Source organism: Lolium rigidum, chromosome 3, assembly GCF_022539505.1.
Source record: "Lolium rigidum isolate FL_2022 chromosome 3, APGP_CSIRO_Lrig_0.1, whole genome shotgun sequence".
In the NCBI taxonomy this organism is placed as follows: Eukaryota; Viridiplantae; Streptophyta; class Magnoliopsida; order Poales; family Poaceae; genus Lolium; species Lolium rigidum.
Window position 1 is genome coordinate 353,467,413 of NC_061510.1, and position 72,089 is coordinate 353,539,501.

Genomic DNA, 72,089 nt, shown 5'->3' on the forward strand with positions numbered 1-72,089 from the left:
GGCTATTCCTATGGTTTCCCAAGTAGCATAGTGAGACTTTGATACCCTACTATACCATGCCACCCAACCTTCGGGGGATTGGGCCGAGCTCGCAGCAGTCGGCCCAGGAAGTCGATCTAGGTTTTGGCTCACAAAGGGGATTCCGTTAGCTTCGCATGAGATCAACGAGGCGGGGCTCTCGAAGAACGAGGGCCGAGGCACATCGAATTTGCGAGAGAAGGGTGTGGCGTAAGAATGTCTGAAACCTAGATTAATGGCGGAACAAGGTATTAATTCAAGTGTTTGCATTAATCCCGTGTCAAAACCAAACGGCAAGAGGAGGTTGAGGATTACCTTCAGTCCGGCGACCGTGGTGTCAGTGTTAGCTGATTCCGCCATGGGATGTGTTGAAGGGGTTGGAAGCCGCGCGGTCGAGATCCGTGAAGGGGTGTTGGATTGGAACCGCTCGAGCGGCGATTTGGGGATCTCGACTCCGTCTTTGCGGATAGAGGTCGCGAGTTACCGTTTGGAGGATGGCTAGCTCAACGTTGCCCGGGGTGCTTATGAGAGAGACCGAAAAGGAGGTCGTCCGATTTCGACTATCGGCGTAACAGCTTGGTCGGGAACGCTTCTTCAGTATTAAAAGAGGGTTTTTTAATAAAGAGCCGATTTGCTCAAGGAGAGCCGATTGTTTGCATACCACTGATGCCATGTTACTAATCTTCGCTGCCTTTCGTTATCGGCGTCATAACTCCTTACTGAAGAGACAAGAGGCACTGCAACGGTGATGCCACGACATGACCCGACGAGAGAAGAACATGATGATTTTGGAAATAATATTTCCAAAACCAGGGGGGCATGTGTTATCACCGGAATTTGACCAAGTCAGAGGTGGGCCGCGATCAAGATGGGCTTGGGAGATTACATATGGAGGAACTATGAAGCGGCCTCGCACGGAGAATTTGGGCTAGTTAGCCCGTGTATCTTAATATAATAGATTGTATATCGGTTTAGAAGTTAGATTTTATCTCGTGCACGGTTTAGTGCACGCCCACATTAGAAAGTCCGCTGGACTATAAATATGTACCTAGGGTTTATGGAATAAGAACAACTCACGTTCAACCCCAAAAACAAACCAATCTCGGCGCATCGCCAACTCCTTCGTCTCGAGGGTTTCTATCAGGTAAGCGACATGCTGCCTAGATCGCATCTTGCGATCTAGGCAGCACAAGCCCCACGTTGTTCATGCGTTGCTCGTATCGAAGCGCTTTTGATGGCGAGCAACGTAGTTATCATTAGATGTGTTAGGGTTAGCATTGTTCTTCGTTTAAGCATGCTTACGTAGTGCAACCCTTGCATATCTAGCCGTCCTCACGCCTATCTCAGGTGTGGGGGCGGCACCCCGCTTGATTATTATTTAGTAGATCTGATCCGTTACGATTGCTCCTTGTTCTACAAGGATTAGTTTAATATCCGCAATAGTTTGGCCTTACAAAGGGGGAGGATCCCGTGGCACGTAGGGTGGCGTTCGCAAGTCCTAAACGGGATGTTCCTAGGATCAACTTCATGTTGGTTTTTTGGCCTTGTTTAGGATCGGCTTACGAGCACCGTGCGTGGCCATCCGGCCCAACCTCGGAGTAGGATGATCCGATTATGTGGTGAAAACCCTAAATCGTCGTAGATCTCATTAGCTTCATCTTGATCAAGCAGGACCACCAAGTATTCGTACACCCCGTACGGATCATGGGTGGATCGGCTCTTTGAGCCGATTCACAGGATAACCCGAGAGCCGATCGAGGCTCGTATTTAACGTTTACATGTATGCCCTGCAGGAAACTAAGCGAGGCAATCTCATCACCTTCCCGACCAGGTATAGGTCAGGTGGCACGCCCTGCACTTCGCAACGCCGCGTGTGACCAGAAGAGCATTGCGGGCCGTCGCTCGGAGGGGTCTCAGCCAGCCGCAGCTCTAGGCTCCCCCCGGCTCTACAGTGTTGACAAGGCCGCTGCCCGCCGGTGGGTTTTGGCAGTCAACAAAATCCTAGTAACGAAATATTCTCGGAATTGGACGAAATCAACGCCCAGGTTCCTATTTTGCCCGGAAGCATCCAGAACACACGAGAACCGCCAGAGAGGGGGCACAGGCCCACCAAACCCTAGGCCGGCGCGGCCAAGGGGGGGCCGCGCCCCCTATAGTGTCGGCGCCCCTTCGACCTTCTGACGCCGCATCTTCGCCTATATAAAGCCCCTGGACCTAAAACCTCGAGACGGAAAACCACGGTACGAGAAACCTTCCGCAGCCGCCGCCATCGCGAAGCCAAGATCCGGGGGACAGGAGTCTCCGTTCCGGCACGCCGCCGGGACGGGGAAGTGCCCCGGAAGGCTCCTCCATCGACACCACCGCCATCTCCATCAACGCTGCTTGTCTCCCATGAGGAGGGAGTAGTTCTCCATCGAGGCTCGGGGCTGTACCGGTAGCTATGTGGTTCATCTCTCTCCTATGTACTTCAATACAATAATCTCATGAGCTGCCTTACATGATTGAGATTCATATGATGATGCTTGTAATCTAGATGTCATTATGCTAGTCAAGTGGGTTTTACTTATGTGATCTCCGGAGACTCCTTGTCCCACGTGTGTAAAGGTGACGAGTGTGTGCACCGTGTGGGTCTCTTAGGCTATATTTCACAGAATACTTATTCACTATTATGAATGGCATAGTGAAGTGCTTATTTATATCTCTTTATGATTGCAATGTGTTTTGTATCACAATTTATCCATGTGCTACTCTAGTGATGTTATTAAAGTAGTTTATTCCTCCCGCACGGTGTAATGGTGACGAGTGTGTGCATCCGTGTTAGTACTTGGCGTAGGCTATGATTGTGATCTCTTGTAGATTATGAAGTTAACTATTGCTATGATGGTATTGATGTGATCTATTCCTCCTACATAGTGTGAAGGTGACGAGTGTGCATGCTATGTTAGTACTTGGTTTAGTTGTGTTGATCTGTCATGCACTCTAAGGTTATTTAAATATGAACATTGAATATTGTGGAGCTTGTTAACTCCGACATTGAGGGTTCGTGTAATCCTATGCAATGGTGTTCATCATCCAACAAAAGAGTGTAGAGTATGCATTTATTTATTCTGTTATGTGATCAATGTTGAGAGTGTCCACTAGTGAAAGTACGATCCCTAGGCCTTGTTCCTAAATATCGCTATCGCTGCTTGTTTATCGTTTCATTGCGTTACTACTGCTCATACTTATTCATACCACCTGTATTTCACTATCTCTTCGCCGAACTAGTGCACCTATTAGGTGTGTTGGGGACACAAGAGACTTCTTGCTTTGTGGTTGCAGGGTTGCATGAGAGGGATATCTTTGACCTCTTCCTCCCTGAGTTCGATAAACCTTGGGTGATCCACTTAAGGGAAACTTGCTGCTGTTCTACAAACCTCTGCTCTTGGAGGCCCAACACTGTCTACAAGAATAGAAGCACCCGTAGACATCAGTCCTCGATACATCTACGCGACCTCACACCACTATACTCTTACATGGTGGCGTCGGCCACCAACCTCCTCCTTGAGGAGCTTTTCTTTTTTGGTTCTTTTTATTTTCTTTGATCTTCTTTTGGTTTCTTTTCTCTTTTTGCTTTTGGTTTTCCTTTTCTCCATGTTCTTTGTGGGAGATTCACCCAAGCTTGGCTTTTCATGTTTTGATTCTTGCAAGCTTGGTTGAGTAGTACCTTAATAGTTTCGACATCTAAACCTAAGCCAATACCTACCTCTTGAGCCAATTCAGTCTAAAAGCACAAGTCTACACCAAAATCTGAGTGTTTTTGAGCTTTGGAGGCCGGTACTACCGGTCCTCAGGCCGGTACTACCGCTTCGGTGCAGTATCCTGACGACTGTCAGGAGTTTTCCCTGGAGCGGTACAACCGCCCGAGGTACCGGGCAAGTACCGGTAAGCGGTACTACCGCTCATATGAGCGGTACTACCGCTTGCGCTTTTGACTTAAGGTACCGGGTGGGTCGGGTTCTTCCCAACACATCACTTTTCCCCACCCACCATGAGTCAAAGGCGTCCGCAAGCTCCAAGACCTCTAGGAGACCGGCCCCGATCTCCTCCTTCAGCCATCCCAGGCCAAATCTCCTCCGTGGAGAAGCTTCCCCACCCTCTTCTCCACCATGTCCTCCGGTATGGGATCTAATTTCTCTCTCTAGGGTGTGTTGAATTCCCTAGATGCATAGGTTAGGGTTTGTTGGAGTTTGTGGTGGAGAAACCTTCTTGGAAGCCTCTTCATGTACAGGGATACTAGCTAGCAACATTGTGTGAGACTATGAACTTCATTTCCATGTATCTCGACCTAGGTCTAGTTGTGCTGAGCTTGAGCGGTACTACCGCTCGTGAACGAGCAGTACTACCGGTTCAAGCGGTACTACCGGTCCAAGTCACGGTACTACCCCTATGTCTGGTTTCACCTATGTTGCTTGTTAGTGTCCTTTTTGATCTTTAACTCCAAGGCTTGTGCACTTATCCCCTATTCCCTCTACAACCTATGCTGTTCACAGGTCCATCCAAGCCCCGTAGTGGCGCCAAGGTCAAGCCTCCTTCTCGTCGTCACCTAGAGGAAGAAGAGCAAGAAGAGATTGTCCCGACAAGGACCACCAAGCGCCAAAGGGAAGCAGCAGCGGCAGCTAGCAAAAGGACCACCTCAGGTCCTCAAAAGTCTATGACTTCTCTCAAGAAAGCCCAATTCTTGCAAGTACGAGGAGCCAATCCGTACTTGTTGCCAAGGAACTCTCGTCAGTGCCCCAACTCCTTCTTCTACCACGCCGATCAAGAGAGGATTTACAACGATGTCTATGGGTCAAAGGAGCTCAATTGTTGCCCGCAATACTCCATCAACATGGAAAAGCTCCAATCCAAGCCCGAATACTTTGGGGAAGCACTCGAGATATGCGAAGAGCAAGGTCTTATTCCTTCGATGACCTTCTCCCACAACTACTCCAAGGAGATGATATGTCAATTCTATGCCACTGTGGTGTTTCTTGAGGATGAAGGTGGCTTCCACTCGCTAAAGTGGATGACCAAGGAGTTCGTGATGGAGGCCACGTGGCAGGAGTTTGCTAGGGGCATTGGCTATGATCTCCCCGGCTACAGTATCAACTTCTTCCGGATTCACCTCAAGCCAAGCCAATGGCCAAGGAGAAGATGGCCAACCTCTACATCCCCGGAAGAATGTTGTGTGGAAGTGCCTATCATCTTCTACCCGTCTACGACATCATGAACCGCATCTACCGCAGCACCATCAACCCCAAGCACACCAACCAAGATGAGGTGCATGGTTTTCTTGTGAACCTCCTTGTGCGCACTGATCATATGAGGGGTCACGGCAAGCAATTGGATGTCATGGACTACATATGTCATGAGATGCGTGACTGTGCCTTCATCCGCAAGCTTCCTCAATATGCGCCCTACGTCATGAGGCTAATTTGCCTCAAATGGGATCAAGCTGGCCGTGGAGATCTCCTAGAGCAATGCCGCCCTCTCACTATCCATACGGAGAAGAGCCCCCTTGTCAACAATCATGATCTTCCAAGGTTTGGCAAGAATGCCCCCAAGGACCCGGAGGAGGAGGAAGCCGATAGTGATGACTCCGACTTCGTGGCCAACTCCGTCAAGACCAGATGCCTCTTTGCCAAGCTCACCGCTCGCCTCAAGAAGTCCTTTTGCTTCAAGGAGGACCTCCAAGACAAGATGTAGCAAGCCCACCATGACAACAACAAGATCCTCCAACGCCAAAAGGCAATGATGAGGCACATGGGCCTTACCGTCTCCGAGGGCTCCAAGGACAACATCACACCCCCCGGTGAATGGAAGTCCAAGTACACTTGGTCGAGCTCTGAGGACTCCATCCCCGAGCGCATTGTTCGCCCCTCTCCACCACCTCATGGCAAGGGCCATGTCGAAGATGAAGACGAAGATGAAGAGGACGACAAGGACGAGGAGATGGAGGATGGTGATGATAAGGAGGACGACGAGGAAGGCGGGGAGGATGATGATGATGACGAGGAGGATGATGATGATGAAGAGTGATCCCCTTGGGACGTTAGTATGCTTCTTCTCCCTTTTTGGTGTTTCGATGCCAAAGGGGGAAGTTGATCTATTAGGACGGGAATTTGCATGGGATTCCAAGGGCTTGGTGCTTAATTTTGGTTTTTCGGCCTTGGCATCATATCTTATCCCTAGTTATTCGGAACTTATTCGTATGCTTTCTACTCTATTTTTGGATCTCCCGATCCCCCCGGTTTGTGTTAAGACTTATTCGTGGTAGCCTATATTGGTCTTCGTTATTTATCTCTTGTTGGCTACACCAATTCTATGGAGGCACTTATTGTGAGTTTGGGTTTTCTCAAGGCAAAGGTATGACAAATCCACCCAAAGCTCTTTGCATGTTCATGTGTTGCCTCCATAGTGTGCATATGCTATATGAACTTGTCAAATATCCTTGTTGCATATGTGCATGTTTTGTAGAATCTAGGGGGAGTTGTTCCTCTAGGATGTGTGCATTTGTATACAAATGCATATTCCAAATATGCACACATCTAGGGGGAGCTCCGTCTACTTTTTGCAAATCGAGAACCTTATCATAATATCTTATGCTATGTTGCAAATTCTTGTGTTGTCATCAAACACCAAAAAGGGGGAGATTCAAAGAGCAATATCCATATCCCGTGTTTTGTGTGTTTGATGACAACACTTGAATGAATTTAACCGTGCGCAAAGATTCTTTGATAGATTTGCAAGTTCACGGTGCCCTCACTGAACATATCATGATCCGAGGACTGAAGCGTAGCTTATAGGTTTTCTGGTTTTGTGTGTGTGTGTCGCGAGGTAACAAGGTTGGAGAGGAAAAGAGGAAAAATGCAGTTTCTGCCTGACCGGTACTACCGGTACCAGGAGCGGTAGTACCGCTACCCTACTGGTACCGCTCTGGAGATTTGCACTGAGAAAGGCCCACAGAGAGCCTTGCGGTACCTCTGCGGTACCTTGAGCGGTAGTACCGCTTGAGAGCGGTAGTACCACCTCGGTACCGCATAGGTACCGTAACACAAGTTACGACACCACCACTGTGGTACCGCTTTGGTACCGCTCGTGATCCAGTAACTCTCAGAGGTCATTGCGGTACCGCAAGCGGTACTACCGCTGTGTATCCACGTGGCTAAACCTGTGGGGGATTTCGAATCCAGAGCGGTACTACCGCTTGCCAAAGCGGTAGTACCGCTTAGGCGGAAACTGCACATAACGGTTGGATTGAAGGGACCCTATAAAAAAGCCCCTTCTTCCCCAGCTCGTTTTTAGCTCTTCTCTCTCTCTCTCCTCCATTGTTGCTGAGCTCAAACCTTGTGGTTGTCCCCACCTAGCCAATCAATCTTGCCCAAATTTGGAGGAGTGGTGGAGGACGCCCCGATCTATCAATCTACCAAGAGAGAATTCACCAATACCATCTAGTCCTTAGTGGATCTTGTTGTTAGGGTTCCTATGGTGGGATCTTGGAAGAAGTGCTCCTATGGAGGCTAGCTTGGTGTTGTGCTAGCCCCATAGGGTGTTGGAAGCCTCTTAGTGTTGTGGAGCTCGCCCCAACCTTGTGAAGGAACCACCGCCTCGACCGGTGCCTTAGTGGAGAAGGCGGAGCCCCTTTGTAGAGCTTTCTCGAGGAAGAAGGTGAGGCCTTCCTTCGTGGTGTGGCCGCCTAGCCTCTTGTGTGAGGCTAGCACCTCCTCAACGCAGACGTACTCCCTTTTGTGGGAGGAACTGCGGGAAACAAACCTCGCCTCATCTCCGCGCCCTCCGGTTGTCCCGCTCCTTACTTTTACTATCATGCTTGGTTCCTTTGCTTGTTGCACTAGACTAGGATCATACTAGGATCACCTCGAACAACAAAGCTATCACCTTTACTTCCGTTGCACTAAAAATTGAAAAAGACATAAAATTTGCGTAGCGTCCATTCACCCCCCCCCCTTCTTGTTCGCTACGATCCATTCACATACCCACCCCTACTTCATTCTGACCAGGCGCTTTCTGTTCATGATCTATATGGTTGGCTCCATCGTCAAGTTTGATCAAAAATGCGATGGTACTTATGAAATGGGGCGCCAGTGATATCGTGGCCATCCAGCGCCGCTCTAAGATTCGCGCGCAGGGCCCACGCGCTGGAAGCTTTGACAGTAGGTTTCGACAATACTGGTGAGCTATCCGTATACGCGCGCCCTATATCGGTTCGTATATACGGTGGTGGCCCATGTCGTGGGGTCAATTATGAGACGCAGGGCCAGAGCGACCAGTTCGAATTCGAAATCTTCCTCCACCTCCTCGCTCCCTAACACCCTCAGGCGAGAGGCAACTCGATCTCCAGATCCAGACGGCGCCGACGATGCAGCACCATGGTATAGCTCAAGGGTTCACTCAGCTACTTCTCAGTTCAGTTCCATAGTTCCGCTTGTACATTTTTACTGAGAATTTTGAATCTGCACTACGGCTGATGCCATCTCCCGATTCCACCTTCAGCATGGGTTTTCCAGGTGTAGATTCGGGATGGATCGAGCGAGAAGATGAAATGGGGGCAGAAATTCCCGTCTACACAGCAAGACGGAGCGCTGATTCAAATAGCTATGGCAGCAGCGGCGGCGGAGGCGAGGACCGGACGGAAGTTCCAGGATATCGACGGAAGATGCTGCTCCCAGCCGCACAGATTCGCCGCCACCCCCGGGGTCATGTGGCAACAGGTGAGTCAATTTTTGTTTTTAACATCTGTTTGAATAAACCCTGCACTTAGGTCTTTATTTCTTTAGTCTCGTCAGTTTTGAAAGTTAAGGGGGCAGGATTTAGTCTTGGTCGTCTCCCCCGTTCGTTTTGTATATACCTAGAGCTAGTCATGTGGTCGCACGATGCCTCTGTTGACGTGTATAAAGTAGATTTCCTAGCCCTTTCCATCAGTTCGGACTTTTGGTTCAAGTGGCTAGTGCATGAAGCTTAACATGGTATCAGAGCTCCAGGTCTCGAGTTCAAATCCTGGCTTTGACAATTTATTCTAGAAATTATCTCCTCTCCCCGCAGCCTCCTGCCGTGTGGTCCCGGCCTTCTGCTGCCTCTTTGCCTCTCCTGCCGTGTGGTTCCGGCATTCCGCTGCCTCTTTGCCTCTCTACACGTGTTGACTTATCTTCTCGTCTTCCCGTCACACGTGAGAGGGGGTGTTGACCTGTATAAAGTAGATTGCTTAGTCCTTTCCATCAGTTCGGACTTTTGGTTCAAGTGGCTAGTGCATGAAGCTTAACAACCTCGTGGGATGGCACAATATCCATGTATCGTGGGAGGATCCCATGTTTCACTTCTACACAGAATAAATCGGAGCAATTGTACCCGCACCATAAAACTCTCTAGTCTCTCTGTCTGAATTTTTTCCATGCTATGTTTGATCCCGAGGGAGTAGAGCGAGACCGAGGGGAACAAATGATGACAATTCCCGCTCAGGTGTGGTTGTTACACGGCGAGTATGAATTGAGGGATCAGGGTCAGGATCGGGCGTTGGATAAGATGTCGTAATGCTTGGGTTTTCCACAGTTTATCAACCATGTAGTTCTGCATATAAGGTTGCTTTGAATCACATTTTATTAGACGGTGGAGACTATATAACAGGGCCCTTTACACAGCAGATTAGAACAGAGATTAATACATGCCATTGTCTAATTGAAATTGCAGGGGATGTGATATTGATCTAGAAGAGTTGGAGGGAGACATTCCATATGTTCTATACACCGAAACGAACGCATCACCGCATACGGGGGAGAATAGGTATGTTGATAATTCAGAGGTTGAAGGATCAGTACTCCGGAGCATACAAAATGCAGTATACTAATGCTTAGGAGGTCATGATGACTGATTTTTTAAAGTGCACCTATTTTTGCAGTTCATCAGAAGGGGAAGATCTAAATACACAAGAGGATTATGTTTCAGAGATGCCACGGGACACACAGACATCGAAGAAGAGGTTTGTGCTAGCGGCAGTTTTCTTATGTGTTATGGCGCGTGCCGGGAATATATATGCATTGCAGTTAGCTTGCTTTTGGTTGTGTGTGTTTGAAGGGGGGTGTACATAGACTATGGAAGATGGTGTTTTAGAGCTAAACAATTGGCACATGAATGATCAATGCATGCCATTCGTTATCGATACAGATGAGGAATCGCTCGGGGGTCCATCAGACAGCTCAGCTGAGAAGCCTTCAGTCGCGCATACATGGGAGAAGTGGTGCCTACCATTTTTATTATAGGGGTGTTTCTTTTTGTTTCGGGATAAACCTGACACATTTCCATATGTTTTCTGAGTCGTATACCTTGCTACTAGCATAATTATTGCAGATGTTATTATTTTGGACCTGAAGCTTAACATCTGGGGATATTGAACAAGTATGGGTCTTGGTATAATTATGGATAGACTAAAAGTGAAAATATGTAAGAATTCGTTTGAATCGTGTACACCTTTATTGGATGGGAAATGCACACATTTAACTTCAGATATGTTTTTCAATCGGATGTTTTTCGTACTTATAGGGTTATTCATTGAGCTTGGGAAGTTTATCAGCAATAACCTCGTTGTGTATGTTTCGTGGACAGGCCCCGGGTCGGAATGATTCCTGACTTTCGAACACCAACGAATGGCAGGGAAAGTGCTCTGGAATTAAAACTAAGAAAATTTGGAGATTGGAAATCAGACACGGTTGTACCTCCTGTGCTATGGATGGAGTTTGATTCTCTACCAGAGGCATTTGACTTCTACAACCTATATTCATGGGAGGTAGGATTGGGCATCAGATATGGGACGTCGCGGAAGAATAAAGCGAAGAGCTTGACAATGCAGGAAATCCTATGCGACTGCGCGGTATGTCCTCCCCGTCACATTGTATATATTAGTATATTTTTACAGCACTGTCATTTCCGGAATATTTGCACTTTCACCTCAACAACATTTCATTTGTATGAATTCATTGAATAACGTATTCTCATGGTCATACATAACAGGGGTCACCGAGGGACGACAAGACAAAGTCAGTGGCATGTGGATGTCAAGCCATGATCAGACTGAAGCGAACAGATGACCATGGGTGGTACATTGATGTGTTCCGGGAGACTCACAACCACAGTATGTCGGTCTCTTGCGGTGAGAAGATGCACTGGCCTTCCCATAGAGGAACCTTAGGGATAACAATGTTGGGCTCAACAAGGTGTATACTGTCATAGGGAGTTTCTTTGGATCTATGGAGAATATACCGTTCAACAAGCGATCACTTAGGTCTCTGTGTGCCAGCATCAATAAGGACCACTCAAAGTATGATGCCCGTAAAACTGTTCTATTGTTCTTTGTTCTTAGAACTGAAGAAGATAGACCCAAACTTCGGCGACAGCTGCCACGTTGACAAGGATGGAATAATAAGAGCTCTCATGTGGACCAGTGGGAAGAGCCGTATGCAGTACAAACATTTTGGAGATGCGATCACCTTTGGCACCACTTACCAGACAAATCAGTATGATATGCCCTTCGGCCTGTTTGTGGGTGTAAATAACCACTTCAAAAGCATCATTTTCGGATGTGTACTCATGACTAATGAGACAACCGAAGCTTTTGAGTGGGTATTCTCAGAATTCGTGTCCCTAATGGGCGGCAAAGCTCCAGTGATAATACTAAATACTAACTGGTAATACTTACTGACAAAGTTCCCATTTTTCCATACAAATGTGTTGAGTTACCATGTTGTCTTACATCTTTCTCGACATCCTACACACAGAGTCCATTAGCATGAATTCTTTTGGTCACACTAATTCCCTTGTACCTAATATATGATTTCGGTCAATATTGTATTATGTTGACAGATCAATGCCGGTCCATGGAGATTGCAATTGGGGCGCTTCTTCGACTGACAAAGCACAGGTGGTGCATGTGTCATGTTCTGCGCAAGGCAAGGAAAACCTTGGGCCAATTTATGCTAAGAATGTCAGCTTCCGTGACGAGTTACACAAGATCTGCCATCATATGCTTACTAATGATGAATTTGAGTCTGCGTGGGGAGAGCTGATTGAAAAATATGCTCTTCCAGATCACCCATTCCTAACCCAGATTTACGATGTCCGACAGAAATGGGCGAAGCCATACTTCTCTGGGGTATTCTGTGCTAGGATGACTAGCACACAGCGTTCGGAGAGTACGAATCATATGCTGAAGTTGTATGTGCCGCATGGATGCAGCATGAATATGTTTGTAAGAGGTTACAATAAGTTGCAGTTCCAGAGAGACGAGGAGGAAAACTTTGAGGAGAAGCGCAACAGACTGGTACTCTTGATGCACCTCACCATCTCATTATTTATTCGTCAGATGCTAGATATATAGCATCTTTCCATTTTCATGATTACAACTTTCTTTTTCATATGATTTGCAGTACCGGGTTTTGTTAAACAGTGGCGGATCGATCGAGAAGCATGCAAGAAAGATATACACGCCATTTCTTGTACGATCTGTTTGTGGTACAGATCTTTCAATCTGCTTCGTATACTGCGCAAGAGATCATTCGGGGATCAAGCTATATTGTCGTTCACTTCGACGCAGAGAAGAGGGAGAGGTGGTCACACGGGGCATTTGAGGTCAGAATTGATATGGCAAGAGACTTTTTTCGGTGCGAATGTGGAATGTATGAGCATATGGGTATGATATGTTGCCATGTTATAAGGGTAAGTTATCTATCTTTTAGGTATAGTGGATATACCAACCAACCAGGGATTGGTGAAACAGCCATGAATGAAGAATATGTGTTAACATTTTTACACTCTTGTTATGTGGTTGCAAGTCCTATCCTTTTTGGGAAGAACCGAAATACAAGGTTGTCACATAATGCTGAGATGGACCAGGAATGCATGCAGGGACTTGCCCGAGCATCTTCGAATGTACCAGAAGGATAGTCAGGTGTTGCATTCGACAAGTTTCCGCTACACAGCGTTGTAAAGAACTGCAATCGAGATGGTACAGTTAGGCGACTCGAATCCAGAGTCATTCGAGGTTGCTATGAGCATTATGTTAGATGCAATGCCCAGATCTCATAGGCAAGTAGGATAAGAGATGGTCTGGGGCTGGAACAGAGGATTCGTACATCAGGTATGGGCGAAATCATCGATGCCACATCTGCTCAACCCAGACATGATTGCTCCATTCAAGAAGGCGGATTTAGGCCGACCCACTTCAGCAAGAGCCAAGCATGGATATGAGGTGAGTGTGCCAAGGACTCACTTTTGCTCCGTGTGTCGCGGGAGGGAACATAATGCTGGGAGATGCCCTTCTGTTGAGAGGAGCTCAAAGAAGCCTAGGCGAGAGGCACGGTGCTCTAATTGTGGAGTATATGGTCATAAGAAAAACGTGTGTATATCAAAGGGGTATACGGTGACGAACCAGTGAGATTACTCACTGGTTATCATTTCAGGCTAACACATCTCATGTTAAGTAATTTTTTTGACGCGATCCAATCATAACATTGATATTATTCATTGGTTGGTTAGACCTACATTTGTAATAGGCAGTACAGATGGCGGGTGTTATGTCACTCATGAAATGGGTCTAGTTCCTTTTTGTGCATGTAACACTTCACAAATTTGACAATGTACCTTCGGGGTGTTACCTTTCTTATCTGAATGAAGTAAGGCATGCCGATTTGATACCGAGGGAATGACCAGGGTGTAGTAGGATATTTGGAACACTATAACATGCATAATGTGTGAACAGGAGATGGCTTGGATTGAAAAGCATCTATGAAACAATACGATTTGTTAAGCTCCGCATCTTTCTTTTTTGTACAACATGCTATTTTTTGTTAGCATATAGTCCCTCAGCCCCAACGATGTTAAGGACCCCATGGAATAAATATCAGAATATATGAAATGCCGGTGATTTATGCCATTTGGTTTTCGTTCGGTTGCATTTTAACAACTAGCCGTTAGATGGTCCTGATGGTGCATATTAGTGGATTGGGGACTATATTATCGAAACTCGATGATCTTTGAAGCAAGTACTCTACAGCTCTTCACTGTGTACCCTTTGGTATTATGGCAAGGACCTCATGTGGTTTTCCATTGGGATCAGTAATCAGATCACGTATCCTTTTTCTATGGTCATTGTCTATCGTGTTTGAGATGTAACTAGCCATGTTGTGTTTTATGCTTCATCTGTTCGGGTGCATGTAGGCAATATTATCGCTTAATAACGACCCCTAACGAACGTAATCCTGGATATGCGACTCTATGGGACGCCACAGTGTATGTCTCGATTTTTTTGACAGAGACCACATGCTGAAATTTCAAGTGTCGATGATAAATTCGGGGTAGGGGTATCCCTTAAAGGTATTGTTTTATGTATTTTTGAAGCGGTCGCATTCCAACTCTTATATCGCGACATATTTACCACTTTGTGTCATCCTATATTAAGGGACTCTATGGCACGTTAAAACGTACGTCTCGGGTACTTCGAATAAGGACCACATAAAAACAAGTTCAACGTACTATTTTTAGTATTGTTTGGAAAAGTGTTCAAAGATTTCTGGCTGCTCAGTGATTCCCAGGTGTTCTTGAGAGAGAGAGAGAGAGGGACGTCTAAAAATAGTAAACAACTTTGTGACCGCACACATCCTTATAATAATAGATATCACTTTGACTATAAATATGACTGCTGGTTACCACCTGCTATTCATCTAGTCATTACTTCATCATTTCTTTTGGCCGTGTTTTGCTCGATGTGTTTTGCGTAAGTTTTTTGTCTTCGTCAATTTATAGATTTCAATGTATTATCTATATTATCTAGATATTCTTTATTTTTATTTTTGTGTGTGTAGTATTGTTTGAAAACATGCTACATTCAAGTTATGGCTACATCAACTCCATGCCCCATATCTTTTCAACCTTCAAACTTGTGCCAACGATCACCATATCTTCCACAGACTTTTCTGTGAAGATGATGCCGGGAGGTTTTGAAGATTATTCAGTATGTCATTTTTGTTTTATAATTGTTGAAAACATTTCATTTTCATAAATGGTTTTTCTGTATGTAATCCTGCTACTTGTTATAATTTTTTCTAAAAAAAATGTAGAGAATTTTCCTTGATGTTACAAAGCAAGGCTTCAAAATATATGCCCATCAAAAATTATAAAAGCTATATCTAGGTCAGCTAGCTTCTTGGAGGCGGATGATGACAACTTCACACATCACATCCAAAGAAACCGATTGTGGTTCATTTTTTTTGCTATACATGGATCATATTATAGGTCATTATTATCAGCATTTCGAGTTAGTGTTGGAGACACCATCACATTTTCTTGGGATGAAGACAAAGACATATACAATGTCTCTATCCTTTCCGAATCAGATGGAGAGAAATATTGGACTGGATTTCTTGGTAATTTAAATTGAATTTTCATTTGTTTTAAGCGATTTCTATTTTCGTGCCCTCGGGTCCTTAGTTGTGCTCAGTTTTCCCCAGCTCCTTAGTTTTTCCTCAGTTTTACCCAAGCCTTTGTCTGAAACCATCACACGTGATGTAACGGCCGGTTGCCCGACGGTTGACCGTTATCTTCCGACTAGTGGGGCCACGTAGAGCCCGCAAAGACACGTCAGACCATCCATCTTTGTTTGACCGTAAGCATCGGTGTATCCTCGACCAAAACGCGCACGAGTGTGGCTTCGGTATATCGGATGACAAGTGGGCCATGGCGCTCGATACAATGGGCAATACACGGGTAGGAATAGATTTTTAAACGGAGCTCTACAGCGATGGCACGGAGGAGGTGGCCCGCGGGGTGCCGAGATGAGATCGACATCCACAAAGAACTGCATGAGGCGAGACCAGACGCATTAGATAGATATGAACTAGACGCGTTTAACCATGCAAAGAAGAGAAGAAATGGTCGACGACATCGACGACTACCTCAAAACTTTGACCGACCGTGTCCGACACGAACGCGAGCAATGTAGAGAAAACTAGTGTCTCTCCTTTCTGGCGTGTATAGATGGGTGCTAGAAGAGTGTGGTGGCGAAGGGAAAGATCTCGCGGTGGTCTGTGGCGTCCAGCATAGCGGGGTGGCGTGGCCGTGCCCACAGCGGCGTGCATGCATGTTTGGCATTGGCATCAGCATGTACATTCGGCATTTGCCTCGGCGGTATCTCTGGTGTGTCAGTGATCGAATGAGGGGACGGGATTGACGGTGCATCCCGACGGTGACCTAGCAGTGGCGGCGAGCATAGTCGTTCTGACCATGCCGATATCAGCATCGGCATCGTTTGGAGGCTGTGGTGCTCGAATCAAGGTGGGATTTGTTTCTTGTACGCCAAAAGTGATTTGAAACAAGTTTCGTGTTGAAGGTTAGGTAACGAAAGTTTGTAACTAGGGACCCTTGTAACTAAGCCCAAAATTATACTAGCGCCATGGTGAGGTTCTTTTTGATAGAGCTATATGGTTGGGCAAACTTTTTTAACACGTTTAGATAGGGTTCCTTGTTGTTACACGTATGGCATCATGTATGGCAAATTTGGGGTCATTTGGAGATGTTCGAAAAAATCACTTTGCTTAAACGCATGCCGTTTCGTCTCACTGAAACCAGCTTTTCTAACAAGGTGATTTTTTCTACATTCTCTAAATGACCTCAAATTTCATACAGCTGATCTTCTATACATAGATAGATAGATTGTTTTGTTTTTACATTTTTCGAACTTTTTATTTCCCTTTATAATCCCCAATTGATTTTCAGATTTGGTAACAAGTTATGGCATAATGTATGGCATCATTTTCGCCCTAAATTTGAAATTTTGTGAAACTTTCCCTTTTAGATATTCCTTTTTGTTATAGATATGGCATCATGTATGCCAAATTTGGTTAGGTCTCACTGAAACCAGCTTTTGTAACAAGTTAGGTTTTTTCGACCTTCTGAAAAGGGATTTTTTTGCGTGAAAAGTAATGGATACAACAAATCGGTGATGGTTTATCATTTTTTTCGTGAAAATTAATGGCTACAACAAATCGGTGATGGTTTATCATTTTTTGCGTGAAAATTAATGGCTACAACAAATCGGTGATGGTTTATCATTTTTTGCGTGAAAATTAATGGCTACAACAAATCGGTGATGGTTTATCATTTTTTGCGTGAAAATTAATGGCTACAACAAATCGGTGATGGTTTATTATTTTTTTCGTGAAAATTAATGGCTACAACAAATCGGTGATGGTTTATCATTTTTTGCGTGAAAAGTAATGCCTAAAAGAGTTTATAATTTTTAGCGCGTGAAAATGAATACGTGAAAACCGCCCTTTAGCATACTTAGAGAGTGGAAGGTAACTGCCGATAGAGAGAGAGAGGGGTTATCCTGCCCGTTAGATCATACGATCAACGGTCAGCGGGCACGATCCGCGTGACATGGGCTAGACCAATCAGAGCAATGTAGCACGTCTGCGAGAATTTATGGAGGGAGAGCGCAAAACTGAGTAGTATCAAGAAACCAAGGGCACCTGTATAATAAACAGACTAAGGGATTCAAATATGAGATTTAAAAAATGAAAAATGCGTGTTTTGTACAATGAAACCCATCTTGGCCTACCTCAAACTATTTGCAATACAAATATACATGAGTGTGAGAATTATGGCCTCATTTCGACAAAGTATGTTTTGGGGAAAGCTGTTTTGGGAAGGGCTTATTGTGGAAAACCATGCACCTTCATAGCTACTAGGTGATTTGAGAAGGCCTTTGAGAAGTGGCAATTTGTGGTAAAACTTGATTTATCTATGACTTATCTATGTTTTGAGAACTCGGCAATTTGTGATAAAGACTCCATGAGTATGTGCCACTATTTTTCGGAATTTTTTGCACATTAAATGACTCATTTAACTAGTTAATCTCATTTGTTGACTGTCTGTTGACCAGCCACTTGAGGGTAAAACTGAGCATATTGCACTAGCCAGTATTAGCACTCAAGGGGAAAACTGAGCACACAAAAAATGCTAGTATATGACTCGAGGTTATATCTGAGTATATCTAAATTTCCAGGGTTAGACTCGAGGACGCGTGTTGCGGTGCAGAAATGGAAGACGTGCAATTGTTGACGCGTAGACGCGGGTCACGGTGCAGAAGTCGAAGACGTGCAATTGTGGACGCGTGTCGCATTGCGTAAGTCCAAGACGTGCAGACGTGCAGCGGTGGACGCGTAGGACGCGGGTCGCATTAACCACCCCTCGCCTTTATAGACGCCTCCTCCCACTATCACTGTCACTCTCACTCGCCCACGCAACGACGCCTCTCTCACGTCCCATCATCTTCTCCAAAGCTCCCAAGCAAAATACCCTCTCCCTCTCCTCTGTCGGCGAGATGGACAAGGAGAATGCCAATCCCATCGTCGATGGCGCCGTCGGCTCCAAGCGCGACGCCTCCCTCTTCGACGCCGTCCCCTCAACGGACGTCGCCGCCGCCGCCGGTGCATCGGAGGCTGCTGCCGCCGGTGGCAGTCAGATCCCGCCGGGATTTGACCCCTATGAGCCGGTGCCGTACGTCCGGCCCCCGAACCCCTACGACACCTTCCTGGAGGACCCATGGAACGAGGTAACTACGGTTTGCTTCCTTTTTTGTTTCCCCATTCCTTTTTTGAACCCTATTTTTGCTGGTGTAGATGGATCTGTAGATGGATGAGTATTGGGCTAATATTTGCGCCGATTTTATTCCATTTTGTTTTGATCACTTCTTGATTTCCTTTAAGATTTGGGGTTCGGCCGTTCGGTTAATTTATGCAAGTAATAATTGGATCTCAATCGGTTAATTTATGCAAGTAATCCTGGGATCTCAATCAGTTATTTTATGCACTAATCAAAAGATATCAACCGTTTAATTTTGCAAATAATCTGGATTGTGTTCAAGTTCAGATCTGGAATCTGTTTCTTTGCCTATGATGAATCGTTGGGCACAAATTTTTACAGGTAGGGTTCAGCGAACCATTGCTATGTACAAATCTGTTGTGCATGAGCTTTGGTTCGCTTACACCTTTCCTGTAGATATATAATCATGCCCACTCTAACTGAGGCTGACTCTGTTTTTCCTAACTTTGTTATCATGCACGTTCGTCATCGTTGCAACTCATTCACTCATAGTTTCTGGTTGATATGGATCAGATGTCTGGCAGCGACGTCGGCAGCGACGACGAGGAGGAGGACGTCAAGACTCGCCAGGTGCTGCGGAGGATGCAGGTCGGCCAGTACATCTCCTACTTCGCCAAGGGTGTGTACAGGTGCCCCTTCTGCACCAGGAGAGTCGGCGCCACGGACTTCAACTGCCTCGTCACGCATGCCGAGAACATCAGCAACACCTTCCCCAAGGTCGGCACGACGGTGAACGTCTACTCCTTCCGCGCCAAGCACAGGGCGCTCGGCATGCACCTCCGCAGCATGCAGCGGGTGGAGATCTCCGCCGGGCGCATGCCTCCGCTCAAGCCCAAGGCTCCCAAGGGGAGCTGCAGCAACAAGTGGAGGGAGAGCCAGATGGGGTAGGCGGAGTCCTGGACGTGTGCTGCTGCTGCCTCCCATTTTGTTGTTGGGATCCCTTTGTTGTTAGCTAGGGATCCCTTGTTGTTATGTTGTTAATATGATGGTGCTGTCAAGAACCTCGAACCTGTTACTATGTTGGCTGCTGTGTATGCAGCTTATTATCTAGGGAGGGATCCCTATTATCTATCCCTATTCTACTATATTTTGTTGGTCTTTGTTTTCTCTATTTACTATGACTGTGAATTTATCGTACATTACCCTGGAGATTTGCTTCTAGATTTAACTACATACATATGGACCAGATGGAGTACTAGATTTGCTGCCATATTGGGCAAACAACGAGGGCCAAAAGACACAAATAATTGAAGAAATACAGAAATGCAAGCTTCTCTAGATTTGATACTATTTTGGTGAAAAGGACAGAGACAAAGAGGGGGAAAAGGTGCTCTTAATAATGCCAATTTGGGGCCGAGAGAGACAGAACCCAGCTCCTGCTCACGTGCAACCAAACGCGGTCTCGTCCTGTCCCACGCGGTCCCTTTCTACCAGCCCCACGCGACGTGGCCCCACACGACGCGGCCCCACACGTGACAGAACGGTCAACTAAACGGGAATCCTGCCGTCTGAGCTGCTTCTGCGGGTTTCAAACAAGGGCTTGGGGAAACTGAGGAAAAACTAAGGAGCTGGGGAAAACTGAGTACAACTAAGGAGCCAGGGGCAGGAAAATAGAAATCTCTTGTTTTAATTCCAAATGTTGTTGCTTTTTGTATTACTAATCAAAGGAAAAATGTTTAACAGAGTGCAATGATCTACCCGGTGATTGATAGGAATCTTTCTATAATTCTTACTTCATGGATGCAATAGATGTTTCCGAAGAAGAAATGAACAGAATTATCACACGAATGAAGGGGTTCATGAACCATCCATGTTATTATGATCATACTCCTAATTTCATAATACACATGCAAGATAATGATGAATTCTCTATCTAGTTAGTATATCTTACAACTGATCATATCAAAATTTTATGCATATCTTAATCTCTTCTTCTTGGCGAGGGTTTCATGTCATTTGTTTGAGTAATGTTTTTTTATGTTTCTGATTTTGTAGGAAGTTCCACTAGAAGCTGTCAAAACAAATATTGTTCTACCAAGAAAGGGTGAGGTTGTGTATGCATGCAAAGACTGCACTATCGAGGGGAATTACAAAATAAAAGGTGGCGACACTATCATTTTCCGCGAATACTGGTCTGATTTCCGCGTGGACAATAGATTAAGAGTGGGAGAATTATTAAAATATCGAGACGAATGAAACTTTCACTCGCCACTACCCTAGCAATGAATAATGCGAGTGAAAGTTTCATTGGTCTCGATATTTTAATAACTCTCCCACTAGTAATCTATTGTCCACGCGGAAATCAGACCAGTATTCACGGAAAATGATAGTGTCACCACCTTTTATTTTGTAATTCCCCTGGATAGTGTAGTCTTTGCATGCATCCACAGCCTCACCCTTTCTTGGTAGAACAATATTTGATTTTCACAGCTTCTAGTGGAACTTCCTACAAAATCAGAAACATAAAAAACATTACTCAAACAAATGACACGAAATCCTCGCCAAGAAGAAGAGATTAAGATATGCATAAAACAGTGATAGGATCAGTTGTAAGATATACTAACCCAGCTGGAGAATTCATCATTATCTAGCCTGTGTATTATAAAATTAGGAGTATGATCATAATAACATGGATGGTTCATGAACTCCTTCATGCGTGTGATAATTCTGTTCATTTCTTCTTCAGAAACATCCATTGCATCCGTAAAGTAAGATTTGTAGAAAGATTCCTCGCAATCACCAGGTAGATCATTGCACTCTGTTAAACATTTTTCCTTTGATTAGTAATAAAAAAAAGCAATAGCATTTGGAATTAAAACAAATGAAAACTCAATTTAAATTACCAGGAAATCCAATCCAATATTTCTCTCCATCTGATTCGGAAAGGACAGAGACATTGTATATATCTTTTGTCTTCATCTCAAGAAAATGTGATGGTGTCTCCAACACTGACTCGAAATGCTGATAATAATGACCTATAAGATGATCCATGTATAGCAAAAAATGAACCACAATCGTTCCTTTGCATGTGATGTGTGGTAAAGTCCTCGTCATCCACCTCCAAGAAGCTAGCTGGTCTAGATATAGCTTTTATAATTTTTGATGGGCATATACTTTGAAGCCTTGCTTTGTAACAGCAAGGAAAATTCTGTACATTTTTTTAGAAAAAATTATGACCAGGATTACATACAGAAAAAACCATTTATGGAAATGAAATGTTTTCAACATTTATAAAACAAAAATGACGTACAGAATAATCTTCAAAACCTCCCGGCATCATCTTCACAGAAAAGTCTGTGGAAGATCTGGACGATCGTTGGCACAAGTTCGAAGGTTGAAAACATAAGGGGCATGGAGTTGATGTAGCCATAACTTGAATGTAGCAAGTTTTCAAACAAGACTACACACACAACAAATGAAAACAAAGAATATCTAGATCATATAGATAATACATTGAAATCTATAAATTGACAAAGACAAAAAAAACTTACGCCAAACACACCGAGCAAAACATGACCAAAAGAAATGATGAAGTAATGACTAGATGACTAACAGGTGGTAACCAATACTCATATTTATAGTCGAAGTGCTATCTATTATTAGAAGGATGTGTGCGGTCAAAAAGTTGTTTACTATTTTAGACGTCCCTCTCTCTCTCGCAAGAACACCTGGGAATCACTGAGCGGCCAGAAAAGTTTGAAGACTTTTCCAAACCATACTAAAAATAGTACGTTGAACTTGTTTTTATGTGGTCCTTATTCGAAGTACCCAAGACGTGTGTTTTGACGTGCCATAGAGTCCCTTAATGTAGGATGGCGCGAAGTGGTCAATATGTCGCGATATAAGAGTTGGCATGCGACCGCATCAAACTAGGCATAAAACAATACCTTTAGGGGATACCCCTACCCTGAATTTATCATCGACACTTGAAATTTCAGCATGTGGTCTTTGTCAAAAAAAATCGAGACATACACCGTGGCGTGCCATAGAGTCACATATCCAGGATTACGTTGGTGAGGGGTCGTTATTAACCGATAATATTGCTGACATGCACCGAAACAGATGAAGCATAAAACACAACATGGCTAGTTACATCTCAAACACGATAGACAACGACCATAGAAAAAAGGATACATGATCTGATTACCGATCCCAATGGAAAACCACATGAGGTCCTTGCCATAATACGAAAAAGTACACGATGAAGAGTTGTAGAGTACTTGCTTCAAAGATCATCGAGTTTCGATAATATAGTCCCCAATCCACAAAAAATAGCATGTTGTACCAAAAAAAGATGCGGAGCTTAACAAATCGTTGTGTTTCATAGATGCTTTACAATCCAAGCCATCCCCTGCTCACACATTATGCATGTTATAGTGTTCCAAATATCCTACTACACCCTGGTCATTCCCTTGGTGTCAAATCAGCATGCCTTGCTTCATTCAAATAAAAAAGGTAACACCCCGAACGTACATTGTCAAATCTGTGAAGTGTTACATGCACAAAAAGGAACTACACCCATTGTCAAATCAGTTGCTTCGGTGTCTTCATTGGGGAAATTCACTTTGGCTTCTAGGTGTATATATCAATATATGCATCATTGTAAACACCACCTCCTAAGTGAGACGAAGTTCCTTCCATTGGAAGAGTATAGTTAAGGACTGCCTATGCCTACAGTTGCTGGATTGACCCTGGAGTTTCGTTTGCCTATACCGGCGCTCTCTCTCTAATACTCTTGCAAAGAATTGGATAAGTGGAAAAATACTAAAATGCACTTGTGTGCCTCGTATACATGATACATCGTTGTGATGCTAAACCCTGCATGCCAATACTAAATTTAATTCGGTTGTTACCTTCTTTGCTGATAAACCAAAAATTCGCTCTTATCAAAGAGAAATTCATTTTCTTACTGGAGTTGCATTAACTTATGTGATAAGTAACAATCTAGACCCAAAAAACACAACTTGCAGACAAAATCCAGATCGACACTTTCATTTACTTTAAGCTATGTACAAGTGAAAATAAGCCACATGAATAAGACTTTTGAATGGAATTCTCTTAGCTTCCTAGCAAAACAGAGTCCTCTCAGGTAAAAATTACAACTGGAAAAATGCAAAAGTACCTCATGCAACTCTTCACTTGTTTCAAAAAAAAAAAAAACTCTTCACTCAAAGCAACAGTTCAGAATTATAACTGGAATTGATGAGAAATGATTATATAGTCTCAGTTTTAAAAAAAGGCGTTGCAATGGAAAGTAATGCCCAGAAATGCTAGATATCTAAGCTTCCACTCAAATGAATATAACATCAAACAGCTTCTTATAAGAACAGAAAAAGAAGAACCTAATGTACACGGGTAACTACTTCAATTCCTTCTCCAGTTTATACAATGATGTTCCGCAAGAAAAAGGTGCATCAAAACTCACCATGATTTTGGCTCTAGTTTGGCTATTTTCATCTCAGCTATATAACTTATAATGCTGAACTAAAAATTGCACAAGGTGTCGTGGATCACAAATTACCATGATTCTAAATATGAACAAGGAATCCCCGAACAACAAAATGATTCTGCAATGACTTAGACGGACAAGAATGACGATTCATTCAAAGATTATCATACGAAGTTATGATTTTTGACATTTTAACGAGCTATTGATTACAGCAATAAGATATATTCCCTCCGTTCTCTTTCATAAAATGTTTTGGCAAGCCAATTAAGCCTGCCAAAATGTCTTATAAAGGGGAGCGAAGGAAGTATTTTGCATGGAATGGAAAAAGGAAGTGATAAAGCAGATAACACCAAACATAGATAACGAGCTGATATGGGTTCACAAATATATGTAGATGGAAGCACATAAAGTCATAGACAAACTCCATCGAAATAGCTACCCGGTGGATACCATAGGTTTTCTTACATACTCTTCAATGTTAGCCAACATCGTGTAATTCAGAATGACACGAAATCTGCTTTTGAGCATCAAACGATTAGAAGATCGGACTTATGGAACTTATCCTAGCCACTCGGGGAAGGCACTAGAAGATCTCACTCCTTGTAGCATATATATAGTTCTTACACCGGCAGAGATACAGCGAGTGGCTTCTAGTGTCCATCCGATAGCCACTCCGAGAAGCAGGGAATATACGGTTGATACGTGAACGCCTTGTATGGCCGAGGAGAGAAGATAGTATGCATTATCCTGCTATCGAGATCGTATGATACAATATCTCCATGCTCCATAGTACAGAAAATCAAATTCCGTTCAGGATGGATTGCAGTGAGCGCAAGAGATCTTGGAGAGTTGAGGTGACATGGTTCACATAGTTCTGATTTGCTGACGAAATGCTTTAGGATCCATTCTTCATCACCTCCACAGTTCTCGAGGACCCAAACTGACAGATGGTAGTCATTGTTATAATCACAGCGAACCAAATACAGGCGGCCCCGAGACAGCCCTATGAAGCTGGAATTTGTTGGGTGCGGTGTCGGGATTCTCCTCCATCTGCTGAGCTCCATATCAACCGTGACTACCGAAGAACCAGATGTAGTGAAATGCATTGTGTCATTGAAGAATACACTTTTTGCAGCATCGTGCACTATGCAGCTATCACCCCACTCGCTCTGCCGGTAGGTCCATGCTCCGGTTTTTGATGAGTAGATCTTCACCCCAGTGACTTCAAGCCTGTCTTTCACGAGCAGAAAAACTCTGAAGTGAGACGACGCGGCTGGGTCAAAACACAGACGCGCGGTGTGCATTCCCACCATGGCATTCGTCTCTGGCAACACAGCCCACTTCTCAGTTGCAGGATTGCACACGAGGTACTCGTACTCGTACTTCTTGGCGTAGCCGCAGAGCAGAAGACCGTTGGAGGAGTCGATGATTTGGATGGTTTTACAGCTGCTGGGCAGGAAGGGGAGAGAGGGGTCGACCATAGGCCGGCCTCTCCCCGACAGATTGGTGAAGTTGCGACCGCGCCGATTGCTCCGGTAGAAAAAGCCGGACAGTGTTTGAGGCGACTTCCTGCGGAGGGCAGGGTCGGAGCAGAGGGCGAGCCATGATTTGGACACGCACTTGAAGCGGCAGATGGAGCTGTAGGGCAGCCGAGAGAGGATCTCGACGATGAGGTCCTCGGTGAGGACGCTGGCATCCGCCGCGGCCAGCAGCATATCCATCCCGTATAGTTTGGGATCCAATCTGCAAAGAAATCGCGGAGCGCCTATGAGATCAGAATGATGTACTACCTGTAAGAAATAGGGAAACCGTGGAGTGGCGCACTCGCACTGATTTGTTTTTTGGGCGAGAAGATTAGGGTTAGACAGGAGAAGAGAGGCAGACCTTAGGATCCCGGAGGGCGACGTGGAGACCGCAAGGAGAGCAGCAGAACGCAGGATTTGGGGGAGACGGGTCGCACGGTGGTCATCCACCGCGGGCACATAGGCGTCGGGGTTCAGGGTTTGCTGTGGGGAGGGGAGGGGAATTGGGTGTGGTCGGAGAGGCGTGGGGTTGCAGTGGAAGATGGGCTCGACCAGGGAAATGAGATTGAAAACTGTCGGCAGAAAATACATGAAAATTTTACAAGATATGAGTTTGGAGAGTAAATTACATATAGGTACCATTTTAAGGCAGTTGCAAGTTAGTACCATCTTTGATAACTTTAACAAGTAAATGCAATTTCTGGGGCAGCTTGTAACAAATAGAGCCACTCTTACGTTAACAGAGTTAACCACGCGGGCCCACTTGTCATCGCAACCGTCCGTTGGTCAGCCGTTAGGGCAATAGTCGATATCCATCAGCTCCTGGGCCTCCTGCCACGTAGACGAGGGTGATGCCCATGAGAGTACACCACTGAAGGTGTAGTCTAGGAAGGTGGACGCCGACCAGAGGTGGTCGAGCGCCTCTCGGCCGTGCCGCTCTGCTTCGCCGCGCGAGGCCTCCCAGCACTGCCACCCATTCCCACCGCGGTCGAGTCCGAGCTGCGGCGCGCAGCGGGCGAAGACGATGCCAGCCTCATTCTACAGGATGAGAAGGACGAAGAGCGCACAGTGGGAAGCTTCAAGAGAGCGGAACGCCGCTTCGTAGCAGCCGGGCAAGTCGCCGGTGGCGGCGGCCAACTTGGAGCCCTTGTCGATGGCTTGCTCGCCGACCCGGAGCGCGGCCTGTGCGGCCTCGATCTGCGGCAGGGCTCCGGAGAAGGCGATGCAGAGGAGCAACCCAGGCACGGAGCCGCCGAGCGAGACCCATGCGGCATCGGCGTCGGCGGGTGCCGCGGCCGGCGTGTCGGCGTGGAGCAGGGCCACGTTGGCGAGCGTGGCGTCACTGGCGCGCAACATCTGCGTCGCATCCAGTAGCTCCACCGCAGCCTCGATGGCCGCCAGGACGTCCACCCTTTCTTTGTCGACAGCGAGGCCCATGGCGGCGAGGAGGCACCCGGCCGCTCCGAGGTGGTCGCGGGACGACGCGACCCTGTGGTAGGCGGGGCTGAATAGCTTCCTAACCGCGTGCACCATGAGTCGACCTTCCATCTCTAGCGCATCCTCCTTGCGCGTGCACCGGAGTGCTAGGAGCTCCACCGTGCCCAGAGAGGAGATCATGAAGGCGAGCAGTGTTGATGCCTCCGCGACCGCGAGCTTCGTACTGCAGTCGTCGATAAGCGCGATGTCAGGAGCCCCCTCGCTGCCGCGCAGAGGCGAGGCGATGTCAACCGCAACTGCGGCGAGGTGGCGGCGGGCGAGGCCGGCAAACGCGAACGAATCACGGAGACGCTCCCAGAACAGCGGTTTCCGGTTTCCATGGCACCGCCACCATCTACTTCAGGGCGGCGACTCGCTCTGTCTCTCTCTCGGGCGCGGCAGTTGGCTAGGTTCGACTTGGTGCTCTCGGAGAAGATTTCCGCCGGCGGCTTCTGTCGCTTGGCGTACGGCTCCTCAAATACCGGCTGCCACGCTGGCGAGGTGGACCCCACGGCTGTAACGGCCAATTAACCTTGCCTCCGCGGTGAAATAAAAAGAGGACCTACTCGTGCCCTAACGGCTCGCACACGGACGTTAGCTATGGCAAGTGAGCCCGCGTGGTTAATTCGTTGTCAACTCTAGAGTTGCTCTATTTGTTACAAGTTATCCCAGAAGTTGCACTTACTTGTTAAAATTACCAGAGTTGGTACCAACACGCAACCGTTGCCCCAAAAGTGGTACCTATATATGTAATTTAGTCGAGTTTGGAACATGCCACATAGTACATGAATTTTGATAAGTCAGATTTGCTTACTCGCATGGCTGCATTCAATGCTTTTAAAGTTGAGAGCTTAGTAGATTTGGCTGAATCGTATCCAGATAATTTTGATTTCATTCCACTCAAGAATCTTGTCCATGAGCTTCCCATTTACATTGATAATGTGCGAGCAGATGAAAGACTTGTGGGCCTAAAAACTATTTCTAAACTTACCAAGTTGATGGTCAGTACAAACAAAAGTCTAGCTTTTCCTTTGATATATTGGCTCCTCAAGCTAGTATTAGTACTACCGGTGCTTTTCAGCAATGAAAATAGTGAAAATCGTGCTACGCAGCGATGATTTTATGAATGATTGCATCATTTGCTTCCTGGAGCAAACACTTTTATATTCAATTCCAATTAAGGATGTCATTGATCAGTTTTTGGAGATGAAGAATCGCAGAGGCCATGAAAAATAGAGGTAGCTACTTTTGTGAACCGAATTTTATTCATTATGATACATTGGCAATTATTATTTATCTCAGTTTGTGCAATATATATTATAGTCGCTATTAGTTGCGAATTAGATCAAGATACTTCTGTTTTGACACCGGCGACTATTTTTCCTGGCTCCGCCCCTGTTGATAACTCATGTTGTTGTAATGGAAATAAAAGAAAGGTATGAGACGTCACTAGTCCATCCGTCTCAATTGATGAGGCTTATATTTTCAAGAGTCAAACCAAGTCATGTTTAACTAAACTTTTAGAAAAATCTATCAACAACTATGATATTCTATAGGTGTCATATAAAAATATATTTCATGATGTATATAACTATATTAATTTTATATCTTGCATGTTAATGTTTTTTAGTAGAAATGGCCTAATCCTGCATGGTTTAACTTTAAAAATATAATATAAACATTATTCACTGTAACGGAAGCAGTAGTCGCATATTCACGGACAGAAGTAGCCGGTAGCTATGTACTACGATGTATGTGTTTTGGTCTTGTGGTGGAGGTTGTCTCTCCATACACTTGGCATTGACTCGACAATGTTTTCAAAATGGGTTTGGACACCTTGTTGGTGAGCTATTAAACCCTATATTAGGATCAACTTCGAGGATGGTTGTGTTGGGATTAATTTTGAGTTTGCTTAGCCAACCTTTTCTCTTACAACAAAAGATTTTTATTACTTCAGCGACACTTCACAGAAAGGAGTGTGAATGGTTCCACACTTGAGATAGCGAGGCAGTTCCGCTCAGTACATTCACCTGAAGAGATGCATCTAAGAGCTACCTGCCTATTTGGAACTTTAGTAGCTAACTTTGCTTGATGATGCGTCTTGATGTTATAGCACTTGTTGATATGATTTACATGTTTCTCATGAAGGAAGATGACGCCTTCATTGAAGCTATAATGGGCATGATGTTCCAATGACTTGCTTCTTTGAAGATTGATGTCGATGCTGCTGAAGCTAGGACCGAACAATCTGTGTACAAGTGGTGTTGCTAAATGCGAAGTGATTCTGCAAACTTCGTAGCAAGAAGAAGACTATATGCATCAGCCTCTAGAGGAAATGACGCTAGAGGAGACATAGATGCTACATGTACCTGATGGCATGTTGATTGCCATCAAGCTGTATAATAACTCATATACCTGCTGAAGAGGATTGCATGTTGTCTTGTTTTGTCCAGGCTACGTCACAGAAGATTAGATGTCATGTAGAGTATGATGGTTCCTGTAGAGAGGTTTTGTGATGAGCTATGGCTTCGGATGAGTGTTCTTGTCCTTTCCTTTCTTCAATCTTGGAGCCATATAGGATTGCATTGGCCACCAGGTATACCTGTGAACGCTTACAAAATTTTCTACCAATCAGGCCACCATTTCTAGCTTTCTAGATGCACCATAAGAAAGTATATATTCTGTTTATATTAATGTGAGGGTGATTTGAATCCAGCAAAGTTGTAATCATTTAAGGGATAGTATGGTTGTGCAATCATTTCAGTTCTAATGTGCCATGGAGAAGAAAACCAAGCAGCCTTAGTAAAGGGGCAAATGAAGAGCATGTGCATTTCATCTTCTAAGCTACCACATCTAGCACAATTTATAGAAATATGTTTAGAGAATTTTCTAGCTCGCTTACCCATTGGAATAGCTTGGCACCATTGATTTCTCCCTCCAAACCTGATTAAGAAGATTGACAACATGTAGAGGAACAATTTTTGGCCATTGTCTTGTTGGTAGTGCCAGATAGGTAAAACAATGTTTATAAGCACTCTTGGACGTTTGTTCACATGTACGGGTTAGTTTCCAAACCAAAACATCTTGTCCACTAGCATTAACAATGGAGGTCTTCAAATGGTGTGGACTAAAATGAGTTTTGACAAGTTGGATATTCCAATTTTTTGATTTGGAAACCAAAGTTCCTTAAACATAGTCGAGTAAGTGTAGGAAGTTTCTTGAATGTTAAGGTTGTCATAAATAGTTTGAAATTGAGAGAACCAGTGAGTACTCCAAATGGAGTTGCTGCCATCGACAAGTTGGTAAAAAGGAAGCTGAAAATAACAAATGTCTGACCTTAAAAATTGTTGTCTAGAAAGCAGATTTTTGCAAGTTTTGTTTGGCCCTCCAAATGGTTGTGTCATTGTGGTACATAGATTTGATTATGAGTTCAAGATGGCTTTGGGGTTCTTTTGCTAGCCTCCAAGCCGCTGAAAGAACTAAACTTTGGTTTATAGCCTAAAGGTTCCTAACGCCTAGACCACCAATCTTTTTTTTCATGTGCAAACATCTTCCCAAGCACTTAAGCAAAGAGATTTCGTAGTTGGTTCCTCTTTGGGCCCTGTCCACCAGAAATTCCTAATGATAGCGGTGGGTTTTGCAAGGATTTTTTGTGAATAGAATACATATGGTACATATAGTAGACTGGGATAGAAGAAAAGACAAATTTTATAAGGGTTAGTCGTGCCGCGTGCCAAAGTCTATTGGCTTTGTAGGCACTTACCTTTGATTTGAACTTGTCGTAGACAAAGTTGTATGTTGCCGATCGGTCCTTCATTGGAAGTGTGAGTGGGTGCCCCTAATGAATGGTGTTGTAGTCGATGATGGTGTTGTAGACAAAATTTGTTTAATGTCTTGTTTGACATGCAAATTAACTTTTGTGTTGAACATTATACCCGATTTGTTTCAGTTTGGAACTTGTACTGACTGGTGAAAAAAAAACCTACAAGATATTGGATATGGTGGTTGCTTCCTGCACCCCAGCCTTTCCACAAACTAGGAGGTCATCCGCAAACATCAAAGAATGAATAGGAGGGCAACTCAGTCCAAGAGAAATACCAGAAAGGTGGTTAGCCTAAAGAGCATCATGTATCATGAGGGAAAGTTCATTTACTGCAACGGCAAAAAGAGAGGGCGACATCGGACATCCTTGTCATATGCCTCTGCTACTTTTCAAATGTGCAAAAGATTGGTCATTAATAATAATGGAGAATGTCGGACAAGAGATGCAAGTATCAAATTTTTGAAATGACTATGGAGCCCTTTACATGCTAGAGTAGAGACAATGAAATTCCATTCAATCCTATCAAACGCTTTGGCTAAATCAATTTTTAGCATGAAATCATTGTCATCCCAAGAATTGAGAGAGAAAGAGTGAGCAATTTCTTGAGCTACAATGATATTGTTACTAATGCGTCTACCTTCGATGAAAGCTTGTTGAGATGGATGGATATATTTTGGTAGATGTGGTTTCAATCTATTTGCCAAAGATTTTGCAATAATTTTATAGACAACATTGCAGTGGTTGATGGGCCTAAAATCCGAAGGAACATGACAAACAAGCTTTTTTGGAATGAGGGCAATTTGTGTATCATTGAGGCGAGGAGGGAGGTTACATGTGATGTAGAAGTTTCTAACTAGATTAGTGACATCATCTCCATCCAACTCCATGCCGAAGTGTAGAAGCCCACATTGGATCCATCATGTCCAGGAGAAGCATTTCTCCTCGTGGACTTGAGAATTTCCCAAACTTCATGTTTGTTTGGGATCGAGTTTGTAAAATCATGTTCGTCTTGGGGATGAGAAGTATTTATGAACTTTTCCGCAAAAAAATAGAAGTATTTATGAACAGCCTGCCATTGTTAGGACACAAGGAGTGGAAAATATTTTTAAAATAGTCAACAAATTCATGGGCAATGTCTTCATGATTGAAAAGATTATTTCCATGAGCATTTTTTATGAACACAATACGATTTCTCGGCTTGCGCTTGAGGACAACATTATGAAAGAAGGAAGTGTTCCGCAGCCACTCCACTTCGTCTCCTAGACCGGTCCAAGAAATTGCCTAAATAAGAACAGGTCTCTAACAGGATTGGCCCTGGAGGTGTTGGGATTGGGGAGGCGCTTGTTGAGAGATAAGAGAATGGAGAACAGTATTGAACAGCTCCAATCACAGCGGGCGAGTCGCCAGCGATGAGGGAAAGCGGCGGAGCACCAACAAAGTTGCGTAGCAGAGTTTATCTCTTTTTCTTGGGGAGATTTGGATCCGTGGGGAAGGCAAGACTGGTACTTCCTTGAGCTCTAGGCATCTCCCCTTACTATGTAGACGAGCCCTCCAACAAGGACTGCCCTTTGTGCTGGTAGGTAAAAAAGGGAGTACAATGTTAAAGTTTACTCATTGATTTCATCTTAAGCTAAACGCTGCATACCAAGAACGAAGTTAATGTGATCTGTAATTCTTCATTTATAAGCCAAAATCTTGTTCTCATCAAAATAATTCATTTGCCGATGGAGTTGCATCAATATATGTGAGATGGGTAACAATCTACAGTCTAGACACAAAACACAATCTGCAAGTAGATTAAATAAGCCACATAAATATGTAAGTGATAAACTTTCGAATGAGATCCTCCCAAAACGGAGTGCTCTTAGGTAAATTACAACGGAAAAATCACAGGTATCTCATACAACTCTTCTCTGAAAACACCAGTTCAGTATTACAACTTCTTTGGCAAATAGAAGTACAACTGGAATTGAGAAATGATTATATAAGTTCAATTGTAAAAAAAAAGGTGTTACAATGGAGGGAATGTCCTGAAATGCTAGAGATCTAAGCTTCCACTCAAATGAATCTAACATCAATGCACCTGCTTATAAGAACAGAAAAGGAGAACCTAATGTACACAGATAACTACTTGAGTTCCTTCCCCACTCTATACAGTGATGGTCCGCGTGAAAAAAGGTGCAACAAAATAATTTAGGAAGCGACAAATTAATTTATCATCACATGCCTTGTTTGCCAAGCATTGTGCAGGCAATGCCGCAGAGTATATCTCCATATTGAAGACTCGTTTTCTCTAAGAATACCACTTCTTGGTATGTCACCGAGCACGGGCAGTCGCCGGTTGTTTTGATGAGCGGGACTTGTGTTTCCGCTTTTGGTTCCCAACTGCGGAAGAATTGACCAATGGCCCGGACCAAGTAGGCACAGAGCTTTTCTCGTGAGCAAAAACAGTGCTGAATGAAGTTGGATCTGGGGGTTCATATAGTGGGTCCATTTGATTTGAAGAGCCCAAAGGGAAACCAACCGCACCATCCTGATGTGGGGGAGGAAACTTCTCGCTCTTGCTTTTCGCATTTGCATGACTTACTAACCTTCTTTTCTGTAAGAAAGAAAAATAGGCATAAGTTAGAAGAATTAAGAGAGCATGGGCACCTTTTTGTGACATTTCCTGCAAGAGGTTCGTCATGAATATACTTGGGATGAGGAAATAAAATTGGCTTATTGCTCATGTGAAGAAACTGAGACCAAACCAGTGATGCAGCCACCCTCAGTTCAATAAGTAACTCTGACATAACTCAGATAACTAACTTCAAAGAAAACTAGCTCATCAAAACAAATGCAAATAATTTGGAACTGGAAAGAGAGCAAGTTCATTGAACATACATCGATATTTACTTGAAGCTCGGCATTTGCCTCTGGAGCTGGAACACCTCTAGGTCGATCACGTGTCCTTGCCTTGTTTGTTCCATCACCATTAGCCTTACCACCAGCAGCTCTTGAACTGTTGATCATGCCATGAAAACGTGAGGCGGTATTTAAGCGCTCAAATCATATGAGAGCATGAACGGAGACCATGGTCATAAGGAAATTAGGGTTTTTGCATAAATGGGGCATTTGATGAATGGACACTTAATATAACTGACCCGGAATGATGAGACTAACTTTTGACTGATGTACGCAGCGTTTTGGCACCTATGTGCATATGCTCCCTTTATTTGCAATGTATTTTATACAAATTTGATAATGTCAAAAAATATCCAAAACAAAAGGTCACGTGTATATCTTCACATCCTAAGTGTTCACAAAGTTGTTTCAGGAAAAACCCACCTCTCGTGCAGCCGGTATAGACAAGGAAAAATTCAGTGTTAATATAAGACATTTCTCGAAACATCATTTGTCTTTTTACACAAGGCACAAAAAATGTCGATTTTCAGCGAAACATTGCATGCGCAAATAAAAGGTGGAGATATACATGAAAATTTGTTTCCCTGAATTTTAACATTTTGAAAAAAAAAATGGATAAAGGGAGCATTTCCGTTGATGGTGCCACTTTAAGCACAATTATGAGTACGCGCTTAATTTTTTTACTTATATCAGTTATTGCAGAGCAATAAAATTACTCTATCGGTAAATACTCCTACTTTTTACTCCTAATTCTACTTTGCAACAGACACTTTTGCCATTTTTCTTCTCTTTTTCTCTACCTTCAATTGACATGTTACTTACATGAATTTGCTACATAACAATTACAAATGCCAGCAAAGTTTTAGCCAATACTTTTATGATCCATTCATTTGAGATGTGTACTCTGTTGCTTGAATTATTCAGATGTAGATGCAAATATATAATACCTATGAATCTAGGTTAGTTCACTGAGCCCTGATATACTAATCCAAGTTTCCCAGAAGAGAAAATATTCCATTTATCAAGCAATAGATCCTACAATAATGACATCTACTAATAATTTTGTATACATACACAAAAACATGTTGAAATTTCAACCGAAGATGGCATATGAAGAACGCCCAGAAAGAGATGCCAGGGGACAAAGCAAATAACATAATAATAAAATGAGTGTCAAGGTGACAAACCGTCTGGCTTCTTCATCTCTTCGTTTTGCATCCATTTCTTTGGTTGGGGGATATGTTGGGAGACTTGATGGTTCACAAGCATAAGGTTCAGTTGTAAAGAACTGTGTAAATAGCAATTAATGTTTGTTTAGTAAAATAACACCATATAATGAACACGTATGGTTAAGCATATCCAATGCTGTTCAAAAGCAAGAGGATGAGACTGAGATAAAAAATATATATAGACTTTGATCATACACAGTGATTCAATTCTAGTGGGATCTCCACAATGGCTAAACTAACCTAGATTATTACAGTGATCATATCTGGTGGGATAGGAACATGCTTCAATGCTCTCCCAAAAGTTCAGAATCGCAATATTTGAAGTAAATCAAGGGGCTACTTTGCAACCACCATCAATATCATACTAGCAGTAATGCTTTGAGGTATGTGCAATTTAGGAATTTGGACAGTATAATTGCACTAAATGTAGGGTTTATGTGCTTCAGCTGTGATAATATATTGTGGTCCAAATGAGGATATCATGTTGCTAACCAGGATTAGTGTTTGTCAGGTTCCAGTAAAAACTGGTATTTTCAGTATGCAAGAATATCCTCTATTTGTATCGGCTACAAGTACAATATGCTTGCTCAATCGTCCTCTCGAACTTAAATCTGGACCAATGCCTACCGGCCAAAAGACATATTCTAGTGGAAACACTGTTCTGGAACCCCAGTTTGCAACAGGAAATACTAAGCATTGTTAATGTACATACATAAATTCATACGACATTCATGTTAAAAAAAGACAAACTTCAAACGAAATGCACTCAAAGATGGACAGGATACTAAGAGATCATAGGTGGCTTACATCACTTCTTAATGCAGAGGACGCTGTTAAACGATCAGCCGGATCAATTGCAAGTAGTGTTTCAATCAACCGCAGTGCTGATTGTGGAAAATCTTTGAATGTATCTGTTATTCGCCTTTTGTATGGCTGCTGAGGCTTAAATATTGTTGCATGAGGCAACTTCGACTTTTTCCAATATTCTTCTGTGGGGGAGCCACACAGCTTAAAAATTTTGTGCAGCTGTTCCACCTGGAAGGGGCAGACATGGTCAACAAAATGATAGATGCGAAGATAAAAGTCTAGAAAGTTTGTGTTAAATTTTGGTTGAATTTAGTCAAGTAACACAGGACTTTAGACAGGGCTTTGGTCTATGAAATTAACATTGATCCTTTTAACATAGTGACACCTCAAACGATAAAGCATAAGATTGCTAACCTCTGTTCGGCCTGGCATAATAGGCCTCCCAGCCAACAATTCGGCAAGAATACATCCTGCACTCCATAGGTCCACACCCACACCATAATCGGTGGCGCCCAAAAGCAACTCTGGTGGGCGGTACCATAGTGTGACAACCCTGCTTGTCATTGGCTGCTTCCGGCTGGGATCAAAGAAGGAGGCCAGACCGAAATCTGCAATCTTCAACATGCCATTGTTATCCAAAAGCAGGTTGGAGCCCTTGATATCGCGGTGCAGCACCCCACGGTCATGGCAGTGCTCCAGACCGGACAAGAGCTGGTTCATGTAGCACTTAACCTGCATGTGAGCAAGCCAGAGGAAACTTGATTAGGCGGGCCCACATTTGATTGCACAGTGGCCATAGGGGGCAGGAGAGCAGCAGCATTGGGAATTTGGGATCTTGGGAGACCTGTGGCTCGGTGAACTTGATATCTGGACTGGCGACGAGCCCCGCAAGGTCGTGCTCCATGTACTCGAAGACGAGGTAGAGGCTGCAGGACATGCGGGATGTGACGAGGCCGTCGATCTTGATGACGCTTGGGTGGTCGAGGCGGCGGAGGATGAGGATCTCGCGGGCCATGAAGCGGACGCTCTCGGGCTCGAGGTTGTCGAAGCGCACCTTCTTGAGCGCCACGATCTTGCCGCTCAGGGTGTCCCGCGCCTTGTACACGTTGCTGTAGGTGCCCTGCCCGATCTGCGGCCCCCCAAAAGACGCAAGCTTTCAGCGTAAAATCAATGGGGGCTGCAAAGGGAATGCCAAGGAACCGGGGCGTGGGGAAGGGGCGGGGCGCGCGTACCTTGTCGATCTTCTCGAATGAGTCGGCCCGGCGCGGGGTCCAGCCGTCGATGGCCTCGCCAGCGACGGCGGAGAGCCAGGCGGGCCAGCCGGCGGCGACCTGCTCCCCGCGCGCCCTGTTGGCGAAACTGCCGCCGAGGCGGGCCTCGGCGACCGAGCGCGACGACCGGGAGCGCCTCTCCTTCCGGGACGGCTTCTCGGCCACCGGCGCTGCGGCGGCCGGGGCAGGGCCAGGCTGGCCGGCCTTCTCGGTCTCTTGCGGAGCAGCCTGGTCGGGCTTGGGCTGGGGAGGCGGTCGGTCGGGTGTAGGGGCGGCGGAGGGGCGGCCGTGGACGCAGCCCATGGGGATGGGTCCTCACCGGAGGCGGCGGCAGCGCATGGGGCGAGGGCGAGCGGAGTAAAGTGGACGGCGCGAGTGAGTGAGGTGGGGGACCGAGCACGCTGGGCTGGGCTGGGGGTGGACTGTGGAGAAGGGTTTGACTCGGCGCCGATGCTGATGCCGCTATCTCTCCTCTCTCTCTCTCTCTCTCTGTGCTCTGCCTGTACCAGTACCTGTGATCCATGTGAGGGTGATAAAACAACGGACTTTGATGATGGGAAAGGAAGGAGTAAAACATGGCCAGCCTTTTTGGCTTTTGTTTCTTTTGCTTGCCTTTCTTTGCTCCTTTTTGTTTCGTCTTCGTTGATGTTGATCTCCCGTATAAATAAGGAAAAAAAATCCCATTTGGTTTCTTGAGTTTTTTGAAAAAAATATGTAATGTTAGTATGTTTTTTTTGTTAAACACGGTAAAAGGCGAGCTCTCATAGATAAGTATATACACTCACCCCTATGTACGCACGCACGCACTATCTTCTCCGAAGATTGAGTTGAGAAACTGTTCTGACAGGTCTTGAGATTAACAAACTCACCACGAACTCCTCGTTGTTGACAGGAACGTCGCTTTCTACTGAAAGAATATTCCGTCTTTTTATAAGACACCAAAGCATCAAACATGGGGTTTGATCCCTGGTGGGTTGGGGTGTCATTGCTCTCATAACCATCCAACCACATATTGATTCTCATCTAATGGGTTGCGTTAAGTCTTGGCTGGGTGTTAGCCATCTCCCCTGTTGTATCCATTTAAAATGGTGAATCTGGGGCTTTCGTATGTCGCAACATCAAATCACTACCCGCGTACGCAACATCCTTTGCGATTAGATACAAGTGTTGAGGCATTTCCAACATGCAGGCGCAAATACAAAACAAAACCTATCAATACAATAATTTCTCGTTTGTTACAACAAAAACATTGAAAATGTGTCGCAACACCAGCAACTTAAAAACAAAAATGCATAACACAAAAAACAAAAAAGGAACACATTTGAAACATGAGAAAATCCCAAATGAAGCATATATAAGCCTAAAAATAGTTCCAACAAGACGACAATGTTCGTGTGACAGACATCATATGTTCTTGCAGCATGCCAAAACAAGCTACACAACATAAATAGATATAGAAGATCACTAAGAGCATAACCTCAATAAATAGTCATTGGCTGAGACTCGTCGAGTGCATTGCTCGCCTGCCATATCAGGTGTTGAATCATGAAATCGTGGATCCATCATCATAGTCTCGGTGCCTTCTTAAACATCGGTGATGTGACCTCGAGCTATGTCGCCCTTACATGGTGCCAGCTTCTTGTGAACATTTAGGCCAACGTATATTGTCCAAAGGAGGAAGGGAGCAAGAAGAAGAGGGGTGCACGGGAGAGCAGGGACGAAGCCAGGAATACAAGACAAGAGGGGCTAAATGTACATCACATAAGTTGGAGGGGGCCATATAGCTAAAATTTGCTAAATTTAGGAGCAAATCTACAAATTTTAAAGGGTTTTTTCAGGAAAAAAATTATCATAGGGGGGGCATGGCCCCAGCCTCCCCCCCACTGGCTCCGTCCCTGCGGGAGAGGGAATCGGTGCGGAGGAGAAAGGTTTCAGTAGAGGAATAGGTAAGGAAGCTCCTGGGTGAGAGAGAGAGATGGAGATGGGAGAGAGCGAAAGTGAGGGAACCATGCGAGATGATAGAGGGGAGGAGGTTAGTATGGGGCAGAGCGGGTGAGCATGCTGGTTGATGCATTAGTCGGTTGAGGAGAATCCCTTTTCTTATTTTATTCTATAGTATGGTATTAGTCAATTCGATCAGTGGTGTTTGAAATCCAATATTGTCCATGTAGGCCACATGGCATTGAAAAGACGCATCAATATGCCAATGTTGATTAGGGATTATAGAAGAGACACAACTGTGAAGATATTTGTGGGGTTGGGTGTCTATATATATTTTTTGGCTCATATCATGTATCACCTTCATCCTCACCGCCAATGAATTCCATGGTTGCTTCATCCATGGAGGAGATGGTTGGCTTAGGGGTTAGTCACTTGTTGGGGATATGTCAAATAGGTATACCCACGGCATGGCCTAATTCCGCCAAGCATAGGTGGCCCACAGATGGTGGTTGGGCCTATGTCCCACTTTCATATGGATCAAAGTGAAGAGTCCAGGCCTGATTGAAGTGTTGGATATGTTCCCTAGTGGCAAATAAATAAAGAATTTTTCATTTATCATATATGTGTTTGTTCATAATAAGTTGTATGCCATGCTATAACTGTATTAAGCGGAAACATTAATGCATGTGTGGTATGTAAACAAAACCCCGTCCCTATTGATATAGTTCATTGATTAATAAGATGATCAAGGTTTCCTGATCATGTGACTCATAGTCATTAATAATGGATTCATGTTGGTGAACATGATGGACTCACACCCATAAGGTATTGCAATGTGACCAGGTCACAAAGTTCAGCATGCATTGCGATGTAATCATGAAATGTTGTAACCTAATCCTTAGACCGTGAAACCATATTTAATCACTATCACCTGCAGCTTCCTTGGTATCATCAACCGCTACACCGTGATAGGGTAGTCATAAAGGTGATGCTCATGTATGCTAATGGGATGGTTTGAGACGTATGTGTCAAAAGCAGAATTTTTTACAATCCTATAAAGGATAGATACGACAATGGGCCCACTCGGTAATATCATATCAACACCGCTTGCAAGCAAGTGACTAGGTCACAAGGGATATGATATTATGATGACAAGTTGAATTGTTTTTGTTGGTAACGAGATAGAACAAAGGTATAGTGGATACTGATACGTCCCAAACGTATCTATAATTTCTTATGTTCCATGCTACTTTTATGATGATACTCACATGTTTTATACACATTATATGTCATTATTATGCATTTTCCGGCACTAACCTATTGACGAGATGCCGAAGAGCCGATTCTGTTGTTTTATGCTGCTTTTGGTTTCAGAAATCCTATTAAGGAAATATTCTCGGAATTGGACGAAATCAACGCCCAGGGGCTTATTTTTCCACGAAGCTTCCAGAAGACCGGAGGAGATACGAAGTGGGGCCACGAGGCGACGCCACACTAGGGCGGCGCGGCCCAGGCCCTGGCCGCGCGGCCCTAGAGTGTGGGTTCCCCGTGACGCCTCCTGACCTGCCCTTCCGCCTACTTAAAGCCTTCGTCGCGAAACCCCCTGTACCGAGAGCCACGATACGGAAAACCTTCCAGAGACGCCGCCGCCGCCAATCCCATCTCGAGGGATTCAGGAGATCGCCTCCGGCACCCTGCCGGAGAGGGGAATCATCTCCCGGAGGTCTCTTCATCGCCATGATCGCCTCTGGATCGATGTGTGAGTAGTCCACCCCTGGACTATGGGTCCATAGCAGTAGCTAGATGGTTGTTTTCTCCTCATTGTGCTATCATGTTAGATCTTCTGAGCTGCCTATCATGATCAAGATCATCTATTTGTAATCCTACATGTTGTGTTTGTTGGGATCCGATGAATATTGAATACTATGTCAAGTTGATTATCTATCTATCATATATGTTGTTTATGTTCTTGCATGCTCTCCGTTGCTAGTAGAGGCTCGGCCAAGTTGATACTTGTAACTCCAAGAGGGAGTATTTATGCTCGATAGTGGGTTCATGCCTCCATTAAATCTGGGATAGTGACGAAAAGTTCTAAGGTTGTGGATGTGTCTGTTACCACTAGGGATAAAACATCGATGCTTTGTCTAAGTATATTTGTGTTGATTACATTACGCACCATACTTAATGCAATTGTCTGTTGTTTGCAACTTAATACTCGGAGGGGGTTCGGATGATAACTCTGAAGGTGGACTTTTTAGGCATAGATGCATGCTTGGATAGCGGTCTATGTACTTTGTTGTAATGCTCCGATTAAATCTCATAGTACTCATCATGATATATGTATGTGCATTGTTATGCCTTCTTTATTTGTCAATTGCCCAACTCGTAATTTGTTCACCCAACATCTGTTTATCTTATGGGAGAGACACCACTAGTAAACTGTGGACCCCGGTCCAATTCTTTACATCCGAAATACAATCTACTCGCAATTGTTCTTTACTTGTTCTTCACAAACAATCATCATCATCCACACTATACATCTAATCCTTTGTTTACGACAATAGCCAGTGAGATTGACAACCTCACTATTACGTTGGGGCAAAGTACTTTGATTGTGTTGTGCAGGTTCCACGTTGGCACCGGAATCCCCGGTGTTGCGCCGCACTACACTCCGCCACCAACAACCTTCGGGTGTTCCTTGACTCCTACTCGGTTCGATAACCTTGGTTTCTTACTGAGGGAAAACTTACTGCTGTGCGCATCACACCTTCCTCTTGGGGTTCCCAACGGACGTGTCGACTACGCGCCATCAAGACTGTTTTCTGGCGCCATTGCCGGGGATCCGAAGAAAAGTTACACCACAAAGATTTCTAACTCCCACGTCAACTGCACGCCAGCAACTGTTTTCTGGCGCCGTTGCCGGGGAGATCAAGACACGCTGGAAGGGGAGTCTCCCACATCCAATCTCCTTACTTTTTTTTTGTCTTGCTTTGTTTTATTTTATTTACTGCTTTGTTTGCTCCTATATCAAAAACACACAAAAAAATTAGTTGCTAGTTTTACTTTATTTACTGTCTTGTTCTCCATATTAAAACACAAAAAAAAAAATTAGTTACTTGCGTTTACTTTATTTAGTTTGCTTTATTTACTACTGCTAAAATGGGTACTGTTGAGAATCTTAAGTTGTGTGACTTCACTAGCACAAATAATAATGATTTCTTATGCACACCTATTGCTCCACTCGCTACTACAAGCAGAATTTTTTGAAATTAAACCTGCTTTACTAAATCTTGTTATGAGAGAGCAATTTTCTGGTGTTAGTTCTGATGATGCTGCTGCCTATCTTAATAATTTTGTTGAACTTTGTGAAATGCAAAAGTATAAGGATGTAGATGGTGACATTATAAAATTAAAATTGTTTCCTTTCTCCTTAAGAGGAAGAGCTAAATATTGGTTGCTATCTTTGCCTAGAAATAATATTGATTCATGGACTAAATGTAAGGATGCTTTTATTGGTAGATATTATCCTCCCGCTAAAATTATATCTTTGAGAAGTAGCATAATGAATTTTAAGCAATTAGATAATGAACATGTTGCTCAAGCATGGGAGAGAATGAAATCTTTGGTGAAGAATTGCCCTACCCATGGACTAACTACTTGGATGTATCCAAACCCTTCTATGCAGGATTGAATTTTTCTTCGCGGAACCTATTGGATTCAGCTGCTGGAGGTACCTTTATGTCCATTACTTTGGGGGCGGCAACAAAGCTTCTTGATGATATGATGACAAATTACTCCGAATGGCACACGGAAAGAGCTCCACAAGGTAAGAAGGTAAATTCGTTGAAGAAACCTCTTCCTTGAGTGATAAGATTGATGCTATTATGTCTATGCTTGTGAATGGTAGATCTAATGTTGATCCTAATAATGTTCCTTTAGCTTCATTGGTTGCCCAAGAAGAACATGTTGATGTGAATTTCATTAAAAGTAATAATTTCAACAACAATGCTTATAGGAATAATTCTGGTAACAACTATAGGCCATATCCTTCTGCTAATGGTAATGGTAATGGTTATGGTAATTCTTATGGGAATTCTTACAACAATAATAGGAGTGTACCCCCTGGTCTTGAAGCCATGCTTAAATAATTTATTAGTACACAAACTGCTTTTAACAAATTTGTTGAAGAAAAGCTTGATAAAATTGATATTCTTGCTTCTAAGGTTGATAGACTTGCCTCTGATGTTGATCTTTTAAAATTGAAAGTTATGCCTAATAAGGATAATGATAATAAAATTGTTACTACAGCAAACGCCATGCAAGTTCGAATTAATGAGAATATTAGATTGATGGCTGAATTGCATGCTAGGTGGGAAAGAGAAGAAAATGAAAAACTTGCTAGAGAGAATAATGTAGCTAAAGTTTGGACTATTACCACCACTAGTAATGTTAATGCTTCACATGTTTCTACACCTCCTACTATCAATGGTAAAATAATTGGTGTTGGCAATGTTTCTACTCCTAGTGCAAAGCGTTCAAAATTGCCTGAAACAGCTAAAACTGCTGAAACTGCTTGTGATAAAACTGCTAAAAAATTTCAAAATATTGGGGACAATAATTCCATTGCTGTAGATCATAATGGTTTAGATTTTGATGATTGTCATATCTCTGAAGTTATAAAGTTCTTACAGAAACTTGCTAAAAGTCCCAATGCTAGTGCTATAAATTTGGCCTTTACAAAACATATTACAAATGCTCTCATAAAAGCTAGAGAAGAGAAACTAAAACTTGAAACCTCTATTCCTAGGAAGTTGGAAGATGGTTGGGAGCCCATCATTAAGATGAGGGTCAATGATTTTGATTATAATGCTTTATGTGATCTTGGTGCAAGTATTTCTGTTATGCCTAAGAAAATCTATAATATGCTTAGACCTTTGTACAGGCGGCATAGAGGTACCCCTTTGTGACACTTGGTTGAAACATATGCTATGCAATGATAATCCATGTTAATCCAAGCTAATTAGGACAAGGTGCGAACACTATTGGTATACTATGCATGAGGCTTGCAACTTATAGGATATCTTCTACATAACACATATGCTTTGTTACTACCGTTGACAAAATTGTTTCTACGTTTTCAAAATGAAAAGCTCTAGCACAAAAATAGTAATTCATGCTTCCCTCTGCGAAGGGCCATTCTTCTACTTTATTGTTGAGTCAGTTCACCTACTTCTTTCTATCTTAGAAGCAAACACTTGTATCAACTGTGTGCATTGATTCTTACATGTTTACCTATTGCACTTGTTATATTACTTTGTGTTGACAATTATCCATGAGATATACATGTTGAAGTTGAAAGCAACCGCTGAAACTTATATCTTCCTTTGTGTTGCTTCAATGCTTTTACTAACAATTTATTGCTTTATAAGTAACTCTTATGCAAGTCTTATTGATGCTTGTCTTGAAAGTATTATTCATGAAAAGTCTTTGCTATATGATTCATTTGTTTACTCATTATCTTCATCATTGCTTCGAATCGCTGCATTCATCTCATATGCTTTACAATAGTATGATCAAGATTATGATAGCATGTCACTTCGGAAATTATCTTTGTTATCGTTTACCTACTCGAGGGCGAGTAGGAACTAAGCTTGGGGATGCTTGATACGTCCCAAACGTATCTATAATTTCTTAGGTTCCATGCTACTTTTATGATGATACTCACATGTTTTATACACATTATATGTCATTATTATGCATTTTCCGGCACTAACCTATTGACGAGATGCCGAAGAGCCGATTCGTTGTTTTCGCTGTTTTTGGTTTCAGAAATCCTAGTAAGGAAATATTCTCGGAATTGGACGAAATCAACGCCCAGGGGCTTATTTTTCCACGAAGCTTCCAGAAGACCGGAGGAGATACGAAGTGGGGCCACGAGGCGACGCCACACTAGGGCGCCGTGGCCCAGGCCCTGGCCGCGCGGCCCTAGCGTGTGGGTCCCCCGTGACGCCTCCTGACCTGCCCTTCCGCCTACTTAAAGCCTTCGTCGCGAACCTCCAGTACCGAGAGCCACGATACGGAAAACCTTCCAGAGACGCCGCCGCCGCCAATCCCGTCTCGGGGGATTCAGGAGATCGCCTCCGGCACCCTGCCGGAGAGGGGAATCATCTCCCGGAGGTCTCTTCATCGCCATGATCGCCTCCGGATCGATGTGTGAGTAGTCCACCCCTGGACTATGGATCCATAGCAGTAGCTAGATGGTTGTCTTCTCCTCATTGTGCTATCATGTTAGATCTTGTGAGCTGCCTATCATGATCAAGATCATCTATTTGTAATCCTACATGTTGTGTTTGTTGGGATCCGATGAATATTGAATACTATGTCAAGTTGATTATCAATCTATCATATATGTTGTTTATGTTCTTGCATGCTCTCCGTTGCTAGTAGAGGCTCTGACCAAGTTGATACTTGTAACTCCAAGAGGGAGTATTTATGCTCGATAATGGGTTCATGCCTCCATTAAATCTGGGACAATGACAGAAAGTTCTAAGGTTGTGGATGTGCTGTTGCCACTAGGGATAAAACATCGATGCTTTGTCTAAGGATATTTGTGTTGATTACATTACGCACCCCATACTTAATGCAATTGTCTGTTGTTTGCAACTTAATACTGGAGGGGGTTCGGATGATAACCTGAAGGTGGACTTTTTAGGCATAGATGCATGCTGGATAGCGATCTATGTACTTTGTCGTAATGCCTTCGATTAAATCTCATAGTACTCATCATGATATATGTATGTGCATTGTTATGCCTTCTTTATTTGTCAATTGCCCAACTGTAATTTGTTCACCCAACATATGTTTATCTTATGGGAGAGACACCACTAGTAAACTGTGGACCCCGGTCCAATTCTTTACATCTGAAATACAATCTACTGCAATTGTTCTTTACTGTTCTACGCAAACAATCATCATCATCCACACTATACATCTAATCCTTTGTTTACAGCAAGCCGGTGAGATTGACAACCTCACTGTTACGTTGGGGCAAAGTACTTTGATTGTGTTGTGCAGGTTCCACGTTGGCGCCGGAATCCCTGGTGTTGCGCCGCACTACACTCCGCCACCAACAACGTAGCTTCACGTGTTCCTTAACTCCTACTGGTTCGATAACCTTGGTTTATTACTGAGGGAAAACTTACTGCTGTGCGCATCACACCTTCCTCTTGGGGTTCCCAACGGACGTGTCGACTACGCGCCATCAGATACCGAAGATCAAAGTCTCGGATAAACAAAGGTATTGTGTTACAAAAGGAATAGGATTCGGCGTTGAGGTTCAAACGATAAACTTAATCCGTGGTTGCATAGGGACCGCTATGGTTTTTCAGAACCCCCTGTTGGTCATTGATGGGAGAGTCATCTCGATCATGTCTATGCATTCCCGAACCCGTAGGGTTGTTGGAGATATGCCCAAGAGGCAATAATAAAATGGTTATTATAATATATCTTTGTGTTTATGATAATGTTTACATACCATGCTATAATTGTATTAACTGAAACATTGATACATGTGTGTTATGTGAACAACAAGGAGTCCCTAGTAAGCCTCTTGTATAACTAGCTTGTTGATTAATAGATGATCATAGTTTCATGATCATGAACATTGGATGTTATTAATAACAAGGTTATGTCATTATGTGAATGATGTAATGGACACACCCAATTAAGCGTAGCATAAGATCACGTTATTAAGTTATTTGCTATAAGCTTTTCGATACATAGTTACCTAGTCCTTTCGACCATGAGATCATGTAAATCACTTATACCGGAAAGGTACTTTGATTACATCAAACGCCACTGCGTAAATGGGTGGTTATAAAGGTGGGATTAAGTATCCGGAAAGTATGAGTTGAGGCATATGGATCAACAGTAGGATTTGTCCATCCCGATGACGGATAGATATACTCTGGGCCCTCTCGGTGGAATGTCGTCTAATTAGCTTGCAAGCATATGAATGGTTCATAAGAGACCACATACCACGGCACGAGTAAAGAGTACTTGTCAAGAGACGAGGTTAAACAAGGTATAGAGATACCGATGATCAAACCTCGGATAAGTAAAATATCGCGTGACAAAGGGAATCGGTATCGTATGTGAATGGTTCATTCGATCACTAAGTCATCGTTGAATATGTGGGAGCCATTATGGATCTCCAGATCCCGCTATTGGTTATTGGTCGGAGAGAAGTCTCAACCATGTCCACATAGTTCGCGAACCGTAGGGTGACACACTTAAGGTTTGATGTCGTTTAAGTAGATATTGAATATGGAATGGAGTTCGAAGTTTTGTTCGGAGTCTCGAATGGGATTCAGGACATCACGAGGAGTTCCGGAATGGTCCGGAGAATAAGATTCATATATATGAAGTCATATTCCAAGTTTGGAAATGATCCGATGCATTTATGGCAGGTTCTAGAAGGTTCTAGAAAAGTCTAGAAGAAAGGCACTATGGAAGGTGGAGTCCCGAAGGGACTCCACAAGCTTGGCCGGCCAAACCCTAAGGGAGGAGTACCAGGTGGGCTCCACCTGAGGTGGCCGGTGATACGTCTCCGACATATCGATAATTTCTTATGTTCCATGCCACATTATTGATGATATCTACATGTTTTATGCATACTTTATGTCATTATTATGCGTTTTCCGGAACTAACCTATTGACGAGATGCCGAAGGGCCAATTCCTGTTTTCTGCTGTTTTTGGTTCCAGAAATCCTAGTAAGGAAATATTCTCGGAATCGGACGAAATCAAGGCCCACATCCTATTTTTCCACGAAGCTTCCAGAACACCCGAGAGTCGCCAGAGGGGGGCCACTGGGCCCCCAGATGACAGGGCGGCGCGGCCTAGGGGGGGGGCGCGCCCCCCTAGTGTGTCACCGCCTCGTCGCCTCTCTGACTCCGCCTCTTCGCCTATAAAAAGGTCACTGACCTAAAACACGAGACGGGGAAAAGCCACGGTACGAGAAACCTTCCAGAGCCGCCGCCATCGCGAAGCCAAGATCTGGGGGACAGGAGTCTCTGTTCCGGCACGCCGCCGGGACGGGGAAGTGCCCCCGGAAGGCTCCTCCATCGACACCACCGCCATCTTCATCAACGCTGTTGTCTCCCATGAGGAGGGAGTAGTTCTCCATCGAGGCTCGGGGCTGTACTGGGTAGCTATGTGGTTAATCTCTCTCCTATGTGCTTCAATACAATAATCTCATGAGCTGCCTTACATGATTGAGATTCATATGATGATGCTTGTAATCTAGATGTCATTGTGCTAGTCAAGTGGGTTTTACTTATGTGATCTCCGGAGACTCCTTGTCCCACGTGTGTACAGGTGACGAGTGTGTGCACCGTGTGGGTCTCTTAGGCTATATTTCACAGAATACTTTTTCACCGTTATGAATGGCATAGTGAAGTGCTTATTTATATCCCTTTATGATTGCAATGTGTTTTGTATCACAATTTATCCGTGTGCTACTCTAGTGATGTTATTAAAGTAGTTTATTCCTCCCGCACGGTGTAATGGTGACGAGTGTGTGCATCGTGTAGTACTTGGCGTAGGCTATGATTGTGATCTCTTGTAGATTATGAAGTTAACTATTGCTATGATGGTATTGATGTGATCTATGCCTCCTTTCGTAGTGTGAAGGTGACGAGTGTGCATGCTATGTTAGTACTTGGTTTGGTTATGTTGATCTGTCATGCACTCTAAGGTTATTTAAATATGAACATTGAATATTGTGGAGCTTGTTAACTCCGGCATTGAGGGTTCGTGTAATCCTACACAGTTAGTGGTGTTCATCATCCAACAAGAGAGTGTAGAGTCTAGCATCTATTTATTTATTCTGTTATGTGATCAAAGTTGAGAGTGTCCACTAGTGAAAGTATGATCCCTAGGCCTTGTTCCTAAATACTGCTATCGCTGCTTGTTTACTGTTTTATTGCATCTGTACTTCTTGCAATATTACCACCATCAACCACACGCCAGCAAGCACTTTTCTGGCGCCGTTACTACTGCTTATATTTATTCATACCACCTGTATTTCACTATCTCTTCGCCGAACTAGTGCACCTATTAGGTGTGTTGGGGACACAAGAGACTTCTTGCTTTGTGGTTGCAGGGTTGCATGAGAGGGATATCTTTGACCTCTTCCTCCCCGAGTTCGATAAACCTTGGGTGATCCACTTAAGGGAAACTTGCTGTCTGTTCTACAAACCTCTCGCTCTTGGAGGCCCAACACTGTCTACAAGAATAGAAGCACCCGTAGACATCAAGCTATTTTCTGGCGCCGTTCTTCGGGGAGGAAAGGTAAAAGGCACTCATACTCCGGTCCCGGGTAAAGTACTTTTACGGCGCCATTGTGTGAGTGTTCGAAGCTATTTCCTTTAGATCCTGCAATTGCATCTTTTTGTTTCTTGTTTACACTAGTTTGGCATAATGGACAACAATGAGCTTCTTATTCTATTTCCTGATTTAAGACATGGATGGTTTGATGCGAAAATTAAAAAACCCATGGAACATATTAGTATGAACACTTTGAATACCATTGTTGCTAATGATATGGAAAATTCTAAGCTTGGGAAAGCTGGTTTTGATGAGCATGATCTTTTTAGTCCCCCAAGCATTGAGGAGAAAATTTACTTTGATGATACTTTGCCTCCTATTTATGATGATTATAATGATAGTAGTCTTTTAGTACCGCCTGTTATGGAGGATAAATTTTATTATGATTACAATATGCCTCCTATATTTGATGATGAGAATAATAATGATAGCTACTTTGTTGAATTTGCTCCCACTACAACTAATAAAATTGATTATGCCTATGTGGAGAGTAATAATTTTATGCATGAGACTCATGATAAGAATGCTTTATGTGATAGTTATATTGTTGAGTTTGCTCATGATGCTACTGAAAGTTATTATGAGAGAGGAAAATATGGTTGTAGAAATTTTCATGTTACTAAAATGCCTCTCTATGTGCTGAAATTTTTGAAGCTACACTTGTTCTATCTTCCTATGCTTGTTGCATTATGCTTCATGAATTTGTTTATTTACAAGATTCCTTTTCATAGGAAGCATGTTAGGCTTAAATGTGTTTTGAATTTGCCTCTTGATGCTCTCTTTTGTTTCAAATACTATCTCTTGCGAGTGCATCATTAAAACTGTTGAGCCCATCTTAATGGCTATAAAGAAAGAACTTCTTGGGAGATAACCCATGTGTTTATTTTGCTACAGTACTTTTATTTTGTATTTGAGTCTTGGAAGTTGTTACTACTGTAGCAACCTCTCCTTATCTTAGTTTTGTGCATTGTTGTGCCAAGTAAAGTCTTTGATAGTAAGGTTCATACTAGATTTGGATTACTGCGCAGATATGCATTTCTTTGCTGTCACGAATTTCGACCTGCCCTCTCGTAGGTAACTCAGAAAATTATTCCAATTTACGTGAGTGATCCTCAGATATGTACGCAACTTTCATTCAATTTGGGCATTTTCATTTGAGCAAGTCTGGTGCCTCAATAAAATTCGTCTTTACGGACTGTTCTGTTTTGACAGATTCTGCCTTTTATTTCGCATTGCCTCTTTTGCTTGTGTTGGATGGATTTCTTTGTTCCATTACCTTCCAGTAGCTTTGTGCAATGTCCGAAGTGTTAAGAATGATTGTGTCACCTCTGAACATGTTAATTTTTATTGTGCACTAACCCTCTAATGAGTTGTTTCGAGTTTGGTGTGGAGGAAGTTTTCAAGGATCAAGAGAGGGAAATGATGCAATATGATCAAGGAGAGTGAAAGCTCTAAGCTTGGGGATGCCCGGTGGTTCACCCCGCATATTTTAAGAAGACTCAAGCGTCTAAGCTTGGGGATGCCCAAGGCATCCCCTTCTTCATCGACAACATTATCGGGTTCCTCCCCTGAAACTATATTTTTATTCCATCACATCTTATGTACTTTGCTTGGAGCGTCTCGTTTGTTTTTGTTTTTGTTTTGTTTGAATAAAATGGATCCTAGCATTCATTGTGTGGGAGAGATACACGCTCCGCTGTTGCATATGGACAAATATGTCCTTAGGCTTTACTCATAGTATTCATGGCGAATGTTGAATCTTCTTCGTTAAATTGTTATATGGTTGGAATCAGGAAATGCTACATGTAGTAATTCTAAAATGTCTTGAATAATTTGATACTTGGCAATTGTTGTGCTCATGTTTAAGCTCTTGCATCATATACTTTGCACCCATTAATGAAGAAACACCTAGAGCTTGCTAAATTTGGTTTGCATATTTGGTCTCTCTAAAGTCTAGATAATTTCTAGTATTGAGTTTGAACAACAAGGAAGACGGTGTAGAGTCTTATAATGTTTACAATATGTCTTTTATGTGAGTTTTGCTGCACCGGTTCATCCATGTGTTTGTTTCAAATAACCTTGCTAGCCTAAACCTTGTATCGAGAGGGAATACTTCTCATGCATCCAAAATCCTTGAGCCAACCACTATGCCATTTGTGTCCACCATACCTACCTACTACATGGTATTTCTCCGCCATTCCAAAGTAAATTGCTTGAGTGCTACCTTTAAAATTGCTATTCTTCACCTTTACAATATATAGCTCATGGGACAAATAGCTTAAAAACTATTGTGGTATTGAATATGTACTTATGCACTTTATCTCTTATTAAGTTGCTTGTTGTGCGATAACCATGTTTCTGGGGACGCCATCAACTACTCTTTGTTGAATATCATGTGAGTTGCTATGCATGTCCGTCTTGTCTGAAGTAAGAGAGATCTAACACTTTAATGGTTAGAGCATGCATATTGTTAGAGAAGAACATTGGGCCGCTAACTAAAGCCATGAATCATGGTGGAAGTTTCAGTTTTGGACATATATCCTCAATCTCATATGAGAACACTAATTTTTGCTACATGCTTATGCATTAAAGAGGAGTCCATTATCTGTTGTCCATGTTGTCCCGGTATGGATGTCTAAGTTGAGAATAATCAAAAGCGAGAAATCCAAAATGCGAGCTTTCTCCTTAGACCTTTGTACAGGCAGCATGGAGGTACCCCATTGTGACACTTGGTTAAAACATGTGTATTGCGATGATCCGGTAGTCCAAGCTAATTAGGACAAGGTGCGGGCACTATTAGTATACTATGCATGAGGCTTGCAACTTGTAAGATATAATTTACATAATACATGTGCTTTATTACTACCGTTGACAAAATTGTTTCTTGTTTTCAAAATAAAAGCTCTAGCACAAATATAGCAATCGATGCTTTCCTCTTTGAAGGACCTTTCTTTTACTTTTATGTTGAGTCAGTTCACCTATCTCTCTCCACCTCAAGAAGCAAACACTTGTGTGAACTGTGCATTGATTCCTACATACTTGCATATTGCACTTGTTATATTACTCTATGTTGACAATTATCCATGAGATATACATGTTACAAGTTGAAAGCAATCGCTGAAACTTAATCTTCCATTGTGTTGCTTCAATGCCTTTACTATGAATTTATTGCTTTATGAGTTAACTCTTATGCAAGACTTATTGATGCTTGTCTTGAAAGTACTATTCATGAAAAGTCTTTGCTTTATGATTCATTTGTTTACTCATGTCATTACCATTGTTTTGATCGCTGCATTCATTACATATGTTTACAATAGTATGATCAAGGTTATGATGGCATGTCACTCCGAAATTATCTTTGTTATCGTTTACCTGCTCGGGACGAGCAGAACTAAGCTTGGGGATGCTGATACGTCTCCGACGTATCGATAATTTCTTATGTTCCATGCCACATTATTGATGATATCTACATGTTTTATGCATACTTTATGTCATTATTATGCGTTTTCCGGAACTAACCTATTGACGAGATGCCGAAGGGCCAGTTCCTGTTTTCTACTATTTTTGGTTCCAGAAATCCTAGTAAGGAAATATTCTCGGAATCGGACGAAATCAAGGCCCAGCATCCTATTTTTCCACGAAGCTTCCAGAACACCCGAGAGTCGCCAGAGGGGGGCCACTGGGCCCCCTCTTGACAGGGCGGCGCGGCCTAGGGGGGCGCCCCCCTAGTGTGTCACCGCCTCGTCGCCTCTCCGACTCCGCCTCTTCGCCTATAAAAAGGTCCCTGACCTAAAACACGAGACGGGGAAAAGCCACGGTACGAGAAACCTTCCAGAGCCACCGCCATCGCGAAGCCAAGATCCGGGGGACATGAGTCTCTGTTCCGGCACGCCGCCGGGACGGAGAAGTGCCCCCGGAAGGCTCCTCCATCGACACCACCGCCATCTTCATCAACGCTGCTGTCTCCCATGAGGAGGGAGTAGTTCTCCATCGAGGCTCGGGGCTGTACCGGTAGCTATGTGGTTAATCTCTCTCCTATGTGCTTCAATACAATAATCTCATGAGCTGCCTTACATGATTGAGATTCATATGATGATGCTTGTAATCTAGATGTCATTGTGCTAGTCAAGTGGGTTTTACTTATGTGATCTCCGGAGACTCCTTGTCCCACGTGTGTAAAGGTGACAGTGTGTGCACCGTGTGGGTCTCTTAGGCTATATTTCACGGAATACTTTTTCATCGTTATGAATGGCATAGTGAAGTGCTTATTTATATCCCTTTATGATTGCAATGTGTTTTGTATCACAATTTATCTGTGTGCTACTCTAGTGATTTTATTAAAGTAGTTTATTCCTCCCGCACGGTGTAATGGTGACGAGTGTGTGCATCGTGTAGTACTTGGCGTAGGCTATGATTGTGATCTTTTGTAGATTATGAAGTTAACTATTGCTATGATGGTATTGATGTGATCTATGCCTCCTTTCGTAGTGTGAAGGTGACAGTGTGCATGCTATGTTAGTACTTGGTTTGATTATGTTGATCTTGTTATCACCAGAATTTGACCAAGTCAGAGGTGGGCCGCGATCAAGATGGACGTGAAGAATATATATATAGAAGTAATACGTGGATCGGCCTTTTATACCAACTTGGGCTTAATTGCCCGTGTATCTGTAACATATTAGATCGCATCTTAGTTTAGAGGTAGAATCTTACTCGTGCGCGGTTTAGTGCACGCCCACATTAGAAAGTCCGCTGGACTATAAATATGTACCTAGGGTTTATGGAATAAACAACAACCAACGTTCAACCACAAACAAATCTCGGCGCATCGCCAACTCCTTCGTCTCGAGGGTTTCTACCGGTAAGCATCATGCTGCCTAGATCGCATCTCGCGATCTAGGCAGCGACAAGCCTGCCTACGTTGTTCACGCGTTGCTCGTATCGAAGCCTTTTTGATGGCGAGCAACGTAGTTATCTTAGACATGTTAGGGTTTGCATTGTTCTTCATGCTCGCATGCTTTCGTAGTGCAACCCTTGCATGTCTAGCCGCCCTTACGCCTATCTTAGGCGTAGGGGCGGCACCCCGCTTGATCATAGTTTAGTAGATCTGATCCGTTACGATTGCTCCTTGTTCTACAAGGATTAGTTTAATATCTGCAATAGTTAGGCCTTACAAAGGGGGAGGATCCAGCGGCACGTAGGGTGTCGTTCGTTGGCCCTAAGCAGGATGTTCCGAGGATCAACCTCGTGTTGGTTTTTAGGCCTTGTTTAGGATCGGCTTACGATCACCGTGCGTGGCCGCGAGGCCCAACTCCGGAGTAGGACGATCCGATTATGCGGTGAAAACCCCACATCGTCGTAGATCTCTTTAGCTTTACCTTGATCAAGCAGGACCACCATATATTCGGACACCTCGTCGAATCATGGGTGGATCGGCTCTTTGAGCCGATTCACGAGATAACCCGAGAGCCGATCGAGGCTCGTATTTAACGTTTACGTGTGTGCCCTGCAGGAAACTAAGCGAGGCATCATCCACACCTTCCTGACCAGGTATAGGTCAGGTGGCACGCCCTTGTGATAAACATCGGTGCGTGCGACCTGGAGGCTTTGCGGGCCGTCGCTCAGAGGGACTAGGGCCAGCCGCAGCCCTAGTTGTTCCCGGCTCTACGGTGTTGCCCGTCTCTGCCCGCCAGTGGGTTTCTGACGTCAACAGATCTGGCATGCACTCTAAGGTTATTTAAATATGAACATTGAATATTGTGGAGCTTGTTAACTCCGGCATTGAGGGTTCGTGTAATCCTACACAGTTAGTGGTGTTCATCATCCAACAAGAGAGTGTAGAGTCTAGCATCTATTTATTTATTCTGTTATGTGATCAAAGTTGAGAGTGTCCACTAGTGAAAGTATGATCCCTAGGCCTTGTTCCTAAATACTGCTATCGTTGCTTGTTTACTGTATTACTGCATCTGTACTTCCTGCAATATTACCACCATCAACCACACGCCAGCAAGCACTTTTCTGGCACCGTTACTACTGCTTATATTTATTCATACCACCCGTATTTCACTATCTCTTCGCCGAACTAGTGCACCTATTAGGTGTGTTGGGGACACAAGAGACTTCTTGCTTTGTGGTTGCAGGGTTGCTTGAGAGGGATATCTTTGACCTCTTCCTCCCTGAGTTCGATAAACCTTGGGTGATCCACTTAAGGGAAACTTGCTGCTGTTCTACAAACCTCTGCTCTTGGAGGCCCAACACTGTCTACAAGAATAGAAGCACCCGTAGACATCAGCCGGCTACCCTACCTCAAGGAAAGGTGGGAATCCCACCTTGAGTGGGACTCCCATCTTGAGTAGGTTTCCCACCAAAGGTAGGTTTTGGTGTGGGGGTCTTATTCGAAGACTTGGACTACAACTCTTGGGGCTTCCACCTATATAATGAGGGCCAAGGGGAGGGGGCTGGCCACTCTAAGCCATGAGTTGGCCGCACCCCTCAAGGCTTCCCTAGCCGGCGCCCCCTCTCCCAAACCCTAGCCTCCCCTCCTCCTCCACCTCTCCCGCAAACGCTTAGGCGAAGCCCTGCCGGAGATCTCCACTATCACCGCCACCACGCCGTCATGCTGCCGGGATTCCGAGGAGGATCTACTACTTCCGCTGCCCGCTGGAACGGGGAGAAGGAGGTCGTCTTCATCAACACCGAACGTGTGACCGAGTAAGGAGGTGCTGCCCGATTGTGGCACCGTCAAGATCTTCTACGCCCTTTTGAAAGCGGCAAGTGATCATCTACCGCAGCAACAAGAGCCTCCTCTTGTAGGCTTTGGAAATCTTCAAGGGTTAGTCCCGTTCATCCCCTCGTTGCTACCGTCTTCTAGATTGCATCTTGGCTTGGATTGCGTTCTCACGGTAGGAATTTTTTGGTTTTCTATGCTACGAATCCCATCAAGGGTAGCACACTTAAGGGTATAGGATGCTTTGGGATTGATTCGGTATTGTTCGAGAATAGGAAGAGAACACCGGAATTGTTCCGGAGAGGAATCGCAATAAGTTACGAGGTCAAATAATTTTTCAAAGACTCATATATATGTTTGTAATTTAATTATATGAATTAAATATAAAAGAAAAAAATAGGATACCCCTAAATGGGCCATCATATGGCATCCCATTAAAGGGGGTCGGCCAGAACAAGGGAATGAGAAAGAGGGGGCCAGCGCACCCCCCAAACCCTAACCCTAGCTTTCGGCGACGCATGGGATGGATGGGGTGGCAGCTGCCCCTTGGTGGCCCCACCTCTCCCCCTTGACTCCTATATAAAGAGCCCCAAGGCTCCACCCCTCATTTATCCCATTGAGTTCTCTCTCCATCTCCTCTCCTCTCCCTCACATGTGTTCCCGAGTTTGGAACGCGCGCATCATTGGAGTATTCCCATCCGATTGCACATCGTCGTGCTGTAGGGACACCGGTCTGAATCTTCTTATTCTGCAGCACCGCTGGACCGGAGCCCGGGAGACGTCTATACACCGTACGTGTGTAGAACTGCAGAGGCGCGACACTAGGAGCGCTTCATCATTGGACTTCTTCACGTCCTTGAGGTCAGCATCATCGTACAACTTCATCGACAAACATTCATTGTGAATGTTAGGCTTTTCAATCTTCAAGGGTATGAACACCGATCCCTTATGTTACATTGTAGGGATTTGTAGCATAGAAAACAAAACAAATCCTACGCAACAACGAATAAACCACCAAGATCTAATCTAGGAGATGCATGTAACGATGCAGTAGCATGTAATAATGCAATAAATTGATTTGCGTACTATTGCAAATTGGGTGCAGAAGATAAAAGGTTGGTGTCGATGTAGACGATCATGATCCGTTCAATCTTGGCGATCCAACTCGATCAACTCCGTCTCTTGTGAGGCGGCTCCGAGGTGATGCACACGTACAGCTTGACCAGATCGGCTCCTTCTTGTTCTAGCAAGCTGGAGTCGAGGTAGAGAGGTCGCTCCGACATCACGACAGCGTGACAACGAAGTTGGTGCAAATCCAGCAGGGCTTCGCTCGGGCTATGTTTTCGGAGTTCACCGGAATTAGGGTTCCGACGAGATTCCGACGATCACCGGCGGAGGTCTGAGGACCAACGGAGGTAAAAAAACGGAGGACGACCCCGACGAGGACAAGCAACGACCGATGCCGACGAGGTGGCCGGCGACGGGCGGTGGTGGGTGGTCGGCAACGACTTGGCGGCGGCGTTGGGCGTGGGAAGCTCGGGGCTGCATGGCTCTTGTGGACTTGTGATGTTGTGGCCGGCCCCGAGGTTCCCCTATATAAAGGCTCGGACTCGAGAGGCCGTATGATCTCTGAATATTAATTGGACTCTTGGTAAAACCTTGTCAAACTCATATTGTAACCAAAATAAGGAAGTCCCCAAGTGAACTGGAATAGGAAACCGAAAGCTCCTCCCTCCCACTTCCAAACCGAGTGGAGGGAGTACTTTCCCTCTCCCACTCGGCCACGGCGGCCAGCCGGCCGACCGGCCCACTTGGCGCGGGTGGGGCCCAGTCGGCACTAGGCTAGGTGGGTTCCACCCTTCCGGAACTTTCCGGTACAACCGAAATATCCAGAACTTTTCGGAACCATTCCGATGCTTCCCATATATGTTCATATAGGTTTGTCGCCCTTCCAAATCCATCTATGACACCGAAAACACGGCACTTGATATCTCTCTATCCCTAACGGTGTCGAACCTTAAGTGTGTGACCCTACGAGTTCGCGATTGTGTGGACATGACTATGTCCATAGCCAATGGTTAATAGAGGGATTTGGAGATCCATATTAATCTCCACATATTCAGTGATGATCTTATTGAGTGAACCACTTATGTCATTCATATATAATTCCCATGTCCTGCGATATCTTAGTTATCTGAGATTTGATCGTTGGTACCTTCGTACCTTGTTCTTTCCTCGTTATCGGTAAGTACTCTTTTCTCACCGTAATAGCGCACCCTCATGTAACCTAGTCACGGGCTTGCAAGCGATTGAGTGTGTGTTACTGAGAGGGCCCTAAAATATCTTTCCCTTACTTTGATGGACAAATCCCACTCTTGGTAACATACAACCCAAAAAGTATCTTATAGAATGTATGCGAGATAGCTTTATAATCACCCAATTATGAAGTGACTGTAAGAGCAAGATCCATATCCCGTGTTTTGTGTGTTTGATAACAACACTCGAATGAATTTAACCGTGCGCAAAGATTGTCTTTGATAGATTTGCAAAGTGTACGGTGCCCTCGCTGAACACATTATGATCGGAAGACTGAAGCATAGTTCTTAGGTTTTCTGGTTTTGTGTGTGTGTCGTGAGGTAACATGGTAGGAGAGGAAAAGAGGAAAAAAGCAGTTTCAGCCATAGCGGTACTAAAGGTACCAGGAGCGGTAGTACCGCTACCCTACTGGTACCGCTCTGAGGTACCGCTCTGGAGGTTTCTCACGCAAATGTCTCACAGAACAAGTTACGGTACCTCTGCGGTACCCTGAGCGGTAGTACCGCTTGTGAGCGGTAGTACCGCCTAAGGTACCGCTTAAGTACCGTAACTAGAGTTACGGAAGTACCGCTTTGGTACCGCTACGGTACCGCTTGGGATCCAGTAAGGTTTGGAGCACATTGCGGTACCTCGAGCGGTACCGCGAGCGGTAGTACCGCTTTGTGTCCACGTGGACAAGTTCTGTGGGGATTTCGAATCCAGAGCGGTAGTACCGTTTACCAAAGCGGTAGTACCGCTTAGGCAGAAACTACACATAACGGTTGGATTTGAGGAGACATATAAAAAGGCCCCTTCTTGCCCAACTCGTTTTTAGCTCTTCTATCTCTCTCCTCCATTGTTGCTGAGCTCAAACTGAGTGGATCTCCCTACCTACCCAATCAATCTTGCTCATACTTTGAGGAGTGGTGGAGGAGACCCCGATCTATCGTTCTACCAAGAGAAATTTCACCAATTCGTGGTAGTCCTTAGTGGATCTTGGTGGTAGGGTTCCTATGGTGGGATTTTGGAATAAGTGCACCTATGAAGGCTAGCTTGGTATTGTGCTAGCTCCATAGGTTGTTGGGAGCCTCCTTGTGTTGTGGAGCTTGCCCCAACCTTGTGAAGGAATCACCGCCTCGACCGGTGCCATAGTGGAGAAGGGGGAGCACCTTCGTGGAGCTCTCTCGAGGAAGAAGGTGAGGCCTTCCTTCGTGGTGTGGCCGCCTAGCCTCTTGTGTGAGGCTAGCACCTCCTCAACGCAGACGTACTCCCTTTTGTGGGAGGAACTACGGGAAACAAACCTCGCCTCGTCTCTGCGCCCTCCGGTTGTCCCGCTCCTTACTCTTACTATCTTGCTTGGTTCCTATTACTTGTTGCACTTGTCTAGGATCACACTAGGATCACCTTGAGCATCAAAGCTATCATCTTTACTTCCGTTGCACTAAAAATTGAAAAAGGCTAAAACTTGGCGTAGCGTCCATTCACCCCCCTCTTGTTCGCTACGATCCATTCAATTGGTATCAGAGCAAGGTTTTATTGCTCGGGCTTTACCGCCTAAGAAATGGCCGAACAAGAGACGGTTGTGAATGGATTCCTTCCCGGTGAGCAATCACCTCCATCATCAATTGCCGATAATACTCTGGATACTTTGGATGACCTCAAGAAATTGGAGTCATCCATTGTATTTCAAATGAAGGCTATGATGATGGAGTTGATTGCTCCAAAACCAAACCCCATCATATATCCTAAGAGAGGTGTCGATGTTCCTCCACCACAAGTCAACACTTTTCCTCTTGTTGGTTTTGTTGAGCAATCGACAAAGCCACCTTGAGAAAAGGAACTTGAGGATGTTGACACTTCATCAAAAGGGAAGGATGAACCTCCGGTTGCGGGAAAATTAGGAGGTAATCATGCGGTGCCCCCACCAAGTGATTACACCATGAATGTCCCAATACCTATGCCTCGTATTTTGACTCATGGTTCACCACCGCTACTTGAATCTAATAGCTTTGAAAATTGGCAATTCTTAATGCGTTCTCATGTGCGCAGTGCTTCTACCGAGCGTTGGCGCATCATTGAGGAAGGCTATTCACCACGAGACCCAATGAACTTGACAAGAAGGGAAGTGGTGGATGACCAACTCAACACCACCGCCATCAACATGATCCACATGGCCGTTACACCCAAGGACCGCGCTCATATCCGCTCGCTCAAGACCGCCAAGGAAGCATGGAACAAACTAGACAAGCTCTTCCTCGGAAATGAGAGCATTCAAAGCTCTCGGTTCGATGAAGTGAACAACATGGCCGACAACTTCATCATGAATGAGGGAGAATCGCCCGAATAGATGTACCGACACCTTATTGCTCTTGCCGGTGCAAATATAGATCTTGGAGCAACGTTTGTGGATGACCCTTGGATCAAGAGAAAGTTCTACAATGCTCTCCTTCCTTATGAGGAAGTAAAGTTGACGGCCATCCACCAAAACGCCTCTTTCCGTGCTATGACATCCGATGAAGTCCTTAGTGAAGTCATCGCTTTGGACATCTCTAAGAAGAATGCGGAAGATCTTGTTGCTCGTGCCCACAACACTCGCAAGCCCAACCTTGAATTGAAGATGAAGAAGCATGAAGCTAGTGAGAGCGATGAGGATCCCATTGAGTGGGGTCCGGATGATCTCAAGGCCAACTATCATGAACACATGGCTCTTGCCACCAAGAGTTTTTGGAGTGGAAACAAGACACGTAGCTCAAGGCCAAGAAGATACTCACCTCATGATTCTACTAGACACTCCTCCAAGAGCCCAAGGGAAGAACAAAAGGGAAGATCTTGCTATAATTGCGGCGACAAAAGTCACTTTGTTGCGGAATGTATCTATGATAGAAGGGAAGAAAACGGTGGAAGGCTCGTTCGTAAGAGCAAGTTTAAATCCCTCTCCAAAGGTTTCTCCAAGTTCTCCTCCAACTCCGATGACACCAAGATCTCCTCCCCCAAGAAGCCTAGAGCCTTCATTATTCGTGAGGAGTACTCCTCCGACGAAGGTGATGAGAGTGAAGACAAAGGGAAAGAAGATGGAGTGGCCGCCATCGCCATTTCCACTCCCTCCATCTCTCTCTTCGAGTCTCCAAATGAGAACCTCATCACCAACACCCCTCGTTGCTTAGTGGCAAAGGTATTGTTGGAGGTAGAACCCCTTTCCGAACCTACATCTTCTTCAAATACTATATCTATTGTGGGTTTGGATGCTCTTTCCACTAACGTGCTAGGAGATCAAGACCATATGGTGGAAAAGGAGAGGCTTGAGAAGGAGGTGGAATTAGAGCTTATCTCTCTCACTCAAGCTTATGAGGAAGAAGTGTGCATGCGTATGTATCTTGAAGCTAATGCTATTGTTCTTGAAGACTCCAACTACTCGCTCATCTCCCAACTCATCAAGGACCAAGATTATGCTCTTGGTTGGGTGGATGAGCTCAAGACGAAGAAGCGCTATTTTGAAGAAAGCCATGAATGGTTGCTTGAGGATGTTGCAACTCTTACCAAGGATTTCAAATCCTTGGAGAGCAAGTTTGAGCTCCTATCCGAGATGAAGAGGCATCCTCAAGAAGTAGTGTACAAGAAGAAAGAAGATGAAGGTCCCAATTCATGTTGTGACAAGCTCCTTGACGAAGTTTGCTTCTTGAGAAGACACAATGCAAGATTCTTGGAAGTCATTTCCACCCAAGAGGAAGCCTTGGATGAGTACTATCGCTTGAGTAGACAGAAGGTGCAATGTTGTGACCATGAAGAGGAGATTGCCACTCTAAAGAGACACAAGGCCAAGCTAGTTGAAGTGAATGATAGACAAAATGAGTCTTTGATGTAGTGGATTCGTTTGAGCAAGGAAAATGTCACTAGTTGTAACCATGAGGATGAAATTGCATCTCTAAAGAGGAGTAAGGACAAGCTTATGGTGATCAAGCTTATGCAAGATGAAGCTTTAAAAGATTACCAACTCTCAAGCAAGGACCACATTTGTTGTAACCATGAAGACGACATTGCCACCTTGGAAAGACACAAGCGTTTGCTCTTGAAAAGGAATTCTCTTCTTGAAGAAGCTCTATCGGAACAATTCTGGGTGAACAAGGAGAAAGAGGTTCAAGTGTTTTACATAACTCACCCCCACCCGGATCATGAAGATGAAGTCAATCGCTTGAAGTCCAAAATTTAAAGCCTCCAAATCCAAGCCCAATTCTTGGAAGGAGTCATTGAAGCTAGAGTTGAAGCCCATGAGGACTCATGCAATGAAGGAGAAGTGGCAATCAAGCCAAAGAAGAAGAAGAGAGGAAGAAGGATCAATATGAAGAGGAACGTCATGATAGGGCCCATTGAAAAATGGGTTCCTAATTCCAAGTCTTGATCCATGAAGGACCTTACTTTCGGTGGTGCTTATTGGGTGGTTGTTTTTGAAGCCACAAGTCTTATGACCGGAAGCAAGGAATTCGTTGTCGTCATCAAGTCATCTATCTCTACCATTATCTTGACGACAACACAAGCAAGCTTAAAGGTATTATGCCTTGACAAGGTGGTGATGTGTCCTACCTTGTCAAGACCTTTGTTTATGATTCTTTTCGTTCATTGATTTACACGCTTGGGTCTTTGTACCTACTACAATGAACATGTGGTGGCTCTCTTGTGGAGCTAGTCTCTCCAAGAGGCCACGGTCTCGGACTAATAGAAAATGCTTCCGTGTGTAGAGATCGTGTTTTGTAGGAATTGCGTTGAAGAAAATGAACCATGATGAAGTTTTTCAAACAAGTTCAATGCAAGTTCTATACCATGATCCTTGCAAGAAGGATCAATAATGGAATGGAGTTTACGCTCAATATCTTGGATGTCTTCATTGGCAAAGAAGGAATCCGTCATATACTCCTAGCCATTTTCTTACCCTAACTTCATGGGGTTGCCGAAAGTGAGAGACAAACCTTAGTTGAAGACACTCAAACATGATGATGGAGTATGAGTCTATCGTGTGATTGTGGTATTGTGTGATGAGACTCTTTTGATGAAGATGATAGTTCTTTGGAGGGGGCGAAGTGCTTCTTGTGAGAAAGGAGATGCAATTTCCCCGGTTACCGTAGGAAGGATGGGTGTTGGCACTCGCCGACCTCAAGAGCTACCTTCTACGAGTGCCGGGGAAGGACGAAGTTCCACCTATGTGGAGCCATCTACACCACAAGGACAAGCTTCTTCCGTTGAACAACCAAGTGAAAGATCACCTCTTCCACAACCTCAAGTTCGGGATCAACAACAATGGGGGTCATGGCGAGGACCTAAACCTTATTGAAGATCAAAGGACCTCTCAAGAATCTATTCCTATGGTCTATTCTCGCCGGTGTGCAAAAGTTCAAGACTCTTTTATATCTCAAGCAAAGTACATCAAGAAATACTCAAGGACAAGATATGTAAGGGTTCAACGGTATGGAAACCCCAAAGTACCTCAAGTGTCAACACCTTTTTGTTGAGACCGACAAGGAAATGATCTCATGCTCTACCGGTCAACGTTAAGGTTTGCTTCTCTCCCTTTGTGCATTTCATTCGGACATTGCATCGAGAGTGGACATTCATACCACTTTCGTGCTACATGTCTAGATGGAAAGAACACATGAACATAGGGGTAGTGCGGTTTAAACTTATTGAGTTATCCCTCCCCCCATAATGCATAAAGAAACCCAAAACATTCTCTATTTGTCATCTAAGTGACTTATGAGCTTCATGTTGAGTTGTGGCCATGAGTTCTAGATATATCTACGCGACCTCACACCACTTTACTCTAACATGGTGGCTTCGGCCATCAACCTCCTCTTTGAGGAGTTTTTCTCCTTGTTTTTTCTTTGATCTTTCTTTTGTTTTTCTTTCTCTTTTTCCTTCTTTCTTGTTCTTCTTTTCTCCGTGTTCTTCGTGGGAGATTCACCCAAGCTTGGCTTTTCATGCTTTGATTCTTGCAAGCTTGTTTGGGTAGTACCTTAACAGTTCCGTCATATAATCCTAAGCCAATATCTACCTCTTGAGCCAATTCAGTCTAAAAGCACAAGTCTACACAAAAATCTGAGTGTCTTTGAACTTTGGAGGCCGGTACTACCGGATCTCAGGCCGGTACTACCGCTCAGGGGCATTAATCTGACGAAATTCAGAAGTTGGCCCCAGAGCGGTACTACCGCCCAAGGTACCAGGAAAGTACCGGTAAGCGGTACTACCGCTCCTACGAGCGGTACTACCGCTTGCATTTTTTGACTTAAGGTACCGGGTGGAACGGTTCTTCCCCAAATCACCACATACCTCCACCCACCTCGAGTCAAACGTGCCCCCAAGGTCAAGACCTCGAGGAGATCGGCCCCGATCTCCTTTTGCAGCCGCGCCCGGCCAAATCTCCTCCGTGGAGAAGCTTCCCCATCCTCTTCTCCACCATGTCCTCCGGTATGAACCCTAATCTCTCTCTCTCTTTAGGGTGTGTTGAACTCCCTAGATGCATAGGCTAGGGTTTGATGGAGATGTGTGGTGGAGAAACCCTCTTGGAAGCTCTACATGTATGGGGATACTAGCTAGCAACAATGTGTGACACTATGAACTTCTTTTCTATGTCCTCAATCTCGATCTGGATGTGCTGAGCTTGAGCGGTAGTACCGCTTGTTCACGAGCGGTACTACCGGTCCAAGCGGTACTACCGGGTCAGATTGCGGTACTACCGCTTTGACTAGTTTCACCAATGTTGCTTGTTAGTGTCCTTCTTGATCTTTAATTCCATGGCTTGTGCAATTATCCCCTATTCCCTCCCAAACCTTTGCTGATTTACAGGTTCATCTAGGCCCCGGGGTGGTGGCAAGGTCAAGCCTTCTTCTCGTCGTCATCGAGAGGATGATGAGCAAGAAGAAATTGTGCTAGCTAGAACTACTAAGCATCAAAGGGATGCAGCAGCGGCAGTGCGGCAAAAGGACCGCCCAGGGTCCTCAAAAGTCGATAACCGATCTCAAGAAAGCCCAATTCTTGCAAATACGAGGGGTCAATCCATATTTGCTGCCAAGGAATGCTCGTCAATGCCCAAATCCCTTCTTCTATCATGCCAACTAGGATAGGATATACAATGAAGTCTATGGGGCTAAGGAATTCAATTGTTGCCCCCAATACTCCATCAGCATGGACAAGCTCAACTCCAACCTCGAGTAATTTGGGGAAGCTCTTGAGATATGTGAAGAACAAGGGCTTACTCCGCTGATGACCTTCTCTCACAACTACTCCAAGGAAGTGATATGCCAATTCTATGCCACAGTTGTGTTTCTTGAGGATGAAGGAGGCTTCTGCACCTTGAAGTGGATGACTAGGGAGCATGAGATGGAGGCCACGTGGGAGGAATTTGCTAGAGGCATTGGATATGAGCTTCCCGACTATGACACCAACTTCTTCCGGATTCACCTCCAGCCCAAGCCAATGGCCAAGGAGAAGATGACCAACCTCTACATCCCCGGAAGGATGTTGTGTGGAAGTGCTTACAACCTTCTTCCCGTCTACGACATCATGAACCACATCTACCGCAGCACCATCAACCCCAAGCACACCAACCATGATGAAGTGCATGGGTTCCTTGTGAACCTTCTTGTGCGCACCGATCAGATGAGGGTCCGCGGCAAGCAACTGGACGTCATGGACTACATTTGGCATGAGATGTGTGATTGTGCCTTTCTTCGCAAGCTCCCTCAATATGCGCCCTACATCATGAAGCTCATTTGTTTCAAGTGGGAGCAAGAGGGTCGTGGAGATCTTCTTGAGCAATGTCGTCCCAACATTACTATCCATAAGGAGAAGAGTCCTCTTGTCAAGAATCATGATCTTCCAAGGTTTGGCAAGGGGGATCCCAAGGACAAGGAGGAAGAGGAAGCCAATAGTGATGACTCCGACTTCGTGCCCAACTCCCTCAAGACCAAGGGCCTCTTCGCCAAGCTCACCGCTCGCCTCAAGAAGTCCTTTTGCTTCAAGAGGGACCTTGAACATAGGATGTATCAAGCTCACCATGACAACAAGAAGATCCTCCAATGCCAAAAGGCGATGATGAGGCACATGCAGCTTCCCGTCTCCGAGGGCTCCGAGGACAACATCACTCCTCCCGGTGAGTGGAAGTCCAAACTTACTTGGTCAAGTTCCGAGGACTCCATCCCCGAGCACATTGTTCGTCCCTCTCCACCACCTCATGGCAAGGGCCATGTTCAGGATGAAGACGAAGATGAAGAGGAGGAGGATGACGAGGAGGAGGTTGACGAGGAGGAGGATGATGATGATGATGACGAGTGATCCCCTTGGGACGTTAGCATGATTCTTCTCCCTTTTTTGTGTTTCGATGCCAAAGGGGGAGAAGTTGATCTATTAGGACGGGTATTTGCATGGGGATGCCAAGGGCTTGGTGCTTCATTTTGGTTTTTCGGCCTTGGCATCAAATCTTATCCCTAGTTATTTGGAACTCTATTCGTATGTGTGCTTGCTACTCTATTTGTAGATCTCCCGATCCCCCGGTTTGTATTAAGACTTAATCTTTCGTAGCCTATTGGTCTTCACTATTTATCTCTTGATTGGCTACATCAATTCTATGGAGGCACTTATTGTGAGTTTGGGTTTTTCTCAAGGCAAAGGTATAAAAAATTCACCCAAAGCCTCTGATATGATCTTATGTTGCCTCCATAGTGTGCTTGTGCTATATGTTCTTGTCATATATTCTTCTTAGCACTTGTGCATGGTTTGTAGAATCTAGGGGGAGTTTTTCTCTCTAGGATGTGTGCATTTGTATACAAATGCATATTCTAGATATTCACACATCTAGGGGAGCTCCGTCTACTTTTGCAAATCAAGAACCTTATCATAATATCTTATGCTTTATTGCAAATTCTTGTGTTGTCATCAAACACCAAAAAGGGGGAGATTGTAAGAGCAAGATCCATATCCCGTGTTTTGTGTGTTTGATAACAACACTCGAATGAATTTAACCATGCGCAAAGATTGTCTTTGATAGATTTGCAAAGTGTACGGTGCCCTTGCTGAACACATTATGATCGGAAGACTGAAGCGTAGTTCTTAGGTTTTCTGGTTTTGTGTGTGTGTCGCGAGGTAACATGGTAGGAGAGGAAAAGAGGAAAAAGCACTTTCAGCCATAGCGGTACTACCGGTACCAGGAGCGGTAGTACCGCTACCCTACTGGTACCGCTCTGAGGTACCGCTCTGGAGGTTTCTCACGCGAATGTCTCATAGAACAAGTTACGATACCTCTGCGGTACCCTGAGCGGTAGTACCGCTTGTGAGCGGTAGTACCGCATAAGGTACCGCTTAAGTACCGTAACTAGAGTTACGGCAGTACCGCTTCGGTACCGCTGCGGTACCGCTTGGGATCCAGTAAGGTTTGGAGCCCATTGCGGTACCTCGAGCGGTAGTACCGCTTTGTGTCCACGTGGACAAGTTCTGTGGGGATTTCAAATCCAGAGCGGTAGTACCGCTTACCAAAGCGGTAGTACCGCTTAGGCAGAAACTGCACATAACGGTTGGATTTGAGGAGACCTATAAAAAGGCCCCTTCTTCCCCAACTCGTTTTTAGCTCTTCTCTCTCTCTCCCCTCCATTGTTGCTGAGCTCAAACTGAGTGGATCTCCCTACCTACCCAATCAATCTTGCTCATACTTTGAGGAGTGGTGGAGGAGACCCCGATCTATCGTTCTACCGAGAGAAATTTCACCAATTCGTGGTAGTCCTTAGTGGATCTTGGTGGTAGGGTTCCTATGGTAGGATCTTGGAAGAAGTGCACCTATGGAGGCTAGCTTGGTGTTGTGCTAGCTCCATAGGTTGTTGGGAGCCTCCTTGTGTTGTGGAGCTCGCCCCAACCTTGTGAAGTAATCACCGCCTCGACCGATGCCATAGTGGAGAAGGGGGAGTACCTTCGTGGAGCTCTCTCGAGGAAGAAGGTGAGGCCTTCCTTCGTGGTGTGGCCGCCTAGCCTCTTGTGTGAGGGTAGCACCTCCTCAACGCAGATGTACTCCCTTTTGTGGGAGGAACTGCGGGAAACAAACCTCGCCTCGCCTCTGCGCCCTCCGGTTGTCCCGCTCCTTACTCTTACTATCTTGCTTGGTTCCTATTACCGTCGCACTTGTCTAGGATCACACTAGGATCATCATGAGCATCAAAGCTATCATATTTACTTCCGTTGCACTAAAAATTGAAAAAGGCTAAAACTTGGCGTAGCGTCCATTCACCCCCCCCCTCTTGTTCGCTACGATCCATTCAGTGACGTTTGAAACAAGCTACGCATTCTTCCAATACCCGGGAGTTGTATAATCTCATGGTCAAAGGAATAGTATAGATGACAACGGGAAAACTTCGCAATTAGAACTATGTAATGGTATCAATTGCTACGCTTTGATTAGGTCAAGTCATCATATTATTATCCTTAATAATATTACCTCGCTAATAAGTGACACTATGTACATGGCTATGGAAACCAATAACCAACACTTATTTCACGAACTAGCAAAGAGGAATACTAGGGATACATTGTGTTCATATTCCACACATGTATTATGTTTTCGGGTAATACAATAAGCATGGTATATAAACATTATCATGAACATGGATTGGTGATAATAAATATTCCTTTATTATTGCCTCTTGGGCACAAAAACCCTTCATATGTTGCATATCCATAGAATAGATCTTGGCTATATCTTTCTGTTCGTACGAATTTTTTTGTTTCTGCAACGGAACCCAACAATGGTATCAAAGCGATCTATGTGTAGATGTATATGTACGGATAGAACACATATCAATATGTGGTCATTGGTTCTCTAATTGTTATCATCCTATTACGATTAGTCATCACTTTGGCATTGTTTGATGAAGCGGCCCTGATCAACCTCAAGCGTACACTTACACGAAACTGGTTCCGTGATACGTCCAAAACGTATCTACTTTCCCGAACACTTTTGTTGTTATTTGCACTCTATCTTGTGTGTTTTGAATATAACTAACAGAGACTAACGCTGTTTTCAGCAAAATTGCTCTGTTGTCTCGTTTTTGTGCAGAATTCCAACTTTCGGGAAAATTCCTCCAAAATATAGAAAACCAATATTTCACCTGAAGACTCCCGGAGCCATAAGACGAGACGAAGGGGGCCACGAGGGGCCCACACCCACCCTTGGCGCGGGCCAGGCCTTGGCCGCGCCAAGGGGTGGTCTGGCCGCCTCGGACACCCCTCGACCTCTCCTTCGCACTATAAGAAACCCCTGGACCTAAAAACCGAGGGGGTTCGATGTTTTTCCAAAAAGAGTTCCGCTGCTCCACCGCCACCTGAATCCCCAATCCGAGGACCAGAAGCTCCGTTCTAGCACCCTGCCGGGACGGGGATTTGGAGGAGATCACCTCCATCGCCATCACCGACGCCTCTCCATCAACCATCCATGATTCCCCCATCCATGTGTGAGTAATTCCCCGCTGTAGGCTGTAGGGGATGGTAGGTATTGGATGAGATTGGTCATGCAATAGCTATAAGATCGTTATGGGTATAGTGCCTAGTATCCGTTGTTAGTATTTTTGACATTGTTGCAACTTGCTATACTTAATGCTTGTCACTTTGGGCCCGAGTGCCATGATCTCAGATCTGAACATGTTATTGATTCATGAGGATAATTATTGTTTCTGGTCATATCTGCAAGTTGTATACACATATTGTTGTCCAGAACCCGAGGCCCCAAAGTGACGTTTAATTGGGACAACCGGAGGGGATGGCTATGATGTGAGGATCACGTGTGTTCATGGAGTGTTAATGCTTTGCTCCGGTACTCTATTAAAAAGAGTACCTTAATTACCAGTAGTTTTCCTAGAGGCCCCGCTGCAACGGGCTGGTAGGACAAAAGATGCCGTGCAAGTTTCTCATTGCGAGCACACACGACTAAATAGGAACACACACCTATGGTTATGTTATGTTAGGATGCTTTTATCATTATTACTTGCAATGCCTATGTATTGCTATTATATGGACTCTCTCATTCATGCAACACCCATTCATCCATTCATGTGCCTACAGTATTTTAATCCTGATATCTACTACAATCATCGCTACTGCTGTTTTTATTCTGCTACTGCTGTTACTTCACTACTCCCACTGCCATAAAACTGTTACTACTGATAAACTTTTGCGAGCAAGTCTATTTTCAGGTGCAGGTGAATTAACAACTCATCTGTTAAAGCTTATAAATATTCTTTGGCTCCCCTTGTGTCGAATCAATAAATTTGGATTTTACTTCCCTCGAAGACTGTTGCGATCCCCTATACATGTGGGTCATCAAGACTATTTTCTGGCGCCGTTGCCGGGGAGCATAGCTTTATTTACAAACCCACTTGAAGGTGATATTGTTCGCTACAATTTATTCATTATGGGGAAAGCTTTTAAATCGAAGTTCCCTATATTTCCATCCACTACAAGAAGAGGTACAACTCTAAACACCTCTGTTGCTCTTGGTTCGCCATCTATTATGAGTAAGCTTCTTACTCCACCACATGCTACCGCTACTTCTGTTGAATCTGATAATGCTCCTGATGATTATGATGATGCTTCTACTGTGCTTGATAAGAGTGGTTTGTTAGGTACTTTCCTAGATACTACAATTGCTAGAGCTAAACAGTTTGAAAATGCTGAAAATACTATTACACCTGTTAGTTCACCTCAAGCTAGGGGGAATCCTAGTGATGATCTTGATGAAACTTATATTGAACTTGATGATGACTTCATTGAAGAATGTCATGCTACTAGAGATGCAAGTTCTATGAGAAGTCTTCTTGCAAGACGAGCTGTTAGATATAATTTGTCTCCTGATTCTAAATTTGCCACATCTCCCATAAATATTAGAGATAAGAATTATGATTTCTCTCTGGATTTGTTTTACATATCTATTATTGAGAAAGAACCTTTCTTTGGTACTGAAAATGAAAGTGCTATGAAACATATGAATGAACTCTCTACTTTGAGCAATCTATTGATAGTCCTATTGGTTTGGTTAATGCCTTCTTTCAGAAATATTTCCCTGCTAGTGCTCAAGATGCTGCTTTGCAAAAAATCTTTGACTTTGTGCAGGTAGAATGAGAGAAATTGCTTGGATCATGGGCAATATTTTGTTATTTAATTAGAGAACTACCTAAACATCCATTATCTAAAAATGAACTCATTGATATATTCTATAATGGACAAACCGTTGAATCTAGGACATACCTGGATAGTTGTGCTGGTTGTGTTTTCAGGAAAAGAGTTCCGACTGAAGCTGAGGAATTATTAACTAAAATAAGCAAGAATTATGATGATTGGACTAAACCGGAGCCAATACCAACACCGAAGAAAAGGGGAATGATTGAATTAAATGATGAAGTGATGAGGGAAGCCAAGAAATCTCTTAAGGAGAAGGGTATTAAATCTGAAGATGTGAAGAATCTACCACCTATAGAAGAATTATGTAAGACAATCCCTCGTTCTAAAATTATCGCGCACTAAAATTATGCATGC

At 44.3% G+C, this 72,089-nt stretch overlaps 2 protein-coding genes across 3 annotated transcripts; both read right to left on the reverse strand.

Moving 5' to 3' along the window:
* Window positions 1-24,521: 24,521 nt before the first annotated feature.
* On the reverse strand, window positions 24,522-26,081 carry LOC124700318 (F-box protein At5g07610-like). Of its 2 annotated transcripts, none has more exons than XM_047232469.1 (2): window positions 26,036-26,081; window positions 24,522-25,894 (listed from the first exon to the last, which is right to left on the reverse strand). In XM_047232469.1, exon 2 carries the CDS (start codon window positions 25,870-25,872, stop codon window positions 24,802-24,804), a length of 1,071 nt encoding a protein of 356 aa, XP_047088425.1. In that variant the 5' UTR covers window positions 25,873-25,894; window positions 26,036-26,081; the 3' UTR covers window positions 24,522-24,801. The 2 variants fall into 2 exon arrangements, with proteins under 2 accessions (XP_047088425.1, XP_047088426.1); XM_047232470.1 differs by having other exon boundaries at window positions 24,522-25,916; window positions 26,036-26,076.
* Window positions 26,082-32,792: 6,711 nt separating this feature from the next.
* LOC124704081 (probable serine/threonine-protein kinase At1g54610) lies at window positions 32,793-37,487 on the reverse strand. Its single transcript, XM_047236325.1, has 7 exons — window positions 37,146-37,487; window positions 36,758-37,042; window positions 36,328-36,645; window positions 35,914-36,141; window positions 35,065-35,165; window positions 33,857-33,974; window positions 32,793-33,572 (listed from the first exon to the last, which is right to left on the reverse strand). Exons 1-7 carry the CDS (start codon window positions 37,485-37,487, stop codon window positions 33,291-33,293), a joined length of 1,674 nt encoding a protein of 557 aa, XP_047092281.1. The 3' UTR covers window positions 32,793-33,290.
* Between the last annotated feature and the right edge of the window lie 34,602 nt (window positions 37,488-72,089).

Coding starts and splice junctions, on each gene's coding strand:
- LOC124704081 (XM_047236325.1), bottom strand. CDS start 37,487: ATGGGCTGCGTCCACGGCCGCCCCTCCGCCGCCCCTACACCCGACCGA. Junction 36,142..36,327: donor TTATGCCAGGCCGAACAGAG/GTTAGCAATCTT, acceptor TGCCCCTTCCAG/GTGGAACAGCTGCACAAAAT. Junction 33,573..33,856: donor AGCTTCAAGTAAATATCGAT/GTATGTTCAATG, acceptor TCTTTCTTACAG/AAAAGAAGGTTAGTAAGTCA.
- LOC124700318 (XM_047232469.1), bottom strand. CDS start 25,872: ATGGATATGCTGCTGGCCGCGGCGGATGCCAGCGTCCTCACCGAGGAC.